We start from the raw sequence: 72089 nt of genomic DNA, 5'->3' as shown, positions 1-72089 counted from the left end.
GAGGCCAACGGACATATACTGCCTTGAATTTTAAAATGTTAAAAGACTTAAAGGCTGCCTGTAGTCAGTACGGGGCTACTGCTCCCTTTACCCTATCTATGATGGAAAACCTTACCAGAGAAGCTCTTTGCCCGGGAGATTGGAAGGTTGTTGCCCGGGCTTGCCTTAATGGGGGAGATTATTTGTTGTGGAAGGCCGAATTTGAGGAAAAATGTAACAATCTGGCTATCTATAACAGAAGGACCCAAATCCCTGTCACATATGAGATGTTGGCTGGTACTGGAGCTTATTATGAAGTGGGTAACCAAATACATTTCCCTGAGATTGCCTATGTTCAAATCAATGAGGCTGTTTTGACTGCATGGAAAAAGTTACCGACCACTGGCACAAGGACAGAGGAATTATCTAAAATAAGACAGGGACCCGATGAACGCTATCAAGACTTTGTTTCACGGCTGTTACAAGCCGTGAATAGGATTGTTGTGGACGGAGAGGCAGGAACTATTATAGTAAAACAGCTGGCCTTTGAAAATGCTAATTCAGCATGCCAGGCGGCCATAAGGCCTTGGAAGTCCACGGGCACCCTTGAGGATTTTTTGCGGCATTCAAGTCAATCCAGCTCCTCTTATTACAGAGGCAACACCCTCTATTTGTAACACACATCAGAGCTCACTCTAACCTTCCTGGCCCCCTAGCGGAGGGCAATCGCATAGCTGATGAAAATACACATATATTTTCTACAAACATCATTCAGGCAGCAAAAAGCAGCCATGCAAAATTCCATCAGAATACACAGGCCTTACGGCGTCAATACGGCATCTCCCGGGAGGAATCCCGACAAATTGTACGAGAATGCCAGTCCTGTCCCCAATTTTTTAACCCCCCCTCATATGCCATTAACCCCAGAGGGCTCCTTCCTAACCACCTTTGGCAGATGGATGTAACCACTTACTTACCGTTTGGCCGCCTTAAATACATCCATGTCTCCATCGACACCTTCTCTAACTATATTTTTGCTACTGCACACTCCGGTGAAGCTTTTGTAGATGTCCAAAATCATCTTTTCGCAGCATTCGCAGTTCTGGGCATGCCAAAGGCTCTTAAGACCGACAATGGTTCAGCCTACACTTCTTCAGCATTTCAGACCTTTTGTGCAAATTTTCACATCACTCATACAACAGGTATTCCTTATAATTCTCAAGGTCAGGCCATTGTCGAAAGAGCCCATTCCACCCTCAAAATGTACCTCAAAAAATTAAAAGAGGGGGAAATACTACAGGGGAAAATAAAATATTCACCTCACTTACACCTTTCATTAGTACTTTTTGTTTTAAATTTTTTGAATGTTGACTCGGTTGGCCGCACTGCCGCCGAGCGTTTTTGGCAGCCTGAGCGGGCTCCCCTCCTCTATGCAAAGTGGCGTGACCCCGCCACCGCGGAATGGAGGGGACCCGACCCGGTCCTACGCCAGGGCCGAGGATACGCTTGTATCTTTCCCCAGGATGAGGAGACGCCACGCTGGCTCCCGCTCCGATGCGTCCGCATTGTCCGTGATGGTTTGCAGAATGAGGCGGCTCCAGATCCGCTCCGAGAGGACGAGGAGACGCCCCGCCTCGGATCAGAGGAAAATAACATGGGGAAACATCAAAGCCCTGACCGCTCGAGCTGAGGCCACCGTGCGTGAGTCGGGCCAGCCAGTCACGGCTGTTGCCCTTTTCCTTGCCATGCTATCACTTTTAACCCTTGACTCTGCCCAGGCCTCTTCTTACTGGGCTTTTGTCCCGGATCCTCCTACCGCGAGGGCAGTCACCTGGAAGGATCCCTCACCCAAGGTGTTTACTAACTTCACAGACATTTTTGATGGGTCTGAGATTTCCGGCCTCACTCATGCTGTGGCGCCTTTTAACTGGACCAGCCTGGCTTCTGCCCCCCCCCCATTTGTTTCCAGGCCATCGATGGCCCTGAGGCGCCCCATTATGGATGCGTGGTCACTTCATCAGTCTCCCGAAGAATCCGCTCTTGGTATGGAACTGAGCCACCTAGAGGAGACACTTTGACACCTCATGTAATGGTGGAGAATTGGGACATCAACGAGGTTGTCCTTCAACATCGACGGCCCCTGCCTGTTGGCCGTTTCGGACCCGCTTCCAGATCCCTTGAGACCCCATACCTTGACTATCCCCTCTGTAAATCTGACCTAACATGGAAAACCTACGGACCCTCTTGGAAAACCTGCATTCATCACAACCCAGAGATTGTGACTCCCCATGGCATACCTGATACTTATATAATTGACTGGTCAAAAGACAGGGATCTCCCTTTGCGCCGCTCCCCCCCCGCCTTCAGGATATGGGCCATACGACCACAATAATTCTGCTCCCGGGGGATTGCTGTCACTGGGGAGTATGAGACACCTGGACTTGTGGAAAATTGTTGCGGCCATGAGAGATGTTAAAACTAATTCATCCCTTTTCCCTGGCTTCCCCACGGGCCCATTGACATTTCAAATTCAGGCATGACTTTCCCCACCGTTCCTGTTTGTAGTGGGGGACGGATCTGTAGTACCCGAGGCTAAGGCCAATAGAACCCTTTACAAAATAACTTGTGAGGAGTGTTATCTCACCAACTGTTTGCCTTTACCCAGCGCCCCAAATCCAACAAAGAAGGTTTTCCTAGCCATGCAGCCCCCTTATCTAATGATGCCTGTAGAGGTGGGGGGGCCCTGGTATAGAGATTATGGCTACCAATTTGCGCAAGAATTGGAAGGCCTACTTAGTCGGAGACGACGCTTCCTAGGTCTCCTAATAGCTGGCATCACTGCCTTGGTGTCCCTGATAGCCTCGGCTACTGTTTCCACGGTGGCACTGTCCCAGGGCATACATACGGCCTCCCATGTAAATAGCTTAGCTCATAATGTCTCCCAGACCCTCACTACACAAGAAAGTATAGATAGAAAAATTTTGGCTCGCCTAGATAGTCTAAAACAGGCCGTCGAGTACCTGGGCACCCAACATTCACTGTTACACACTCGTCTGTCCTTTGTATGCCACGGCGGGTATGGTTCCATTTGTGTGACCCCCCCTGAAAGCTGACAACATCTCCTGGGAAACGGTGCAGAGGCACTTGCAAGGTATCTGGCATGAGACAAATGTAAGCCTAGATCTGTTTCAATTGCAAGAACAAATAAACAATATAGCCTCCTCCCATCTGCATGTAGTCACCCCCGGAGACATGGCACAATCCTTTCTACAAAAGCTACAGGGGTTTAACCCCTTTAATATCCTCCAACATTCCTTCTGGATTATGTGTGCTCTGGTTGTAGGAGTAACCTTATTACTCTGCTTATGGTGTGCTTGGAGTCGCTGTCTGTTTGCTTTCATGGCCAGTACCCAAGCAAATGTACACATGTTGCGTTTAAAGATAAAAGGGGGAAATGTCGGGAGCCATGAGCAACAAAGGGGTTAATCGGGTAGAGCAAAGGCTCCCTGATCCCTTTGAACCATGGCCACCTGACTGCCCCCATACAAGAACATGTGGTACTGGCTAGCCCGAGTTGTATTTAGGCTAAGAAAACCACAGTGTTATTGATAAGCCCTGAAAAATAGCGCACTGGGCCCTTTGAAGGCATGGGAAGAAACTATGCGCTTGAGGAACCTGGCCTTGAACCAAAAACTTGGGACGGAGCCAGGAGAGGGCAGGGAGAAACCTGTGGAACTTGTTTATGTCCTACTGTTATGTAACCTGAACTTATATAAAGTGTGTAAGTAAGAATAAAGTTGTTGCTCGCGGCATCCCCGTGGGCAACCCTCCTGTTCCCATACTTTTATGTTTCATTCTCTTACCCTCATCCCTGTTCGACCTTGCACGCGGGCCGTGACAGTTTGTCCTCTGTATTTAGTTTATTTGCTTTGTTTTTCATATATATATATATATATATATTTTTTTTTTTTTAAAGTAGTCTCCATGCCCAGCATGGAGCCCAACACTAAGCTCAAATTCACCAACATGAGATCAAGACCTTAGCTGATACCAAGAGTTGGACTCTTAACTGACTGAGTCACCCAGGTGCCTGTTTGTTTGGTTTTTTAGACTCCACATATAAGTGAACCATATGGTATTTGTCTTTCTTCATCTGACTTATTTCACTTAGCATAAGACACACAGTGTCAATCCATATTGTTGCAAATGGCAAGATTTCACCTAAATTCATAAAGCAAATATTAGAAGACATAAAGAAAGAAACCGATGGTAACACATTAATAGTAGGAGACTTCAACATGCCATTTCCATCAATGGATAGGTCATCCAGACAGAAATCAATAAGGAAACAATGTCATGGAATGACATATTGGATGAGATGGACATAACAGATATATACAGAACATTCCATCCCCACACAACAGAATACACACTTTTTTCAAGTGCACATGGAACATTCTCTAGGTCATATATTAGGACACGAAATAAGCCTCAATAAATTTAAGAAGTTTAAAATCATAGTCTGCATCTTTTTCCAATCACAACAGTGTAAAACTAGAAATAAATTACAAGAAAAAAATGAAAAAACACAAAACACATGGAAACTGAACAACATAATACTAAACAACAATGAAGCACTCAAAAAATATAAAAAATACATGAAGACAAATGAAAATGAAATACATATAAATATATACGTATATACATATGTGTGTATACACACACAAACACACACACACACACGCACCACATCTTCGTTACCCATTCATCTATTGATGAACACCTGGGTTGCTTCCATATCTTAGCTATTGTAAATAATGTTACAACAAACATAGGGGTCATATATCCTTTTGAATTAGTGTTTTCATTTTCTTTGGGTAAATACCTAGTAGTGGAATTACTGGATCATATAGTATTTCTATTTTTAATTTTTTGAGGGACATCATACTGTTTTCCAGAGTGTCTGCACCAATTACATTCCCTCTTACAGGGCATAAAGCTTCCCTTTTCTCCATATACTCACCAATACTTTTTATTTCTTGTCTTTTTGGTAATAGCCATTCTAACAGGTATAAGGTGATATCTCTGTGGTTTTGATTTGCATTTACCTGATGATTAGTGATGTTGAGCATCTTTTCAAATGTCTATTGTTCACCTTTGAAAAAATAACTACTTAGGTCCTCTGCCCATGTTAATCAGATTATTTGGGTTTTTTTTTTTTTTTGGTATTGACTTGTGTAAGTTCTTAATATATTTTGGATATTAACCACTACCATTTACCATTTCCCCATTGTATATTCTTGCCTCCTTTGTCAGAGATAAATTGACCATTGACCACAGGGCTCTCTATTCTGTTCCACTGATTCATGTGATGAAACATATGGTTTGTAGGCCCCAGAAATGTAACTCTAAATTACAGAGTTAATTTGGAATCAAATTTTTTTTCCATCATTCATTTAATTATGAATATTTTTCCAAAACTATTTACCAGGCAACTACTTCATTCTGAGAATTTTGCAAGGCTGTTAGGGATACAATGTTCAAAAAGTATATTCTTACTCCCAAAAAGCAGGGGGAAGGATGTAATGGTTGCAGATAAATGCAATACAAATAATGTGTTGTGATGAGCCTATGCACAGAACATCTGGGAGCACAGTAAGAAAGCCATTTAGCCAGTCTTTTTGCTACCTACGTAGAAGTTCCATGTGAAGTGATTGCTAAGTAAAAGTGAGCAAGACCTAAGTAGAAAAGCATGCAGTTGTGTTTCAGAAGGAGGAAAAAGATGAAGGAAATCCCAGACAGAGAAAGGACCCACATACCAAAAGGTGAAAGAGGACACAGCTTGTTATGGAAAAAAAAATTATCTGGTATGTAGATACCTCAAGAAAAAGTATGATTTATCAATTAAGGTAATCAAGTAGTGAAGGATGGTCTTTTTTGGCCAAGGGATTTAGATATTATTTAAGGCTTTAGTGTTTGTGCTTTAGACGTAGTTGTTGATGATAATTAAACTCTTAAGAATGTTAAAAGGGAGAAATGCTTAGTTGACTTTTCAATGGGAGAAAAAACAAGAAAAAAATTCCTATTTGTTGGTCAAGTATATATATAATTATTTTCTTTTTAAATAATGGTTTATATTTGGCCAAATAGTCACATAATGATTTTTCCCCTTCCTTCCTTCCTTCCTCTCTCCCTTTCTCTTTCTCTTTCTTTCTTTTCCTTTCTTTTCTCTTTCTTTCTTTCTTTCTTTCTCTTTCTTTCTTTCTTTCTTTCTTTCTTTCTTTCTTTCTTTCTTTCTTTCTTTCTTTCTTTCTTTTCTTTCTTTCTTTCTTTCTTTCTTTCTTTCTTATACAGTAAGCTTAAGAGAGCTTATTAGGGTTTTTACTAGATTTTTAGTATCTTACCCAGCTCTGCACACACATATATGTATATCATTATTTCAATTTAAAAAAATATTTTAATCATGAGGTCACTGACATAGGGCAGTTTACTCAATTCAGTGCTATGTCATTGTACTGAATCTTAGTCATTCTTTTTATAAATTCATGATACTCATCCTAAATCCCTACAAAGAAAAACACACATGATTAACAGAAAGACCTTCAAGTCTTTCTCTTTAGTCAGAAGTCATGTACTTCTGACTAAATATAACTTCATATTTCTTAATGAAAATCAGCACATTGGCCAACTGCTGCATGAGTCCTAAGAATAATAGAAATATTTTAATCCAATAGGCAGAGATAAGCAGAATTAAATGCCTGAGCTATTAACAAATAATAAGCTGAGTACTACTAAACAGACTATATTTCCTCCCAATTCCAAACTGCAAATCATATGGAATCATTTTATATAATACATATTCATATTTTCAAAATGTTACAATAAAATTTTAACATAAAATGCAAATAAAATGCTCTCTCATGTTGAAGAGTTATATTTCAGTTTTTTTATATTTTATATTTCAGTTACATTTTATATTTCAGTTACATATAGCTAATTTTATATGTTATTTTTATATTTCAGTTACATATACCTAAAATAAATCTTTAAAGAGTGCCTTGTGTAAGCGGTAGCCTCCCTTAAGAGTTTTATCAAATAAGCTATGTATAGTAACAAAGGAGCTTTGTGATTCCAAAGTACTTTATTCTGAGCATAGAGTTTCAGCTATGTCTTTTGTAAATTAACGAACAGCTTTGACTTCTGTTGAGCCCTAAGAAATCTCTTGCTTCCTCTGCAAATTGTATTTGCCACTAGATGACTTATTTTAAAAGTTTTGTTTTGGTAATCATTTTTTACTCTGTATGGAAAGGACGAAGATTTCATAATCTATAAATTTTAAATGAATATTTTAACAAAGAACATAGATTATTTTTCCTTTGATTACCAGAAGTTTTGCATCCAAACTTGTTTGTGCAATCTACCTCAAATATGTGAAAGAAATCATCTGTCATTTTCTAGTTTAAGTATATGGGTATATGTCTCAATATAAAGTAGCAAAATCACTATATACAAGGTAAAGTTATTTTTTTTTGCCCTTAAGGAATAACAATGTAAATAAATTAAGTTTTATTATAGATATTTGTAATATTGACGCAAGGACCATGGGAACAAGCCCCAAGTGAAAAACCTCATGCACTTGGGGCACTTCCTGTTGGCTGTTATTGCTAAGCCACATTCTTACCAAACAGAACCAAGATGTGGCTCAACATACAAGCCGGACTTAAAACAACGGCAGCAACCCTGTTGATGCAGTAGTGAAGAGAGGCTCCACAAACATGAAAGACGTCAGCTCCCAAAGCACCAATGAGCTGCCAGATTTGCCGCCAATATCGACCAATCAAGATGAGGCACTTTTTTATTTCTTATTAGCATAAACGACCTAAGTGAGGACCTCCCATGGGAACTTTCTCTGTATAAGCAGGGCTTCCTTCCCCTTTGGTGGGGAAGCCAGGTTAACTGCTCTCTATTGGTGCTGTGTCTCCCTTCAGATGGAGCTGTAGCTCCAGGAAAGCCTTGCCTGTGCCTTTGACTTTTGGGTCCAGCCTCATTTCTATTCTCGGGCAAAAATGTGACTCCAGTAACAATATGGTTAGGTCTATATTAGGTACAAAATAAATAAATAAATAAATTTTTGTATCTCTGGTAATAATGTAATTTGTCAATACTGAAATTTCTAAAATATCAACCTTGAATTAGCAGTATAAAATATACAAAAATGAAATTTCTGTGAAAAACCATATTTATAAATTGGACAAACATTTGCTTTGCTTTCTCTTTATTTTGCGAGATTTTTTTTCAAGAGTTTTTTTTTTTTTGATTTGAGAGAGGGAGAGAGAGAAAGCACAAGCTGGGGGGAGGGGCAGAGGGAGAGGGACAAGCAGACTCTCTGCTGAGTGGGGAGTCTGAGGGGCTCCATTCCAGGACCCTGAGATCATGACTTGAGCTGAAGTCAGACACTTAACCATCTGAGCCGCCCAGGTGCCCCTGTGCAATTTTTTAGATTCATTCCTGTAGCCCAAATTTTGGATTTAGTGTTCAGATCATATAGTGATATATTAGATATTATGACAAGTTGCATTATGAAAAATAATCTGAGAACCTTACTTGTCATTTATATATCAAAGAGATCAACAAAAATAAATAATTCTTTGTTTATAGTATATGCAGCCCAGTAATGATTATACTTTCAAGTGTACAAACATTATCAACTACATGTTGGCCCTATTTGGATTATTACTATTTAAATGTATTAAATTTAAAAATATTTAATTATTCCTTCTTTATATTTTTATTATATTCCTTTTTTATATTAACTGTCAACTTCTAAACAATATATTGCCCAAGATTCAGTTCAAATCCTTCTTTGTAAAAAGTCAAGGCAGAACCTAGCAGCAGGGTTTTTATGTCTTTCTGGTTTTTGTAGTCAAGCCATCTTAACTGGTTATGCAATTTAAAACCATCAGTAAATGTACCTATCCTGGGATTTCCCAGGGGAATTTCAAATTTTATACATAACTTAGTGAATCTGAATGTCTGAATTTTAAGTAAGAGTCAAAGTCATATATCAAAACATTCTCAGAATTAAGATTAGAGCATTTTCAGTCTAAGCATAAAGCATGGCATTCTCTTGTTGTCCAAGGAAGTGTCTTCAAATCAATTAATTCTTGTTGCTTGTCCAGTCTTAAATTCTAGTCTCCTTGGTTAAATACTGGATCAGAACTAGAGTGAGGTTAGTGAGATGCCTAAGGTGCAAAATGTAAGGAAATACTTATTCTAAGCATCTTTCAATATTAACCAGTTCTTTGTGTATGCCAAGCAAATACCGTTTTTTTTTGTATACACACACATATACATATTTTATATTTATTTATTATTACATATTTATTCATAACTCTGATACGTAAGTATATTATCACCTACACTTTCCTCTTGTCATAAAGAAGTAAGTAATATGGCCAAGGCCCCGTGGCTAATATGTTACACAGCTGAGAATTGGTAAACAAAAAAAATATGATACCTGTTAAAGATGAAAAGGAGGTTTTTATTTAAAAGTAACTATTACACTGGAGATTGAAGTAGAGGAGAGCAATCAAGCTCAACTCTAAATATAACAAGGACAAATACGAATTTTTTAAAGATTTTATTTATTTATTTGAGACAGAGAGAAAGTAAGAGAGAGAGGACAAGAGAAGGGAGGGACCAGGAGAGAAGGAGGTTTCCCACTGAGTGGGGATCCTGACATAGGGCTTAATTTGAGGACCCTGAGATCATGGCCTGAGCTGAAGTCAGACGTTCAACTGACTGAGACACCCATGTGCCCTGGAAAGATAAGAATGTATAGCAAAGCAACAGGGTGGAGATCCGTGGGTGGAAAATTGCTAAGAGGAAAGAAACATTAAGGGTAAAAAGGATTCTAGCTAAACTTAGTTGACAGAATTTTTGCTGAAGGCAGACCAGGGTGATACAATATTTAGAAAAGGGGACAAGGAATTTGTTTGGGTATTAATGGTAGAGGTATTTCCCTAAACTGATTTAGTAGAATTTTTGCTAAAATTGAGTTCTTTAGGACAAAGCGGGAAGATCAGGCATAATGGGAAAGTACTCAGAGGAGTCTGACTAGAGTTTGGTCTAGGATTGACAGTCTCCAACAAAACTGGTGAAAATTATTAAAAAAAAAAAAAAAAAAACAGAAAAAAAACAATCAACCAACCAAACAACAACACTCAAATCCTCTGGAAATGGTCCTAAAAGTGAACAGCAAATGAAGAAACATGTATCAAAAAATGCTAAGAAAACTTAGTAAAAAAAGATGAGTCAGTGAAATTTGAGCCAAGACCGCGCCCTCCACTCCCTTTATGCCTCAGTAATGTGCAGATCTTACTCCAGACTGCTGTATCCAAGAACACAGGACTCCCCCTTTCCCTAGTTCCCACAGGCTTTCTGCCTGTGAGGAGCAGAACTTCAGCATTTGTCATCCTATTCCCTGCCGCCTGTTGCTGAGGTGAAGTCCCAGGCAAGTCAGGTGAACAGGCAGGAGCGCATTTCTTTGCCCAACACCCACTCTTGTAGTGAAAGCTCTGCCTTGGGTGTGGCATGCTGAGAATACTGTGGTTCCAGTAGCCTTTCTCCAGGTCATGAGATGGTGATTCCAAGCCAGGAGAGGCTAGCCTAGAGTACCCCACCCCCGCACCTCCACTGAATGTTAAGGACTTAAAGAGGAGTGTGACTCAAGAAGAAGCTTGCCATTGTCTCCACCTCCAGCCTTTATATTAGGTAGGAGTAAATGTACCCATATACAGGAAATGGGAGTCCCAGAAAGAAAGGAGCAAGAGAAAGGAGAAGAAAGATTGTTCAAATTAAAAATGGCTGAAAACGTCCTAACTTTATTTAAAAAATATCTACACATCCAGAAAGCTCAATGAATTCCAAGTAGACCTATGCAAAGAAATCCACAAGTAGACATATCATAGTAAAAATGTTGAAATTCAAAAACAAGTAGAAAATCTTGAAAACAGCAAGAGGAAAAAGGATGTATCACTTACAAGGGACCTCCAATAAGATAAACAGCTGACTTTTCTATAAAAACAGCAGAGGTCAGAAGACAGTAGGATAACATATTCAAAATATTCAAAGGAAAAAAAAATTGTCAACAGAGAAGTCTATATCCATCAAACCTATCTTCCAAAAGAAAAAGGAAAAATAAAATCCCAGATAACTGAGGGAGTTTACTGCTAGAGACAAATTTTACAAAAAATACTAAATGAAGTTATTCAGGCTGAAAGCAAGTGACCCCAGATAGTAATCTGAATATAAACAAAAAATAGAGCATTGGTAAATTTAATTATTTGATTGTTTAAAAAAAAACACTTTAGGGTGGCTGGGTGGCTCAGTCGTTAAGCATCTGCCTTTGCCTCAGGTCATGATCGCAGGGTCCTGGGATTGAGTCCCACATTGGGCTCCCTCCTCATGGGGAAGTCTGCTTCTCCCTCTCCCACTCCCACTGCTTGTGTTCCTGCTCTCACTATCTCTGTCTCTGTCAAATAAATAAATAAAATCTTTATTAAAAAAATAATAAAATAAAATAAAAAATAAAAAAACACTTCAAATGTATATTTTCTCCTTACCTGATTTTAAAAAAAATATATAAAATAATAGGCATATAATGTATCATTGGGCATATAATATATAGAATTTTAATATATGTGTAACATATTTATCAATAAGAGCACAAAGAAGTTGGGTGGTAGCAAAACTGTAATGGGCTAAGAAAATATGTACAGATAGTAAAGTAATAAGTATGATAATATATTATTGGTTTTGGAACTTTAATACATTTGATAGGTATAAAAATAATACTAGAAAACATGGGGAGAGAAGATAGAAGATAGAGCTACAAAGGAGTAGTAGCATTTCTATACATCACTGGGAGTAAGCCTTTGTAAATATGAATCTAATTTTAATAAGTTATGATAAGACAGAGTCTAGACCATCCTGTAAAAAAAAAACTCTCAAAAAAACTGTTTTTCAAATCATTAATGAAATTAAAATGCTATATTAGAAAATATTTACTTAATGGAAAAAAGACAGCAAAGGAGGAATAGAAAAACAAGGACATGACACATGTGTAAGACAAAAAGTAAAATGGCAGACATAAATCCAATTGTATCAATGACAATATTAAAAGTGAATAGACTTAAAATTCCAGTCGAAAGGTACAGACTATCAGACTAAAAACAATGATCCAACTATGTCTTACCTAACGGAGATAACTGTACATTTAGGTACAAATCTGTACCTCTGAAACAAATAATGCAATATATGTTAAGAAAAAAAAAAGATAGCAGGAGGGGAAGAATGAAGGGGGATAAATCAGAGGGGGAGATGAACCATGAGAGACGATAGACTCTGAGAAACAAACTGAGGGTTTTAGAGGGAAGGGGGAGTGGGGATGGGTTAGCATGGTGATGGGTATTAAAGAGGGGACGTACTGAATGGAGCACTAGGTGTTATACTCAAACAATGAATCATGGAATACTACATCAAAAACTAATGATGTAATGTGTGGTGATTAACATAACAATAAAAAATTTAAAGAAAAAAATAAATACATTAAATAAATAAATAAATAAATAAAACAAAAACAAACAAACAAAAAAACATGTATCTTGCAAGTAGCAACCACAGGAAAGCTGCAGTAGTTATATTAAAACCAGAATAAATTAGATTTGTAAAACAAATGAAATTGTTACTAGAGCTTGAGGGACATTTTACAATGATAAAAGAGTCAATCCATCAGAAAGATATAACTATATATATATATATATATTTGCACATAGCTTACCCAAGTACATGAAACAAAAATTTACAGGTAAATGGAGAAATAGCTCACCAGTAATAGTTGGAGACTTTACAATCCCACTTTTCAATACTGGAACTAGGCAAAATATCAGTAAAGACTTGAAAAACATTATAAACCAGCTAGACCCAAAAGATATGTTTAGAATAGTTTACCCAACAATACCAGAATATGTACTCCAGGATAGACTACATATCCAATAAAACAAAGCTCGATAAATGTGAAAGGATATGATTGAAATGTATGATTGAAATCATACAGAATGTTCTCCAAATATAATGGAATGAAATTAGAAATCAATAGCAGGAAAGTATTTGAGTTACTCACAAATATTTGGAAATTAACAATATAAATAAGTGATTATTCAGAGACATACAAAAGAGAAATCAAGATATTTTGAGATGAATGAAATGAAGATGTGACATAAAAAAGTTACGGGACAAAACTAAAACAATGCTTGAAGGCAAATTTATGACTGCAATTGCCACTATTAAGAAAAAAGAATGGGAGTGCCTGGGTGGCTTAGTCAGTTAACCACACGACTCTGGATTTCAGCTCGGGTCATGATCTCAGGGTCCTGGGATCAGGCCTGCATCAGGCGCTGAGCTCTGCCGGGAGTCTGCTTGGGATTCTCTTCCTCTCCCTCTGCCCCACCCCCTGCACACTCTCTCTCTCTCTCCCTAAAATAAATAAATCTTTGAAAAAAGAATAAAAATAACCTATCTTCCTCCATAAGATATCAGAAAAAGAATAGAAAACTAAACCAAAATTAAGTAAAAGGAAATTAAATAAAATTAGAGCAGAAATTAATGAAATACAGAATTTTTTTAAAAATAGAGAAAAATAAAGAATATCAAAAACTGGTTCTTTGCAAAACTCAAACAAAATTGACAAATCTTTAGCTAGATTCACCATGAAAAAAGAAACTCAAATTAATTGTATCAGAAATATATCAATAGATAAAAAAAGTGACAAAATCCAACATCTTTTTATGATAAAACCATCAACAAATTAGGCATAGAGGAGAACTTCTTCAACCAGATCACAACCAGAAAAAAACCACAGGTAACATCATAATTAATAGTGAAAGCCTTAATACTTTTTCTCTAAGATCAAGAACAAGACAACAAAAATATCCACCCTCACTACTTCTTCTTTTTTTTTTAAGATTTTTATTTATTGAAGGAGAGAGAGAGAGAGAATGGTAGAAAGAGAGCATGAGAGGGAAGAGGGTCAGAGGGAGAAGCAGACTCCCTGCTGAGCAGGGACCCTGATGCGGGACTGGATCCCGGGACTCCAGGATCATGACCTGAGCCGTAGGCAGTTGCTTAACCAACTGAGCCACCCAGGCGCCCCCACCCTCACTACTTCTATATTAACATTGTATTGAAGATTCTCTCCAGGGAAATTACACAATAAAGAGAAATAAATGCAAGCCAGATTGGAAAGGAAAAAAAAATAAAGACTTCTATTCACAGATGACATTATCTTACATATAGATAAACCTAAGAAATTCACTAAAACCTATTAAATTAAATAAATGCGTTAAGTAAGACTGCAGGATGCAAGATCAATACACAAAAATCAATTGTGTTTCTACATGCTTGTAATAAGTCCAAAAATAAAGCCAACAATTCCTTTCACAATATCATAAAAATTGAACACGTTAAAATAAATTTAAAAGGGGCACCTGGGTGGCTCAGTCAGTCAAGCGACTTCCTTCACCTCAGATCATGATCTCAGGTCCTGGGAATCCCACGCTGAGCTTTCTACTCAGCAGGAAGTCTGCTCTCCCTCTTCCTCTGTGATCTCTCTGGCTCACTCTCAAATAAATAAAATCTTTAAAAATAAATAAAATAATAAAATAATAAATAAAATAAAATAAAATAAATTTAACAAATAAATGAAAAACATATCCTGAAAAGTATAAAACATTGTTGAAAGAAATTAGATATAAATAAATGAAAACTATCCAATGTTTATAGACCAAAAGACAACATTTTTAAGATGGAAATATTCCCAAGGTTATATACAGATTCAGTATAGTTCTTGTGAAAATTCTAGCCAACTTCTTTGTAGAAATTGAAGATCTGATTTAAAATTCATATGGAACTTCAAAGGACCCAGGAAACTGAAAAGTTTCTGAAAAAAACAAAGTAGAACTTGCACTTTCCAATTTCAAAACTTATTAAGCAACGGTAATCAAGAACATGTGCTACTGGAACAAAGATAGATATATAGACCAAAAAGAATCCATAAATAGACCAATACATCTATTGTCAACTGATTTTTGACAAAAGTGCCAAGACCATTCACTGGGAAAAAATAGTGTTTCACTACATGGTGCTTGGACAATTGGATATCCAAATACAAAAGAAAAATAATGGGCCCTTACTTTACACCATGTACAAAAAATAACTAAAAATGGATCAAAGATTTTAAGAACTAAAACTATAAACTTCTTAAAAGAAAATATAAAGGTAATTAAATCTTTATAAACTTGAAGTTAGCAAGGGATTCTTAGATATGACAGTAAAAGCACAAACAATAAAAGATAGATAAACTAGATTACGTCAAAATTAGAAAATTTGTGCTGCCAAGGACACCTAAAGAAAGTCCACAAATTAGAAGAAAATATTTGAAAATCATTTATTTGATAAGGGACTTATATCTAGAACATATACAAAAAACTCTTAACAATTCAATAACAAATTTTTAAAAATGGACAAAGAGTATGAATAGACATTTCTCCAAGAAAAATTGTATAAAAAGGCCATAAGCAACTTAAAAAATATTTGACATCATTGGTCATCAGGAAAATGCAAAGCAAAACCTCAACGACATACCACTTCATACACAGTAGGGTGACTGCAATAAAAAATGTCAGATATCAAGTGTTGACAAGGAGGTGGAGAATCAGAACACATACACTGTTAGAAATGTAACATGGTACGGCTGCTTTGGAAAACAGTCTGGCATTTCCTCAAATGATGAAATGTAGAGTTGCCATATGACCCAGTATTCTACCCCTCATATATACCTTAATATATACCAAAGAGAAATAAAAGCATATGATCACACAAGATAGCATCCTTGTGTTTATAGCCTCCTTATTTTTATAGCATCCTTATTGATAATAGCCAAAAGATGGAAAATCCCAAATGTCCATCAAGAGACAAATGAATTTAAAAAAAGTGGTATATCCATATAATGGATTATTATTCAGAAAATAGATTAATGATTGCTGAAGCCTGGGGAGTTAGAAGTGGGGGTGGGAGGAGAGGACCAAGGATAGGACAGCTAACAACAGGGGCGCCTGGGTGGCTCAGTTGGTTAAGCTTCTGCCTTCGGCTCAGGTCATGATCCCAGGGTCCTGGGATCGAGCCCCGCATCAAGCCCCGCATCGGGCTCCCTGCTCCGCGGGGGGTCGGCTTCTCCCTCTCCCTCTATCCCTCTCTCCCTCCCCCTGCTTGTATTCTCTCTCTCTCTCTCTCTCTCGCTTGCTCACTCTCTCTCTCAAATAAATAAATAAATAAAACAAAAAAAAAAAAGGACAGTTAACAACATAAAATTTTGTTTTGGGTTGATGAAAAGGTTCTAAAATTGACTGTGGTGATGGTGCAGATATCTGTGCATATTCTAAAAAGCACTGAATTACATGATTTAAATTGATAAATTGTATGATATGTCAATCATATCTCAATAAAGCAGTTAAAAAAAAAAATAACCCAACTTACTCTTGGTGGCTTTGAAGACACAGAAAGAGGCGATGAGCCAAGGGCTGTGAGTTGCCTTCAACAGGTGGGAAAGGCAAAGAAACAGCTTCTCCATTAGGACCACCAGAGACTTAAACCAACTCTGCCTACAATTTGATTTCAGGCAAGTGAGACCCATTTTGGACTTCTGACCTACAGAACTGTAAGATAGCAAATTTATCTTATTTCAAGCCAGTAAATTTGTGGCCTGAACAATCAATAAGAAACTAATACCATGAGAGACTATGGACTCTGAGAAACAAACTGAGGGTTCCAGAGGGGAGGGGGTGGGGGATGGGTTAGCCTGGTGATGGGTATTAAGGAGGGCACGTACTGCATGGAGCACTGGGTGTTATATGCAAACAACGAATCATGGAACACTACATCAAAAACTAATGAGGTAATGTATGGTGATTAACATAACATAATAAAATTTAAAAAAAAAGAAACGAATACACTGTATCTAAGCTAATATGACACAATTGTAGTCACTTAGTTAACAAAGGTTCTCATAGATTCACACACAATGGATTCCTCCAATACAGAGGGTATTTTTTACTAAAATAAAAGGGGGAAATGGTGGTCAGGCAAAAGTTCTATAACAGTCATCATTTTAAAATAATATAAAGACTATAAATAATGGTGAAAAGAGTATTTGCATCACAGGAAGCATCAAACCCCAAATCGTTTAATTGATATCACTGATTTTTGTACCATAAATAAAATCAGTAAGTAATGCATTTAATGCATTATTTTTACCTCTTACTTACTGATTTTACCAAAGCAAAAAATTTTACTTCATTCTTTTTAAAACTTCATTTAAAAAAAATATTTTGGGTAGCTATTATGTTTATCTAAGTTATAAAATTTAAGGGTCATTTTCTTTTCTGTTACCAATTAATGAAAAATTAAAAGGCAAAAACTCTATTAAGAACATTCTCTTGCCTTTTTACATGAAACTTTCTTTAAAATACTACCATATCATATGCTAGTAATAAAGTTAGAAGCACTTAGCTAATCTTGCTTTCACCAAATGAAGATAAATATTAAAAAATTAAATACAAAATTAAAATTTAAGTATGTTTCTTCATGTTTATTATAAATATTGTGTGCATCATAAAAAATAACAATATAATTGTTCTAATTAAATGCGATCTATCCTATTCAATTTTTTATGTATTCTGTAACCTTTTACATGACAAGAGAAAGAAAAATCTTATTTCTTCTCAATTCTTGTTTATGTGAAAACTTTGATACTTTACACTTTTTTTGTGGAGAGGTCAGGTGGGTCAACTTAGAAACTGCTGTCTAAAAGTTGATCCTGGGGCGCCTGGGTGGCTCAGTTGGTTAAGCAACTGCCTTTGGCTCAGGTCATGATCCTGGAGTCCCGGGCTTGAGTCCCACCTCGGGCTCCCTGCTCAGCAGGGAGTCTGCTTCTCCCTCTGACCCTCTTCCCTCTCGTGCTCTCTATCTCTCGTTCTCTCTCTCTCAAATAAATAAATAAAATCTTTAAAAAAATAAATAAATAAATAAAAGTTGATCCTGACAATTGAGTAGAGGGCATGGAATATTAATTTATTTGCATGACATTTTAATATTTCCCTGAAAAGGATGTACTGACATTTTTTATTAGTGAATAGTATTAACAAACAAAATAAAACAAAACAAAAAACAAACAAAAAATCCAAAAACTAAAACAAAAAACCTTGAAAGTATGTTTCAATATGAAAAAAACCTATTATTTATTCTGAAGGGCTTCTAAATTACATTTTAGCTTTTGTTATGTTATGTGCAAATTAATTCCCAGATAATGACTCTGAAAATGTTCCAAATGCATTTTTGAAACAAAGTAATAAAGAACACCTGAGGAAGATTTATGATGTTTTAAAAAATGTTGATTTCTATATACGGAGACTAAAAGAATATTGAATATAGTGAATTTTCTTTGGTTTCTAATTAATGTGAATAAAAAAATGACATCTCTGAGTAAGATACTACACCTATTACCTCCTTCATTATTAATATGGTGAAATAGCTTGAGTGTGCAATCATTTTTATCCCCCTCAGTGGTGATTAAAGGCCATTCAAACCTAATCTTTGTCACTCCACACTTCTTTCAGTCTTAGTTTTCTCTTAGCTAGAGTTAGCACTGTACCTGACAAGCTATATTAAGAGCTATTAAGTGTCTGTAGAGGCAATCTAACATGAGCCCTGAGATTCCCTGCAAGTTCTTGCTGACTACACTAAGAAAGCAAGGCCCTTACTGCTCATTTACTGGGCCATTTTTCAGTGTTAGGTTTGCAACAAACAACCTTGAGGGATGAGGCTGTCTCCCTCTGGATAGAGAACAGTCTTGTTTCTACTCACTGTAAAAATCAGAGAATGCCCCAGTGCAGGGTTCCTTTCCTGTAGAGGCATCCTTCATAGGACACTTTAATCCCTGTGGAGCTTGGGGCAAAGGGGAAATGACACAAACTAAAAGGAAGCTTTTACCATGAATAATAAAGTCCTTTGTCCCTGGATTTAGGAGTCTCGTGTCTTCTACTAGCACCTATGAAGCAGTCAGAGGCTGGCTTAAAAACTGGTGAGTAGAGTGAAATTGTAGACTATTCATAAGTCTTAATATTAAGAAGGAGTTTCAGATAGTCTTACGCTACTACAACTGGGGACCAAAGCAAAGAATTGTAAGTGTTTGGAATTTAAGCTTCTAAAGGTAGATTTTCGAGGAATTTACCTTTGTTACCCTGATAATGTCTACTGTTTGATATTTGTCATTTCTCCCCAGTTCTGTTAACACTTTGAGTTCTAGACACTGGAAACTTGTATAAAGCAGAGACTTAACTAAATTCCACTTTCTTGATGCATGACTGTGATCCTTGTTTCTCAAGATTCATTATACCAATTCCCTTTACCTAATAAAGAATTGACATGCCCAATTAAAAAAGAAAATAAAAACTTTATTAGATCTAATAATTGTTACCCTTCCATAGATTGCAGATCAGTCTCACATTCTTGAATTAGAAAGCCTAGAATTTTGAGAATGCTGCTATTCCTTTTTTTAATCAAGATGTTATGGGATCACTATATCTCTACAGTGTCATATTTTACATTTTTTCATTCCTCTCTAGCTGTTCATCTCTACACTTTTATTACAACTATACTACATAATAAATACCATTAACTATCCTTACACCATCAAAAAATAATTCTCAAATAGTTTCTTGTCTCCTCCTCAGCTCATTTGTATGAAATTTACATAATATGCCCTTAAAATATGGAGCTAAATTCAGTCATTAAAGAAATATTTTCTGAGTCCTTAAATCCTTATTAGAAAATTAAAATTGTATTTTATTCTTGAGAAGCTTCTAGTCAGTCCTTTGATAAAATCCAGACTGTCTTTTGAGAAGAAGTGACAGGTAAGGACAAAACTAAATAATGGGGGGCGGGGTACCTTGGTGGCTCAATCGGTTAGACATCTGTCTTTGCCTTGGGTGATGATCCCAGGTCCTGGGATCAAGCCCTGCATCCAGCTCACTACTAGGCAGAGAGCCTGGTTCTCCCTCTCCCCTTTGCTTGTGCTCTCTCTCTCTCTCTCTCTCTCTCAAATAAATAAATAAAATCTTAACAACAACAACAAAAAAGCTACATAATGGATAGGTGAAGGGAAGGTAGTAGATGATTCTGGGGAAAAGCAAAAGTGTAGGAAGATCAAGAACAATAATATAACATGTTGTCCTCTAAGTTATATAGTTTGGTAAAAATACATTTTTGGTTTCAGTAATAAATATATATACAACATATAAGTATGTATTTATTTTATTAATTACTAGTCCTTCACAGACACAATTAAATAACTACCTACCCACCCACATCCTATTGGTTTCTTTAAGTCAGAACTAGAGCTATCATAACAAATAATAGTAGGAGTTAACATTTATTGAGATCTCACTAAGTGATTATATAACATATTGTATGTATTACATATATGTATGTATTATATATGTATTATATATATTCTTTTCTGCGTTCTTGAGAATTAGTTGACCATAGAGTTGAGGGTCCATTTCTGGACTCTCTATTCTGTTCCACTTATCTATGTGTCTGCTTCTGTGCCAGTACCATACTGTCTTGATGATGACAGCTTTGTAATAGAGCTGGAAGTCCGGAACTGTGATGCCACCAGCTTTGATTTTCTTTTTCAACATTCCTCTGGGTATTTGGGGTTTTTTCTGCTTCCATACAAATTTTAGGATTATTTGTTCCAGTTCTGTGAAAAAAAAATTGATGGTATTTGATAGACATTGCATTGAATGTGTAGTTTGCTCTGCATAGGACAGACATTTTAACAGTATTTATTCTTCCAATCCATGAGCATGGAATGTTTTTCCACTTCTTTGTGTCTTCCTCAATTTCTTTCGTAAGTGTCCTGCAGTTTTTAGAGTACAGATCCTTTACCTCTTTGGTTAGGTTTATTCCTAGGTATCTTATTTTTTTTTGGAGCAATTGTAAATGGGATTGATTCCTTAATTTATCTTTCTTCTCTCTAATTGTTAGTATATAGAAATACAACTGATTTCTGTGCATTGATTTTGTATCCTGTCACTTTGCTCATATTCCTGTATGAGATCTAGCAATCTTGGGGTGGAGTCTTTTGGATTTTTCATGTACGGTATCATTTCATCTGTGAAGAGTGAGAGTTTGACTTCTTCTTTGCCAATTTGAATGCCTTTTTGTCGTCTGATTACTGAGGCTAGGACTTCTAGTACTATGTTGAACAACAGTGGTGAGAGTGGGCATCCCTATCATATTCTTGATCATAGGGGAAAAGCTCTGTTTTTCCCCATTGAGAATGATATGCTCTGTGGGCTTTCTGTATATTATTTTTATGGTACTGAGGTATGTTCCCTCTATCCATACACTGTGGACAGTCTTAATCAAGAAAGTTGTTATTTTTTGTCAAATGCTTTTTCTACATCAATTGAGAGGATCATATGGTTCTTGTCCTTTCTTTTATTATTGTGATGTATCATGTTGATATATTTGTGAATGTTGAACCACCCTCACAGCCCAGGAATAAATCCCAATTAGTCGTGGTGAATGATCCTTTTAATGTACTGTTGGATTCTATTGGCTAGTATTTTGGTGAGAATTTTGACATCCATGCTCATAGGGATATTGGTCTGTAATTCTTTTTGCTGGGGTCTTTGGTTTGAGGATCAAGGTAATGCTGGCCTTATAAAAAGAGTTTGGAAAATTCCCTTCCATTTCTATCTTTTGAAACAGCTTCAGAAGAATAGGTATTAGTTATTTTTTAAATGTTTGGTAGAATTCCCTCTGGGAAGGCATCTCGCCTGGGCTCTTGTTTGTTGGGAGATTTTTGATTACTGCTTCAATTTCCTTGCTGGTTATGGGGTCTGTTCAGCTCTTCTATTTCTTCCTGTTTCAGTTTTGGTACTTTATAAATTTCTAGGAATGCATCCATTTCTCCCAGATTGCCAAATTTGTTGGCATATCATTGCTCATAATATATTCTTAAAATTGTTTGTATTTCCGGGGCGCCTGGGTGGCTCAGTTGGTTAAGCGACTGCCTTCGGCTCAGGTCATGATCCTGGAGTCCCGGGATTGAGTCCCGCATCGGGCTCCCTGCTCAGCAGGGAGTCTGCTTCTCCCTCTGACCCTCTTCCCTCTCGTGCTCTCTATCTCTCATTCTCTCTCTCTCAAATAAATAAATAAAATCTTAAAAAAAAAAATTAAAAAAAAATTGTTTGTATTTCCTTGGTGTTGGTCATGATTTCTCCTCTTTAATTCAGTATTTTATTAATTTGGGTCCTTCTTCTTTGCTTTTTGATAAGTCTGGCTAGGGGTTTATAGATCTTATTCTTGCAAAGAACCAGCTTCTAGTTTCATAGATCTGTTCTACTGCTCTTTTGGTTTCTATTTCATTGATTTCTTCTTTGATCTTTATTATTTCTCTTCTCCTGTTTGGTTTAGGCTTTATTTGCTGTTTTATCTCCAGATCCTTTAGGTGTAAGGTTAGCTTGTGTATTTGAGACTTTTCTAATTTTTTAAGAAAGGCTTGTATTGCTATGTAATTCCCTCTTAGGACCGCCTTAACTGCATCCCAAGGGTTTCGAACAGTTGTGTTTTCATTTTCATTTGTTTCCATTATTTTTTTAAATTCTTCTTTAATTTCCTGGTTGGCCCATTCATTCTTTAGTAGGATGCTCTTTAACCTCCATGTATTTGAGTTTTTTCCAAATTTCCACTTGTGATTGAGTTCTAGTTTCAAAACATTGTGGTCTGAAAATATGTAGGGAAGAATCCTAATCTCTTTGTAACAGTTGAGATCTGATTTGTGACCCAGTATGTGATTTATTCTGGAGAATGTTCTATGTGCACTCGAGATGAATGTGTATTCTGTTGCTTTAAGATGGAATGTTCTGAATATATTTGTGAAGTCCATCTGGTCCAGTGTCATTCAAAGCCCTTTTTTTCCTTGTTTTTCTTCTGCTTAGATGGTATGTCCATTGCAGTAAGTGGGGTGTTAAAGTCCCCTAGTATTACTGTATTATTATAGATGTGTTTCTTTAATTTGTTATTAATTGGTCTATATAATTGGCTGCTCCCAAGTTAGGAGCATAAATATTTATAATTGTTAGATCTTCTTGTTGGATAGACCTTTTAAGTATGATATAGTGTCCCTCTTCATAACTTATTACAGTCTTTGGTTTAAAATCTAATTTATCTGATATGAGGATTGCTACCCTAGCTTTTTTTTTGAGGTCCATTAGCCTGATAAATAGTTTTCCACTCCCTCGCTTTGAATCTGGAGGTGACTTCAGGTCTAAAATGAGTCTCTTGTGGACAGCATATGGATGGTTCTTGCTTTTATATCTAATCTGATACCTTGTGTCTTTTGATTGGAGCATTTAGCCCATTTACATTCAGAGTAACTATTGAAAAATATGAACTTAGTGCCATTGTATTAACTGTAAGATTCCTGTTTCTGTAGATTATCTCTGTTTCTTTCTGGTCCATGATATCTTTGGGCTCTCTCTCTTTACTTACAGAATCCCTTTTAATATTTCTTGCAGGGCTGGTTTAGTGATCACAAATTCTTTTAGTTTCTGTTTGTCCTGGAAGCTTTTTATTTCTCTTTCCATTCTGAATGACAGCCTTGCTGGGTAAAGCATTCTTGTCTGCATGTTTTTCTCATTTATTACCCTGAATATATCATGCCAGCACTTTCTGGCCTGCCAGGTCTCTGTAGATAGTTTTGCTGTCAGTCTAATGTTCTTACCCCTGTGGGTTAAGGAGTTCTTGTCCTGAGCTCCTTTCAAGATTTTCTCTTTATCTCTGAAATTTGCAAGCCTCAGTATTATATTTCAAGGTTGATCTAATTTTATTGATTTTGAGGGGGATTCTCTCTACCTACTGGACTTGAATTCCTGTTTCTTTCTCCAGATTAGTGAAGTTCTCAGCTAGGATTTGCTCAAATATACCTTCTGTCCCTCTCTCTCTTTCTTCTTCCTTTGGGACCCCAATAATTCTAATATTGCTTCACTTTTTGGTATTGCAGATATCTCAAAGCCCCCCCTTATGGTCCATTAGTTGTTTTACTCTCTTTTCCTCAGCTTCCTTCTTTTCTACCATCTTGTTTTCTATGTCACTGACTCTCTTTTCTCCCTCATTTACAACCTAGTTGTTAGACCATACATTTTAAACTGCATCTCAGTTAAAGCATTTTTAATTTTGGCCTGGTTAGATTTTATTTCTGCACTAAGAGATTTTCTAGCATCTTTTATGATTTTTCCAAGCCCAGCTAGTAATTTTATAATTGTTATTTTGAATTCAATTTCTGACATTTTACTTATATCCATATCAATTAATTCTGTGGCAGAGTATTACCTCAGGTTCTTTCTTTTGTTGTGAATTCCTCCTTCTAGTCATTTTGCCCAGAGAAGAATGGATGAACAAGAGAACAAAATAAAAAATATCAATCACAACCCAAGCGAAATACACACTGGGCAAATACAAAAATGTCAGGAACCAAAAAAGAAAAGAAAAAGGAAAAAGAAGTGGGGGGAGAGTATAATCTCATAGGTGGACAAAACAGGGTGATCCACTTGGTCCTTGGTGTATTTTGGTCTGTTTTTTAGAAGACACTAAATCCCAAAATTGTAAAGAAAACAAAACATATATATATACAAAAATAAAATTGAATTCAGTGGAAGGAAGCCAAAAATGAAGAATATATCTATAAAATGTAAATGTAAAAGTGAAAATTTAAAAAAGACTTAAAAACTAAGAGTTGATAAAATAAGAAACTAGTTGAAAAGGAAAAAAAATAAAAAAGAAAAAGAAATTTTAAACAGAAAGATTAAAGATTCATGTGAAAAACCTCTAATTCTATATACTACTTTTCCCAAGTGCAGGAGTTTTTCGGTTCTGAGTGATCTATAAACTTGGTATTCACCTGAGGATCCTGCTGGTCTTATGGGGGAGGGGCCTGCTGTGCTGATTCTCAGCTGTCTTTACCTGGGTGGAGGTGCACACCCCTTACCAGGGGACCCGGCTCAGTGTAAGATGCTTTGGGTTGTTCTATGTTGCTCTTGTTCCCTGAAGACTTTTCGTGCCACTTTAGAGGATCCAAAAAAAAGTTAAAATGGTGGTGCCCTGAACTCCAGCCCTGGAGCTGAATGATCGGAGCCCCACTCTTCAGTTCACCCTTACGGAAAGGCAGTCAATCCCTTTTGTGTGTGCCAAATTCCCCAGATTCTTGTGGGGCACACCAGCACAAATCCTCCCAGGGGAGGGAGGGGCATCTCACAGCAGCCCTGGCGCTTGCTGGGCCCCTGCTTAGGCAGCATTTGCCCCATGGTTTGCATACCTATGCTGCTCTTCTTGGTGAAGGAGTCAGATCTTACAGTGGATATCACTTGTTGGGCCCTTGCTTGGAGAGTGGTTGCCTGATCATGACACAGTTTACAGTTTATGGCAACACCTAGCTGAAAGGCCACTCCAGGGCTTGTTAATTTTGGCCCACTTCCCCACTCCAGTGCTTGGGAACTCTGCTGCAGTCAGGCACCCCTGTACTTACTGTGACCCCAGGAATCCTGAGACCACATTGTCCCACCTAGGATTCCACCCTGATTTGCCACCTGAGCACCTTTCAGGCAGGGACATCCCTCACAGGAGCAGACCTCTAAAAATTCCAATTTTGTGATCCCTTGCTCTATCACTTTCCAATAGCCAGCTTATGGAGTCTCTCTCCCCCTGTGGTTTATCTTCCGATGTATTCCCTCAGATTCATATCTCCACACCTCCTACCTTACAAAAAGTGGTCACTTTTCTATTTGTAGAATTGCAGCAATTCTTTTCATAGATCTCAGATTGAATTCACAGGTGTTCAGAATGATTTGATAGCTATCTAGCTGAATTCAAGGGACCAGATGAAATGTGGATCCCCTACTCTTCTGCCACATTCCCTCCCTCTCTAAAATAATTTTTGATAACATGATTATATACACACATACATATATGCACACATGTATATACATACATACATATTTAGAAAATATTATATTAGAATTAGAAACTAGAAAATATTATAAACAATCTTTTCCAAAGTCACATAAATAGTGTGGGATTCCTAGGTAAAGAGTAGTTTGCAAAGATGAATAATCTCTTTGATATAGTTTCCCTAAATTTATTCATTAAATTTATTCAAATCTTGATATACTGACGTTTAATTCAGTTTTAGTAATCCATTTTGTTGCTTGAAAACTCACATCTGTTTGGTGCATATGATGAATACTGTATAATTGCTTTGTTTCAAAAAACCAAAAAAGGAAGAAATCAAGAATTGTTCAGTTTCATCATAAGAGAATAGTGAAGGTAATATTTAGTGAAGCTAGGATTTGAATGCAGATCTGTCTTATATCCCAAGGTATTTTTATTAAGTAATAAAGCAAAGTAATAGGTTTAATTAGTTATCTCTAAAACCCTTCCTGTATAATCTAAGCTTATAACTTGAAAATATGTGTCCAAATATTATCTAAATAGCAAAACAAACATAAGCTATGATAAGAAACAGGTGCAATTCATTCATGTCAGGGTCCAAGGTGCAATAAGATCTTTCTAATAAGGGCAAAGTCATTCAAAGTGATGCTTTATCTGCAAATTATAAAAGAATAAAGGAAAGTAAAACTAATATTTTGGGAGGTTTTTTTGGTGCTTAGCATTATCTATTGTAAAATATACAAAATATATAATTCATGATCTTAATCATTTTTCTTTTTCATTGTGAAAAGAACACTTAACATGAAATCTACACTCTTAACAAATTTTGAAGTTTACAACACAGTACTGTTAAGTCTAGACACACTGTTATACAGAAGATCTCTATAATTTACTCATTTTGCCTAACTGGAACTTTGTACCCATTGAAGAGCAAATCTCTGCTGTCCCCTTTCCCCAAACAATCTACATTTACACCTCAATGAACTAGAAAAGGAAGAAGCTAAGCCCAAATTTAGCAGATGGAAAGAAATAACAAATATTAGCATAGAAATAAATGAAATAGAACATAGAAACACAATAGAAAAAATCAACAAAATTTAAGAGTTTTCTTTCTTGGAAAAATCAACTAAATTGACAAACCTTTGGCTATACTAAGGAAAAATAGATAATACCATAAACAGAAATTAATTTACTCCAACATCATGACGGCCAGGTTCTGGTATCGTCTCCTTTCAAAATGCAAACTGTTGACTTCTTGTGTCCTCACATGGTGGAAAGGAGAGAGAATTCTCTAGGGTCGATTTTATAAGGGCATCAGTTTTACTCATGAGGGCTCCACCCTCATGAACTAAAAATCTTCCAAAAGTCCTACACCCTCATACTATCACATTAGGGGTTAGGATTTTGTCATGTTAGTTTGAGGGGGACACAAATATTCATTCCATAGCAACTGACTTCTTTGGTGGTCTATCCCAAGTCTTAACTATCATCTCTATGTAGAAAACTCCCAACCTTATAGTATACATCTCTGAAGTAGAAGCACACATATTCAAATGCTTCTTTGATATATACATTCTGATATCTGATAAGCTTCTCAAAATTATTATGTGTTAAAAGAACTGCCTCATCTCTGCAACAGCACTTCCAATTTGGATTCTCCTATGCTTTTGCCCATATCAGCAAATTGTAAAACCTCTTTTTCCAATTTTTCAGGACAAAATTTGTGGGTCATTCTTGATGGCTTTGATTATCTCTCACCTTAATTGCAATCAACCAGAGAAACCAGGTGGCACAACTTTCACAGTATAACAGAATATGATAACCATCTACTACCTACACTGCATCTGCTAGCACCTTGGTCCAAGTTGCCAGCATCTCTTGCAATGATTACTGTAATCACTTCCCTAGTTATCTCTCTATTCCATTCTTTATTCACCACAATTTATTCCTACTGATAATAAATGAGAAAAAAATCTAAAAATACACCATATAATGGAGGTCATCTTAGGCCAGATTAAGGATTTTATATTTTATTTGGTAAATTAGAAGTCATATGAGTCTTATGCTCTATTTCAAGAAACCACTTTGGTTATTATGAAGGGAATATTTTTGGATGAGCAAATATGGAAAGGAATATATGGCTATTGCCATTGTTAGCTAGAGCATGAGTGTATCTTGAAATGTAATTTTTTTTAAAAAAATCAATAGAATTAAGTGGATTATAATTTGGAAAGAAGACAAAGATTTATTGGTGACTTACTCATGTATAATCAAGGGTTGACTAAATAATGAGTAAATCATGGTAATTTTTAAAGAGATAGTGAAGACTGGGAGATCAACAGGTTTAGTAGCAGGGAATTAAAAATTCAGATTTGGAAATACTAACTTGAGAAGCCTATGAGTAAAACAAGGAGTTACATCAATCAAGCAGCCTATGTCTCCTGAGAGCAGTCAATTCTGAAGCTATAAACTTATATCAGAAAATTTATAACCAGGTCTTAGAGCTTGGAAGAAACCCAATAAATATTACACATCTTTACTTCAATGGTGCTAAATACATTGAGATTTAAAGCAGAAAATTTTATCTTCATTATTATTGATATTGTTTTCCCCTACATAAATTGTGATGGCCAAATTTAAATAACATTTAGGATGTCTAGAGAACTATCATAAAAATATTTTTTCACCAGTTTTAATGCCTATTTTAGGTTCTGAATGACCAATTCTTGTCTTTCATAAAATGTTGAAAGCTAAAATTTATATTTAAAACCAAAATTATTGGGGATCCTGGGTGGCTCAGTTGGTTAAGCATCTGCTTTTGGCTCAGGTCATGGTCCCAGGGTCCTGGGATCAAGCCCCGCATCAGGCTCCCTGCTCAGCGGAGGGCATGCTTCTCCCTCTCCCCCACTGCTTGTGCTCTCTCTCTCTCTCTGTGAAGTGAATAAATAAAATCTTTTTAAAAAATAAATAAATAAACAAATAAATACCAAAATTATTTATAAATAAAAAATAAAATATAATTGACATTAGCTAGGTATTTTTAAATGTCCAGTCTTAATTGATAGTCAAACTGAATTCATATTGAAAAAGCTTTTAAAATTTAGCTTACCTTTAAAAAGTCACAATGTGTACATTTTCAATTAGATTTGGATATATCTAATGTAATAAATCAGCTAAGAAAGATTATTGAAAGCATGGTAGAAGGTTATTGAAATACTCAGCCTGTCAAATAATGAAAATATTTAATCATCTTGACATAAAGAACATTTGGCAGTTAAACAATATTCCAAAATTTTAAGTATTTGGGAACATATGGCAAAATAATAATTAAAAATTTTAGAACTTTCAAATTGCATACAAATATTAATATTTCAGTTTGCCGGTAGTCGAAAGTATGCTCGTAATCAAGCCTGTCAGAATCTGGGTATATTGAAGGGACAAATAAACACTTGAAAATATTAAGAAGTTACATCAATATATACAGATATATATTTTAATATTTTCTATGCCATTTCTATAAACATTTTTTAATAAAAACTAAATCTGAATAATCTCAAGTTTAGTATTGCTTTGTGTTGTGAATTTCTGTCATGTTTTATGAACAATGTAGATTTTGAAAATTGTATTGCTGGTAGAGTAGGTTTTGACATGTCAGTGATATCCTCAGTGAGAGTGACTGTTTTATGCTTTAGAGTGTATTATAAATGTTGAGAACAAAGCATTTCAAAATGGACAGTGTTGTGTTATGCCTTTCTTTGAATTATATCCTCCAAACACCAGAAAATTTTAGCATTCTTGAGATCAATAATTGGAAATTAAATTTCTGTTCCTTATCATACTTTGCTGAGGAAATCTGGAAATTAGCAAATTTGTTTCCAAATTGATATTTTGATATAAATGAAAAAAATCACTAAGTGATTGTAGTAAAATAGTGTTTCACTACATAAAGAACAATGACAAAATTTCATGATAAAGCTTGTATTTAAACCAAAGGTGAGTTAATGATACTATAGAAAATTGCACTCTCATGAGTTCCTGGGACTTCCATCATTCTAAATCTTTATTCTTATAGTCCTGAAGTAAGAAAATATCAAATATCTAATAACTATGAAAAAATAAATAATTGAAAAAGATTAAAATAGTCGCTCTACCCCCCTTTTTTTAGTTGCTGTTAAAAAATATTAAATGCTCCTTTTTTTTCCTACTCACAAGCCAGGAAATTAAACGCTAAATCAATCTAAAACTGTTTAATAATAATCACACCGTATTCTATTAAGCTCATCATTGCCACCACCATTTGGTACAATTAGTCAACCATATGTTACAGACTATTAGCTATATGTGATGTAGAAAAAGTAATAGTATGCCTGCTGAAAAGAGAATAAAATGCATAAGCTAAATAGAAAGTTGCAACAATAATCAGATCTACTGTTCTTTAAGTGATGGATTATAAATTCACGTTTAAAACATATTCAGTTCTTCATTTGCCACTTAACATTCAGGGGAGAATTTTTCCTCAATTGTCTAGAGAGGCTCAGGACTTCTTTAGTGCATCTATGATTAGTTGCAATTTATTTTTATATTTGTTCTCTAAGAATGTCTATTTATTCATTAAAAAGTTGTAAAAGAACAGATGAGGTTTATACTAAGTGTATGCCCTGTTTGGATATGCTTCTTGATTGGAAGGAATTTATCTTCTTCCTCTTCATGTACTCTGTATTATCTAGTACAGTGCCTTAAACACAATATTATTCAACATATATATGAACTTAAAATCGTCTTAAATCATTTCTGAGTGCCCCCTGTGGCTAGATGTTGTACCAATGCTTAATGTAATCCAGATACTGTCTTAGTTGCAATGACTCACTTTCCCTTAAATTATTTATTAAAGTGAGAAATTCAAATTAACAAGTGTATTTAAAATTTATATTGTATTGAGGCAGATTTATAGTTGTTTTGGGCTTTAGTAGTAAGATTTTTAATACCAAGGATCGAAGTGTTAAGTATTCTTGAATAAATTGCTAATCAGTATGATGTTCTTTTTAGAGTTAAAAGACAAATTTTAATTTCCTGTTTAACCAGTAATGCAAGAAAATGATAAGCTTTATCTTTTAGCAATGTTGTAGTTTCTTTTATAAACCTAGATATTTTTAATGCTTAGTCTGATAATTTTAGAAGATATACATTGACGAATAAACAGATTGGATAATGTCTTCTTTAGTTCTTAACAATTTGCAATAATTGAAAAATTTTGATGTTATAATTTTATAAAGTTAATGATATTTTAATTCAAACTAATTTATTTTAACTTAAACTATATGTTCAACACAATTTATATTACTTTCCCTGGTGAGGTTAAATTTATAGACTTCAAGGTAAGAGAAGTTTTCTTAAAAATGACCAGTTTCTAGCTCAAAATGAGTAAGACCCCCCTGTCAACGGGACACCTTACTGTTGTGGGATGAGGGAAGCAACAATGCCCTCTTTAGCCACATTGTATGGTAAATCTATTTAGGGAGGGAGTTAATTATTAACTGCCTACTTTAAGCAAGGCATAAATCTAAGCATTCTTGAAAATGTATTACTTTTAATTTTTCCAGTAACTGTGTTATTGTGTTGCTTAACTATTATTATCTTTACCAGTTTTAGAGGGAAGGACAAGAGATTCTTTAAAAAACATATGACTAGCTTTGGTCAGAGCATAGATTTGAAATTCAGTCAGTCAGATTTCCCAAGCAAAGTCTTCAAGAAAATAGTTTAATTCAATTCCTTCTCTAGGTCACACTCTAAATTGAATTGGAAAGTCCTGCAGGTGAGCACAGTGTTGAGTCTTTTAGTTTGTTTTATTATGTAGCTGTCAGGCTGGTTCCCTTTTAGGAAACGGCCATTCAACTGGTGGTTTTAAGAAATAGCTACACAAGAGCATACAGAGAACTTTCCACACAAAAGTATACCACCTCCACTTGTCTTGTGCCGTCTTTAAAATTGCCGTATTTATCATTGTTCCAAACCGTGTTTTCTTAGATTTCTGTACGTCATTCGGCATCCATAAATCACCGGACCAAAATACCAGCCAAAGTGCTTACCTCTCTCTTGCAAGTCACCTTGCCTGAAACTGGCCTTTCTTAGGCAGACCAGTTGATCCAAGGCTCTGCCTCCGCCTGCCTTCTTATCTGATTTTCACAGACCAAGTCAACATTCCCCCTTCCCTAAATCCCAGCGCCAGGAACCAGGCAACTAGATACCACCCTACAGCCCAAAGCCCACTGGAAATTATTCGAACTGGCTATTCTAAACGGTATAACCTGCCCTGTCTTTCTTTTCTGTGGAAATCCCTATGAAGGTCCTGGATCACTTTTCCCTCACTCCTTTTTTTTTTTTTAATTTATTTTTTTTTTTTAAGATTTTATTTATTTGTCTGAGAGAGAGAGAAAGCACAAGAGCAGAGTGAAGGGCAGAGGGAGAAGCAGACTCCCCGCTGAGCAGGGAGCCTGATATGGGGCATCCTGATCCCGGACCCCAGGATCATGACCTGAGCTGAAGGCAGAAGCTTAACAGACTGAGCCACCCAGGCATGCCATCACTTTCCCCTCACTCCAGTCTTCTGCCTCCTGACTCAATTCTGGTATTTCCTACGTGGCCCCAGATGGCATGCATGCCCCTTTCTCTCAGGAAATGTAAGTAATATATATTTTCAAGTGGCATTGACCTTTCCATGTTGGTACTCAGTCAAAGTTTTATAAATTAAGATCTGGGCATAGAATAATCATCCCATTAACTCATAACATATATGACATTATTGGTCTTTTATATCATTCGCATGTATATCTTTATGAGAATAAATAACAGAGTGAGGACCGGATACTTAAAGCAGTATCTGTAACATACTTTCCACCCTTCAAACCAGAAAAGGTGTGAGAAATATTAAGAAATTGGACACTTGGGCGCCTGGGTGGCTCAGATGGTTAAGCGTCTGCCTTCGGCTCAGGTCGTGATCCCAGGGTCCTGGGATCGAGTCCCGCATCGGGCTCCCTGCTCCTTGGGAGCCTGCTTCTCCCTCTGCTTCTCTCTCTCTCTCCCTCTCTCTCTCTGTCTCTCATGAATAAATAAATAAAATCTTTAAAAAAAAAAAAAAAAAAGAAATTGGACACTTGAATTAGTAGACATTTATTACTTAATGTTGCTTACTATCATTATAAGAGTAGGAAATGTCTCTCTACTTCCAAGAATATATTCTTATTGGGATAAATTCTATGTATCTTATCTTGAAGAGAAAAGATTATACCTGAAATCAATTCCTGGAAAGATTTTTTGTAAAGCTTAAAAGGGAATGGTATTACTTCAGTTTTTCAAAAAGTAATAATATTTATCTCTCATAAAGTGAAAAAAAGAAAAAAACAATCTTTTCCCCACCAATAACCAATGGGCATGGATTAGGTTATAGCATGAATGAATAAGCAACAATCATGAAGTACTATGCTCATGTAGTTAGTTGAATAATAGTTACATTTTATGCTGCATTTTCAAGTTTTTTTTAACATTTTATCTATTTATTTGACAGAGAGAGGGAACACGAGCAGGGGAGAGAGGCAGAAGGAGAAGGAGAAACAGGCTCCTTCTGAGAAGGAAGCCTGATGTGGGTGGGGTTCGATCCCAGGACACCTGATCGACAGGTGCCCCATTTTCTAGTTTTCAAAGTATTTTGTACCTAATTGTTCATCAAATATCCAGACTATTCTTATCTCTGTTATGAAAATCAATGAGGCTACTCTTTTTTTTAATTAAGATTTTATTTATTTATTTTTCAGAGAGAGAGCACAAGCAGGGGGAGGGGCAGAGGGAGACGGAGAAGCAGGCTCGCCGCTGAGCCGGGAGCCTGACATGGAGCTCGATCCCAGGACCCTGGGATCATGACCTGAGCCCAAGGCAGCTGCTTAAATGACTGAGCCACCCAGGCATCCCAATGAGGCTACTCTTAAAAAATAATTTTGTCCTTTTGAAAAATAGAAGACATCTGTAAAAAAGTGCTTAGAGATAATGATTCCTAAGTTTATGCTTTTGTCAACTCCTCTGTAAATATTGTTAAAACAAGCATCTGTATCAAAAACAAGCTACAAAATCTGTTGCAATGAGTGGTTTTAAAATTGTCATTTCAAGTTTGATTACCCTTATGGAATTAAGGGAAGGATCAAAATCTCCTAAGCACAGTTAGATATGTGAATACTATGTTTACGTTCAGCATATTTTTAGAGATGTTTTAAGAGAAAGATATTACTACACTAAATTACTTAAATGCTGCTTAATGTGAACTAATTTTCCAGCAGTTGTGCTAAGGTGAATCAGTGCCAAGCTACTTTTATATTTAATAGCTTCTGGGACACTGGGATCCAACTTCCCAGTGGACCATCCTCTAAAGGACTGAAAATGTTGCGGTAATTTTTCTTTTCCTAGTACAGAACAAAATTCCTGAACAATGGTTTCCAAACAGCAGGAAGGTTTAATTAAATTAAACACTGAGTCAGTCAAGAAAACAAGTATCATCCTATTAGCATCAAGAGACAGGGTTTTTGAACTTGGTTTAAAAAAACCTCTGGCCCCCAGATTCTGGAAATACAAGTCAGACTATTTTAATAAATTCACATAAAATTATTCAAGGCAAAATATAATAATATAGTAGTAAAACTTATAGTAATTATAATTTTATTGAGACTGTTGCTGATTTACAAAATAAAGCAAAATCATTTTCTCCTGTCATTACTATTTTTTATTTGACCATATTTTATACTTATTTGGTAGAAACAAAAATTTGTCTACAGTTTTTTTATATATGTTTGAAGTGAACAGAAAAGGGCTAGAATTTCTTTCTCTAATTTAATAGAGAAAGAGAATAGAGAAAGAGAATAGATGTCTATTCTATTCTCAATAAAGTATTTTTGAAACAACATGTGAATTTTTAATAATACATGCTTCTATATTTTACCATCTCCTTCAAATTAAAATAATACAAATTCTGTAATCTAAAATACATAGTTAATCTAAAATATATTTTCTTATTAAATTCTAGCTGTCATTTGATACCATTTTAATGAGAGGATTGAGAATTGCCTTGATCTTGTTTTTTTCTTTTTTTCTTTTTTTGAATAGTGATCCTGATCTCTAATTCTATCAGTGACAAGGCAAATTCACAGCATAAACAAACAGCAGTTACAGATGTAGTACATAAAGAAAATATTGACTATAATACTTTTTTTTCATTGCCATCAATGACTAAGTTAAGATGAGGGATACACAATGCTAAAATTGATTTTATTCAGGCCATTGGGCATTCGACTCAGCATGATTTTTCAATTTTATAAACAGTAGGAGACTCAACAAGAGATAATGAAGTAAAACAAGACCATGAAATCACTCGTAGTGTTATTTTCATTTTCTTTGGCCATTTAAGTTCAAAATTTAATGCTCCTAAATATCAAAGCTAGATGGAAATTATTGAATTCCCAAATAACTACGCTTCATGTATGTATCATATAGAGTGAGTGCCCAAACTTTTATTCTTTTTAAGAAACTTGATATTGAGAAATAGCAAATAAAAATATACAGTTATAAAGAAAGATGGATTGTGTACATTTGCCAAGGATTGAAGCAAATCAGACTTACTAGAGTAAATTTTAAAATAAAATACCATTCTGAATCAGAGATACTGCCTCCTAAAAAAATATCTTTCAGATCTCTATGGAGATAGTCACTCTGGACTACCATGCGTCTTTGAACATGATATCTAAAAGACTAACAATTCCCTAGACATATATGTGATACTGTCATACCTTACAAAACCTTAGCTGGTTACAAATCTCTAGTCTCCCTGCTCATATTCATATCATTCACATGTAAGTATTGGAGAATGTCAGTTAGCCATCATACATGCCATAAATTTGTCTCTAGCTTTTAACCATAAACCCCTATTTACTCTTCAAACCTCAACTCAAATTCAATTTTCACTGTGAAACGTATTGTATTACCTATAACATACGATGTTTATATTATGATATTTTTGTTATGTGCACGATTATTGCATACTCTCTATATATTCTTTGAAAGTAAATATGCATTTCAAATTTATCATCTAGAACAGAGCTGACTAATAGAAATACAAGATGAAATCACAAATGTGAGCCAAATATAAAACCTTACATTTTAAAGGAATTACATTAAATAAGGTTCAAAAAAAAGTTGAGTTAATTTTAAAGACACATTTTACTTAACTTCCATATCCAAAATATTATAAGTTTAATGTCTAATTTATATAAAATATTAAAATATTTTTTCCTAACTGTAATCTGAGTCTTGAAAATCTAGTGCTTATTTTACCCTCACAGAACATGTCAATTCCACTGGCCACACTCAAAGTGCTTGAATTGCTCCATATGCTTATTGGACAAGTAGATCATAATGATATTTGAACAGGGCAAGTGCCTGTTAAATCAATGGATATTTGCGTGTGTGTGTATATATATGTATATGAAATAAAGAAGACATTAGAAAACCTAATATAATGATACAGTAAACAAATACAGTAAAATTAATAGCCACAAAAGGGAAATGCATTAAGAAATGAAAGAACATGTGACTATATAGCTATGCATACAGAATAGCTAAGTCAGGTGACATGAAAGAATACAAGAACCAAATTTTAGAAGGGAGAACAAAATTATTCTACAATAAAGTATAAATTTTTATAGTATAATGTTTAATATGCAGTTGGCTTATAGATGAATTCTATTTTTATATAAAAATGTAAAAATGTACGTAAAGATTTTGGTGGTGGATATGTATTATTTATATTCATAGAGGAAAAACAAACAAGCAGTATATCTTGTAAAGCAAAGGTGGCCAAAGCATGGATTTTCATCCAACAAATTAATTTCACTCTCTGAATTTTTTTAGGGAAATATTAATGTCAGTGATTGGGAATCCATTTAAGATATCCCAAGTTTATTATAAGAAGGTATACTTCTTGATTTGAGGAAACACTGAACCAGTGAACAAATGTAGAAACCTACTTACTCAATCCTGACCAGGATATGTAATGTAATGTAAAGTTGGTCACAAGATACATAGAATTATCACTTTCAGGAATTGTTTTTTGAGTAAATTCTCTTAGGAGAAATAAAGCAATGAAATGGCATCTGTTGTAAACCTATCATATATTACAATAATTTCTATATTATATAACTACCATCATGTAATTTATCATATATTTCTTATTCCTTCTCCCTGACAGAAATTATAAAAGAAATAAGTCTTCTTTTAATGAATAATTTAAAAAATTTGTGAATACACCAAGCAATGCTTACTCCTTTCTTACTTTGCTAAATTCCTATAATGTTTTTCATATATTATTAATGTAATTTAGAGTCATGTTGCCTGTCAAGATAGTATATAGATGAAGAGTAGGTTTATTCTTGACATATGCCTGAAAAATTATGTGATGTTATTTCAAAAAGTATTCTGGAGAAGTGTCCTCATAATAGAAAGTACTCTCAAAATTAATGCATTTAAAACAACCGAGTTCTGGGGCGCCTGGGTGGCTCAGTCATTAAGCGTCTGCCTTTGGCTCAGGTCATGATCCCAGAGTCCTGGGATCAAGCCCCGCATCAGGCTCCCTGCTCAGCGGGATGCCTGCTTCTCCCTCTCCCACTCCCCCTGCTTGTGTTCCCTCTCTCGCTGTGTCTCTGTCAAATAAATATATAAAATCTTTTAAAACAAAAGTAAAGAAATATTATAAAAAAAAGTTCTGTTTGAGGAAGTTTCAATAGACATTTCAGATCTCAATCATTTCTAGCATTGATTGCTTATGCAGAACACCTGTTGGAATTGATTTTATGAAAAGAAAATGCTCAATTATAACACAAACTCAATAGTTATTCATAGTAATATGAACATGGAGGAAGTGAATTTTATTACAGAATATTACTAAGAACAATAAAAAATATGCCTAAAATACAGTTAAACACCAGCAGAACAAGTGGAAATGTGTCTGCCAAAATTTTATGCAAATGTCTACTTATGGCAAGGGATTAAATTCTCATCTGCCAAAAGAAAAAACAAAAAAACTATCTTAAACAGTTATACTGACGTGAAGATTATGTACTGTAGAAAATCACTAGATATGCAAATAGAAGCTCTAATGACAAAATCAGTAATGTCAAAGATGCATATTAAGAATTTTAACTAAAATCATTACATGAAATGAAAAAATAAAAAAAGTCAGAGAAAATATATTTTTGTACAACATATTTAAAATATGTAGACATAAATTAGTATGGTTGATGTTACAAGTAGATACTTGACTATGCCTATATGCCTAACATTTTAGATTGCCCAAATGTTCCCTCTGAGAAAAAAAAATTAAATATTCTTACTGTGAAATAGGGAGTTATCTATTATTCAGAACTGTTTTAAATGTGTACATAAGAAGTTGCCTTATGCTTAGAAATGTTCTAAATATATGCACATAAAACAACTGTCAGAGTCTGAACTGGAAAACAAAAAATAACTATGACTAGTTCAAAGAAGGAGAATTCAATGTAAGAATTTAATCAAAAGGAGGAAAATTCAAGTCAAACATAAGTTGGTTATGAAATCACGAATAAAACATGCAGCTAGGACAAAAATTAAAAAGATACAGGCACATGAGAGAATATGGAATGATGGAAAGAATATATCCACTGCTGGACACAATACACTAGTCAACTTGAAGCCATGCATTGGGGTTGGTGAGGAATGTTGAGGCTGACAGTCTACCCTATAAAACAGAGAATAACAGACAAAGGGTGATTTATGTATCTGAGGGCAAATGGTACAAAGATGAGTAAAATCCATACAAAAATTTGATATAGATTTTATCTTTAAAAATAAGGGTAACAGGGGCGCCTGGGTGGCTCGGCTGCCTTCGGCTCAGGTCATGATCCTGGAGTCCCGGGATCGAGTCCCGCATCGGGCTCCCTGCTCGGCGGGGAGTCTGCTCCTCCCTCTGACCTTCTTCCCTCTCGTGCTCTCTGTCTCTCATTCTCTCTCTCTCTCAAATAAATAAAAAAAAAATCTTAAAAAAAAATAAGGGTAACAAATATGTTTTATAAAAATAAGAGGAAGCATTATTTATTTCACATTAGAGGAGAAACTACTCAAGAAGACATTGATGATTTTCTTTTCTTATTTTCCATAAGATTACCTACAAAGATATATAAAAGATTTTTCATGTGCAAGCATAATAATATGTAAAAATTAAAGGATTCTTTTTTAGGGATGTGGAATGAAATTTTACTAAATAACAAACAAATATTGCTTGTTGGGAAAAAAGACCTTCATAACCTTTTAGTCATTAACTCATGTAAGAGAGTAGCTCAAATAATACTAACTGCCTGCAATAATTGTTCTTTCCCTATAGAAGCTGACTTCTAAAGAAAGGGTTTCCTAGGTAAACATGGGACAGATTGGTGTGTTTTGTAGGTACAAATATTGTAGAATAAATTGTATTACATTCCACAATATGTCCTTTAGTGTTTCAAGTTCAGTTTCATCCAGATGCTACATAGCTATGGCTTTATATTTAGGAGGAACTCTCAGTTTTCTAGAGAGTAGGAAACAAAGAGTTCAAACACTGTACTTTACAGAATAATCAAGAAGATAGGCGTTAAATAAAAACTGCAGTGCTGTTACGTGAGTAGATGGGAGAAGTAAAGGTACAATGGGAACTGCAGGGTACAGGATAATGGCTCTCCAAAATGTCCACATTATAATGTCCTAGTTCTAATGTACTAATCCCTAAAATGTTCTGACATTTTACCTTAAATGACAAAAGGACTTTGTATATGTGATTAAATTAAGGACACTGTGAAGGGTAGTATATCCTGGATAATATAGGTGGACCGAATCTAAACACATTGATTTTTTAAATCAGAAATTCTTTCCCAACTGTGGACAAAATGATATGTACCTGCGTAAAAAGTGTTGGAGAGATGCGATGTTGCTGATTTGAAGATGGAGGAAGCATTTCACAAGGCAAGGAACAGGGGCAGCCTTCAGACCTGGAAAAGACAGAAAATGAATTCTTCCCTAGAGCCTGTAGAAAGGAATGCAGTCCTGTTGGCTGAAGTTTATCTTGGAGACATGTGTGTTGAACTCCTGAGAACTATAAGGTAATAAATATGTGAGGTTTTAAAGTACTAAATTTGTGCTGATTTGTTATAACAATAGGAAACTAAGACAAGAAAATGCTACAAAAAAGCAAAAACAAAAACAAAAAACAAAACTAATCTAGTGTAGGGGCATCACGCAAAATTTTGTTAAGGAGGTTATACTCAATCTTCTTTTTTAAGAGAGAATAGAAATTAGTTAGGGACATAAAGAATTGTTGCCCCGGGCAGAGAAGACAATGCAAGTGAAGGTCAGGAGGTAAGGCTTTTTTGCTAAAGTTTAAATATAGAAAGTGTGGGATAATTGCTGAAAGGTGAACCTACAGAGACAGATGGTGATGGACCATAAAGTCTACACATGATAGCCTGGCTTTTCCTAGGGCAATGGGAAATCAACAGGTGAGTGGCATGAATAGAACATTATTTCTGAAATATTCTAATATGGTACAAGCATGAAATGAGGAAAAGCCACAGATAAGCAGGAAACTGGGAAGAAATTGAAGTAAGAGCAAGTTTAGATTGTCATGGACTAAGGGCAGTTATGGTGGAAAAGAAAAACTGAGTATTCAGTATGTAAGAAAAAGAATTAACCAAGCATGATAACTGAATGAAGTTGGTTTAGGGGACAAGAAATAACCAAATACAAACCTCAGGCTCTGGATAAAGAATGTGAGTATAGAATAGGGTCATTCACTGAGGTTGGGAACACATGAGCAAATAAGTGAAAGGGAGGTAGTGAGTTTATTTTCATACATATTGTATTTGAGATCTCTTATGAATATCTAACTGGATATTTTAATAAATTATTTCAAATATGTTTTAAACACAAAAGAGATATTTGATTGGATATTTATAATTTTGAAATTATGTTATTTATATGGTCATAATATGTGACTATCAAATGAAACCAAGAAGGAGTGGATATCAAGTCCAAACAGACACCAGCTTTAAAAGGCGACTGTGGAGAAAAATCCAACACTAAAAATATTTCCAGAGGAAAGGCAACATCAGGAAAGTATCATTAGGATTGCAAGGAACATAAATCCCTGAAATCCAGCTCAAATAAAGGAGAAAGGGCACCATAGGGATCCCTTACACCATCCCAAGTCACACTTTAACGTATATCTAGATTTTTACGTTTTTAGTTAACCCGTTTTGAATTGTATAGTCTCTTATGATTAATAGGTAAATATGGATGAATAAAGTTTAACAGATGCTTAGAATGCTATTACAAACACTTTTTTACAAGTAGCAATTATTTTTCTTTTATTCTGAGGGGGTACCTCTCTGAATCTCAGTTGGTATTCCTAAGCCCAGAGAAGAAATATTTGATTTTTATGATATTATCAAACTTAGTTCTAATAATCAGATTGCAGAAAGAGGGTCCATGAATCTCCCAATGGGAGACATACAGTAGAAATTAAAACCTATTCTTATGAACAAACTGCAGATACAGGCAGCAACATAGATGAAACTCAAAAACGTTATGCTACAGAAAAGAAGGCAGACTCAAAAGGCTTCAATATTCCATTCCATTCATATGATATACTAGAAACAGCAGTGCCATAGTGACTGAAACCAGATCAGGACTTGGGACAAATGGAGTGGATCTTAATTTGGGGGTTAGTTATACAACTATATGTAAACTCATAGAACAGTATGCCTGTTATACCACACTTTGTAGATTGGACTTTAAAAGTTTTTTTAAGGTTTATTTATTTTAGAGAGAGAGAGAGAGACAGAGCACACGCAAGGTGGTGGGGGAGCAGAGAGAAAGGAAGGGAAAAATCTCAAGCAAACTCCCTGCTGAGCGCAGAGGCTTAACTCACTGAGCCACCCAAGGCTCCCTTAAAATCTGACTTTAAAAATTTGAACAAATTCTAATGAAAAAGAAATTCACTATGAAGTTCTATGAGGTGTATGTGTCTAACACAAAATTAGCCATATAATACATATCCATTCAACAAATGCATTAATCAACATATAACAAAAAAGATGGGATATTTAAAGAACTTGTGTTTTAATTATTTTTATAAATACTTCTCTTTTTTTAATGAGGGGCCTAATTTCAACATGTAAAAATTATATGACTAATAAGTAACCTTCTAAATACTTTTCTCATATATTGATCATTGCCCTGTAAAGGATATAGTTGATCTGGGTGAGTGAGAGATGAACCACAGTCAAAGATTTTAAATTAAATGCACCTTCATGGGACATATGGAAGGCTCAGTTGGTTAAGCATTCAACTCTTAATTTTAGCTTGGGTCATGATCTCAGGGCTGTGAGATCGAGCCCTGTATCGGGCTTTGCACTCAGTGCAGTATCTGCTTGAGATTCTCTCTCTCCCTCCCTCTCTTCTACCCCACCACTGCACTCTCTCTAAAATAAATAAATCTTTAAAAAATAAAATAAAATAAATGCATATTCATAGTTGTATATTATTTTTCTTATTTCCAATTTTTTTAAGATTTTGTATATTTATTTGAGGGAGAGAGAGAGACGGTACAAGCAGGGGGAGTGGCAGGCAGAGGGAGAGGGAGAAGCAGGTTCCCTGCTGAGCAAGGGGCCTGATGCAGGACTCAATCTCAGGACCCTGGGATCATGACCCAAGCTGAAGGCAAACGCCCAACTGAGCCACCCAGGCATCCCCCTATTTCCAATTTTAAGAGACCATTTACACTTAAAAATTAGAAAATATAATGTCACATTTTACCTAAACATGACAGTCCATAATACTTTTAAGTATATGTACAATAAAGTATATCATAAAATACTATTCAAATTACATAAATTTCATTTAAAGCTTAAGTTTGCCATAACTTTACAACATAAAAATCTATCATCAGGGAGCGCCTGGGTGGCTCAGTCATTAAGAGTCTGCCTTCGGCTCAGGTCATGATCCCAGGGTTCATGGATTGAGCCCTGCTTCGGGTTCCCTGCTCAGCGGGAAGCCTGCTTCTCCCTCTTCCACTCCCCCTGCTCATGCTCCCTCTCTCGCTGTGTCTCTGTCTGTCAAATAAATAAATAAAATCTTTAAAAAAATCTATCATCAATATATATAAATATCACTATTTAACTATACTATCTAGAATTTTCTCCTTGAATTGACCAGGTATTAAAAAAAAATACTTCCATGTTGATTCTTATAGTATTTATATATGTGGTTACATACACATAAGTTAACCACGATCACAGTATTTTTACTATTTAATATATGGGTTACAGTCATAGCTATTTATTATTTATTATCAGTTATAATTTACTATTTATAATTGATTATTAATAGTCCCTCAGAAACAAGTTGCTGATATTTTGGATATAAATATCTGTGTGCATTTGGAAATGATTATTTAAGAAAAGATTCTATCAAAGTCTTTATATTCCAGTGAACTTTATTTCAAGTTAATTGTTTACAACCACGGTGGTGAGGATCGAGACATATCTATTATAGAATATTTGATTTGCATTTCCCCATCCAGTAATTTGTCTCTATACTTAAATTATTTGTGTAAATTCATAATCTAATATCCTACGCCTCCCTTAATTCATGCTCATGTCTTCCTGTTTTATACTTTTATTGAGAAAGTCCCTCACCGCAGAAAGTTGTTTTAACTTACCTAAGTTAGTTGAACTAATACTCTGCTAGTCTCCAATAAGTTTATGAACTCACACTTGCTTAGCATTTACTTATACACTATAGTTTTCATTTTGCCAGTCACCCCCTACAAATTCAATTGAATGTAAGTTGTTTGAGCACAGGAGAACTTTATGTCGCCATCATTCTGTACCTTTTCTGCTGTGATAATTGATGCTTAATACATATATGATAACTAAATAAATTAATTGATTTAGTAGTTTATGAATTTTAGTTCTAAGACTAAAAGCTAGTTTTGGGGGTTTAAACTATGCTTCTTTATAAGGTTTCTTGAATATGTGATTCATATATTCACACGCATGCACTAAAGCAGAAGATCAGAGTTTACTTTACAACTTCCAATGGTTTATGGTTTGTGGATTATTTGAAGAAGATTGTTTATGGACTGCAATTAATTATGAGAAAGATATTTTGCAAAAAAACTTGTGGGGAGCTTTACTTTATGACCATTTATTAGTTAGAAAACATATTAAAGATAATTTTGCTTATTACATCATATTTATAATTTATTTCTATAACATATATTCTCTATGTAACATACTTCATAGCATAAACATTTCAGTTAAAACCTCATTTTCAAATTATTACAGTTTATTTATATAATATATATAAGATTCTTGTGCATAAAAATTGATATATATGCATATTTATATGAATACATATTTATTTCAAACTATCCCAAATCTGGTATAATATATCCCATAATATCCCAAATCAATATAACAATACAAATAAAAATTTTCTTATTGTATAATATACAATGTCAAGTCTTATACCTTTTTTCCTCCTTTCTTCTCTCACTCCCTTTCATGTATACTTCATTCATTTATTCATGTATACTTCATTCATTTATTCATGTATGTATCAAATATTTTTCATTTCTGCCTAGTAGGCACTGAACATAGACTAGTTACAATATAGACATAAATTCTTGCCCATTTTGACCTTATGATCAATATTATTTAGTTAGATATTCACACTGATACTGCATTGTGGCAATAATACCCAATTTAGTTTTGGAAGGATGGCAAGAAGAATATGAACATCTTAGTGTTAAAGTTTGAAAACAAAAGTTAAACAGACATAAATGTTGTAAATATGAAGATGAGGATTATATGTGGATATGACGTGAAGGGCTAAATTTAATAAACCTTAGCATATCAATAACTAACACTCATTTTCCAAGGCACTAACACTCATTAAATTTCCAAGGCAGGCATCTGAAAACAAAACTTGTCCTTGCTTTCTCCCTTACAACCCACTTCCAATTAAATATGTCCTGTCAGTTATACCACCATAATAAAATGTCTATGAAGTGTTTCCATCTCTAAATTTGTTTACTTAGTTGTCAGCTGCAGAAGAAACACAGAAACAAAAAGAACAAAAACAAAAATATAGTATTTTAAAACAACAACACTTATTTCTTGCTCAAAGATCTGCAGATGATTTTATATTTTTCTGGGATCTAATAGACTTAATCCAGACTATAGGTTGGATTCAGGTCTGTTCCACATAATTCTTCAGCCTAGGTTGAGAAGCTTCCTAGTACATATATTTCTCATGCTGGTGTCAACCAAGAAAAAATTCGCTGAAAATTTAAGCAAACAGATGTTTATTTGGGTAATTAGACTTACAATTTGGGAGACGCAGATTCTGGCAGAAACCAGACAAAGAAACCATGGGGGACAGAGTTAAAGATACAAAAGGTTACAAAAGTAGTTCTTATTTAGATCCTCTGTGCAAAACATGAATTGAAATTAACTAGGATTGGTTGGGTTAATATGCAAATCAGGGAGTGAGGTTTATTTAAATGAATTGACTTATTTTAAAGTGAAGAATACAGATTATTCCATTGCCATGTGAGAAGAAAGTCCACCCTGAGAGCTTTGCGGCTCACTTGAAAGTTCAAAAAGTTCATAGTTCAGCACTTGCCACGAGTCCCCAGGCTAGAGCTAGCCGCCGAACTTCGTGCAGTGGAGAAACGCTAAGGTTATTAGGTTCCTGCAAGTTATTTGGGGCCCGGTCAAGATTTCAAGCTAAACATGGTGGCGATGAGTAGCCTGAGGGTCATTCTTCGAGCCTCTCCATGCAAGTCACTGTGGAGAAGATTGCAGACGTCCAGGTTCGTGCCAGCGAGGCCCTGCAGCCTCTACACCTGCACGTACAAAAGCCAGAACCGAGCCTTGCACCCGCTCTGGGAGACCGTGGACCTGGTCCTGGGGGGCGAGCGCCAGTCGCCCATCAACATCCGGCAGAGGGACAGCGTCTATGATCCTGGTTTAAAACCGCTCACCATCTCTTACGACCCCACCACCTGCCTCCATGGCTGGAATAACGGGTACTCTTTCCTCGTGGAATTTGAAGATTCTGCAGATAAATCAGTGATCGAGGGAGGACCCCTGGAGCACTACTACCAATTGAAGCAACTCCATTTTCACTGGGGTGCCATCGGTGCCTGGGGCTCAGAGCACACCGTGGACAGTAAATGTTACCCGGCAGAGCTGCATTTGGTGCATTGGAATGCAGTCAAATTTGAAAACTTTGAGGATGCAGCATTGGAAGAACATGGTTTGGCTGTGATCGGAGTATTTTTAAAGCTAGGCAAACATCACAAAGAGCTACAGAAATTGGTGGATGCTTTGCCATCGATCAAGCATAAGGACACCCTTGTGGAATTTGGGTCATTTGATCCTTCCTGCCTAATGCCTGCCTGCCCAGATTACTGGACCTACTCCCTGACTACCCCGCCACTCTCCGAGTCTGTCACCTGGATCATTAAGAAGCAACCCGTAGAGGTTGATCATGGTTAGCTTGAACAGTTTCGGACCCTGCTTTTCACTTCAGAGGGGGAGAAAGAAAAAAGAATGGTGGACAATTTCCGCCCCCTTCAGCCCCTAATGAATCGCACTGTCCGCTCTTCCTTCCGTCAGGATTATGTCCTGAATATACAAGCGAAACCCCAGCCTTCAACTAGCCAAGTGACCCCCTAAGGTGCTCATCTCTAGGCAGTATTTTGCTTTAATAAATACTAGCTTTTTAAAAATTGCTAACTGGACTATTCTAAACACCTGCATTTAATAATAATTATAGATACGCATTTCTTGGAAAAAAAAATTTCATAGTTCTTCCAATGAAGACCAGCATAATTCCTTCTCCTTTATGGCCTCCCAAGCCTATTTAAAAAAAAAACATTCTACTAGTTAGGCTTGCTTGCTCCATTTGAAATTTCCTTTTGTAGTTGATGACAGAAATACTTGAAGGCAAGTGGAAACCAATGATTTCTCTTAAGTTATTGGCCATAAACTAATTAGCACACTATTCCTTTGCCTACATTTCACTGACCAATGCAAATCATATGTATGGCCAAACTCACTATCTACGGACAAGGGAAATATACTTTATTTGTTCTAGCGGGAGGTACTTCAAAGTCACACGGCAAAGACAGGGATGGATAATTCTCTAACACAATCACAATCTCACAGAAAAGTTCTAATATTTCCTTAACTGAATTACCCTAGTAGTTTTCTTATGTTTGGTTTTGTGGGTGTGGGTTTTTGTTTTATTTTGTTTTGTTTTGTTTTTTAGGTAGTTTACATATAGTGCAATATTGATTTCTGGACTGGAATTCAGTGATTCATCATTTACATACAATACCCAGTGCTCATCATAACAAGTGCCCTCCTTTATACCCATCACCCATCTCGCCCATGCCCCCCCACCCCGTCAACCTTCAGTTTGTTCTCTATAGTTAAGGTTCTCTTATGGCTTGTTTCCCTTTCTCCTTTTTTTCTTTTCACCCTTCCCATATGTTCAACTGTTTTCTTTCCTAATTCCACATATGAGTGAGATTGTGTGGTATTTGTCTTTCTCTGACTGACTTATTTCACTTAGCATAATACATTCTAGCTCCATTCACTTCTAGGCAAATGGCAACATAGCATTCCTTTCGATGGCTGAGTAATATTTCATAGTGTGTGTGTGTATGTGTGTGTGTGTGTGTGTGTGTGTGTGTGTGTATAACAACTATTTTTTATCCATTCATCAGTCGATTGACATTTGGGCTCTCTTCTTAGTTTGGCTATTATTGATAATGTCGCTATAAACATCAGGGTGCTTGTATCCCCTTGAATATGTATTTTTATATCCTTTGGGTAAATACATAGTAATGCAATTGCTGGATTGTAGGGTAGTTCTATTTTTAACATTTTGAGGAACCTCCATACTGTTTTCCAGAGTGGCTGCACCAGTATGCATTCCCACCAACAGTGCAAGATGGTTTCCCTTTCTCTGCAACCTCACCAATATCTGTTGTTTATTTTGTTGTTAATTTTAGCCATCCTGACAGGTGTGAGATGGTATCTCATCATTTTTTCTTTTTTTAGAGTTTTTAAAAATTTAAATGCAATATATAAATAATTAACATATAATGTATTATTGGTTTCAGAAGTAGAGGTCAGTGATTCATCAGTCTTACATAATACCCAGTGCTCATAAAATCACATGCCCTCCTTAATATCCATCACCCAGTTACCCCATCCCCCCAGCCACCTCCCCTCCAGCAATCTGGTTTGTCTCCTATGTTTAGGTGTCTCTTATGGTTTGTCTCTCTCTCTCTCTCACTTTCCCTATGATTCTGTTTTGTTTATTATGGTTTGTCTCCATCTTTCCCTCCCTTCCCCTATGATCTTGTTTTTTTTCTTAAATTCCACATATTAATGAGATCATATGATAATTGTCTTTCTCTGATTGACCTATTTCCTGTGTGTCATTCAAAGCCCTCATTTCCTTGTTGATCTTCTGCTTAGGTGATCTGTCCATTGCTGTATGTGGGGTGTTAAAATACCCTACTGTTATTATATTCTCATGGATGTGTTTTTTTTTTAATGTTGTTATTAATTGGTTTATATTATTGGCTGCTCCCAATTAGGAGCATAAATATTTACAATTGTTAGATCTTCTTGTTGAATAGACCCTTTAATTATGATATAATGCCCTTCTTCATCTCTTATTATAGTCTTTGGTTTAAAATCTAATTTGTCTGATATAAGCATTGGCATCCTAGCTTTCTTTTGATGCCCATTAGCATGATAAATTGTTTCCACCCTCTCACTTTCAATCTGCAGGTGTCTTTGGGTCTAAAATGAGTCTTTTGCAGACAGCATATTGATGGGTCTTGCTTTTTTATCCAATCTGATACCTTGTGTCTTTTGATTAGGGCATTTAGCCCATTTACATTCAGAGTAACTATTGAAACATATGAAATTAATGCCATTATATCGTCTGTAATGTGAATGTTACTCTATATTGTCTCTGTTCCTTTCTGGTCTATGTTACTTTTAGGCTCTTTCTTTGCTTGGAGGACCCCTTTCAATGTTTCTTATAGGGCTGGTTTGGTTTTCACAAATTCTTTTAGTTTTTTTTTTTTTTTGGTCCTAGAAGCTTTTTATCTCTCCTTCTATTTTCAATGACAGCCTACCTGGATATAGTATTCTTGGCTGTGTATTTTTCTCGTTTAATGCTCTGAATATATCACGCCAGTCCTTTCTGGCCTGCCAGGTCTCTGTGGATAGGTCTGCTGCCAATCTAATATTTCTACTATTGTAGGTTACAGACCTCTTGTCCTGAGCTGCTTTCAGGATTTTCTCTTTGTCTCTGAGATTAGCAAGCTTCACTATTATATGTCAGGATGTTGTCCTATTTTCATTGATTTTGAGGGGGGTTCTCTGTGCTCCTGGACTTGGATGCCTGTTTCCTTCCTCAGATTAGGGAAGTATTCCACTATTATTTGCTCCAATATACCTTATGCCCCTCTCTCTCTTTCCTCTTCTTCTGGGATCCCAATTATTCTAATATGGTTTTGTCTTACAGTATCACTTATCTCTCGAAATCTGCCCTTGTGATCCAGTAGTTGTTTATCTCTCTTTTTCTCAGCTTCTTTATTCTCCATCATTTGGTCTTCTATATCACTAATTCTCTCTTCTGTTTCATTTATCCCAGCAGTTAGGGCCTCTATTTTTATTGTATCTCATTAATAGCCATTTTTATTTCAACTTGATTAGATTTTAGTTGTTTTATTTCTCCAGAAAGGGATTCCCTAGTGTCTTCTATGCTTTTTTTCAAGCCCAGTTAGTATCTTCATAATCATTATTCTGAACTGTAGTTCCAACATCTTACTTATGTCCATACTGATTAGGTCCCTGGAAGTCAGTACTGCCTCTTGTTCTCTTTTTAAAGGTGTTTTTCCATCTTGTCATTCTGTCCAGAGACGAATAGATGAATGAGAGAACAAAATACTAAAATGGCAACAACTACCCCAGAGAAATATACACCAAACGAATCAGAAGAGACCCAAAAACAAAAAAAATTTTAAAAATTAAAAAATTAAAAAGAAATAGAGAATATAATGAAACAGGTAAACAGAATAGAGCAATACACTGGATCCTGTGTGTATTTTGGCCAGTTTGTTAGGAAAATTGTGAGGAAAGAAAAACTTATGTATGTACAAAATTAAAATTAAATAAAATGAAAGGATAGAATATAATTCTAAAAATGATAATTAAAAGACAAAACAATAGAGAAAAAAAAGGAATATAAACAATAGGTGAACACAACAGAGCAATACACTATATCCTGAGTGGATTTTGATTGGTTTGTTAGAAGAAACTACATCTCGAAATTGTAACAAAAGAAAAACTTATCTATACACAAAAATCAAATTAAATACATTGAAAGGATAAAATGTAACCGTAAAGATGAAAATTAAAAAAGCCTTTAACAACAACAAAAAGACAAAAAAAAGAGAAAAACATATCAGACAGGTGAAAGGAACAGGCCATACACTGGATGTATTTTGGTATTAGAAGAAATTGCATCCCAAAATTGTAAAAAAAGTAAAACTTCTATATGTACAAAAATAAATATAATGAAAGGATAGAATAGTTGTAAAAAAATTTAAAAAGATTAAAAAAAAGAGTTGACAGAATAAGAAATTGGTTGATAAATGAAAGAGGAAAAAAATAAATTGAAAGACTAAAGAATCATGGGGAGAAAAAAAAAACTATCATGAATTCTATATGATATATTACCCTAGCATTAGAGTTTTGCAGTTCTCAATGATCAGTAAACTTGGTTTTGTCTGGATGTTCTTGCTGATATTCTTTTTTTTTTTTAAGATTTTATTTATTTGACAGAGAGAGAGAGAGACAGCAGAGGGAGTGGGAGAGGGAGAAGCAGGCTTCCTGTGGAGCAGGGAGCCCAATGCGGGGCTCGATCCCAGGACCCTGGGATCATGACCTGAGCCAAAGACAGACGCTTAATGACTGAGCCACCCAGGTGCCCCTCTTGCTGATATTCTGGGGGAGGGGCCTGTAGCTTTGATTCTCAAATGTCTTTGCCCAAGGAGAAATTGCACTGCCCTTGCCAGGGGACCAGGCTCAGTAACCTGCTCCAGATTGCTCTATGTGGCCTTTGTCTCCTGAAGGCTTTCCACAAAGCTTTAGAGGAATGAGAATGAAAATGGTGGCCTCCCAATCTCCAGCCCCAGAGCTGAAAGCTTGGGGACCCATTCCTCAGTGCACCCTCAAGGAAAAGCAATCAATCACTCCTGTCTCCCTGGTCTCTGTCTACACTCTGCGCTCACCCAGTTGTGACTGTACATTTCTATCTCAGGTAGGTGACACTGTTTCAAGTCTCCTGTAGTAGTAATTTACCTGCAGATTCCGGCAGCATGCTCCTGTGCCAGTCCTCTTGGGGGAGAAAGGTGGGTCTCACCAGTTCTGTGATTTCTTGGGCCCTTGCTTGGAGAGCAGTCATCTGACTGTGCCGTGGTTCATGGTATGTGTGAAACAAGATAGCGTCCACTCCTGGGTTCGCTGAGTACAGCAGGCTTCCCCTCTCTGATGCCTGGGAGCTATGCCACACTCTGGCACCCTCGGTCTTCCTGTGACCCCAAGGAACCTGAGACCACACTGTCCCATCTAGGATTCTGTCCAAGCTTCACTGCCTGAGCACCACTCAGGCAGGGATGTCTCTCACCAGAGCAGACTTCTAAAAGTTCTGATTTTGTGCTCTGCTGCTATATCTCTTTGGTAGCTGGCTTATGGAGGCTCCCTCCCCCCTAGGTTTATCTCTCCATATATCACCTTAGATTCACTTCTCTGCACCTCCTACCTTGCAGAAAGTGGTCACTTTTCTATTTGTAGAGTTGCAGCTATTCTTTTCTTAGATTTCTGGTTGAGTTCACAGGTGTTCAAAATGATTTGGTAGCTATCTATCTGAATTCCTGGGAACAGACTAAACTAAGGTCTCCTACTCCTCTGTCATCTTGGACTCTATTTCCTCATCATGGTTTTGATTTGTATTTCCCTGATGATGAGTGATGCTACCCCAGTAGTTTTTAACAAACCACCTACGTCCTATTTTTTCTAGTTACCACCTCCAGCCAAAAACCAAAAGATAATACTTTAAAACAAACAAAACAAAACAAACAAAACTACTTAAATTACTACTCAGAATTCATTCAGTGAGTTGTCATAATATTCAGGATAATGTTATGCTACATAGCATCATCTACAAGATCTTTTTAATCTTGGATCCTGTATACTTCATTTGTCTTCCTGACCCAACAAATTTGCTATTTTCATGATGTTCACTCTTCTGTAATACCCTCCCCCAATCTACAGTTCACTTGAAATAGTTCTAAATCATTTCTTTTAATATAAAAGTTAAACTTCTCCCAATCTAGGAAGATTTTATATTCCTCTTTTTAATCTGGATTGTGACTTCTTTTGAAATTTACTTATATCATATATTTTCATGCTTTTTTCATAAGATTCCTCACATAATATTAGAGATATATCTTTCTGCATCCAGTTGACTATAATAGACTGTATATTCTTTGAAGGTAGGTTTTATGTTTTTCAAATTCTCAGAAATTGATATATATGACATAATGGAAAAATAATTTGTTGAGTATCTACTAAATACATATCCAAGTAAACATGCTAAGAGGTGTCTTGGATATGAAGGTACACAACATATGGACCCTATCCTCAATAAGCTTATAATCTTGTAAAGATGGTAAGATTAAGAAATATGTCATGATGTGATAAGATTGATTCTAATGCTACAAACTGCGTGTGTGTTTGTTGGTACAAGTCTACTGTTATGTGGGATTTCACGTAGATATTTGTTAGATATTTGGTATTGGGCCATTAGCGTTTTAAAACAGATTAGTGAAATAATGAAAATTATGCTTTAGAAAAAAATTTCACAAGTGGCAGTAACATAATAAGTTGAAAGATACATTCAGGATATAGTTGAAAGCATCAATACATTATTGAAATATTCTAATTACAAGCCAAAATTCCTCAGGGAATTCTGATTTTGAAAGACTTATAGATCCATAAAATTCATAGAATATAGGCATGGAAAGGACGTTAGATACAATCCCATGCAATCTCTTCAGTTTACAGGGGAGGCTTTTAAGGTGACCCCTAAAAATACTTTTAGGATTATTAGGTGACTCATATCAGATTCACAAATTTAAATTTCAAAATGGAAGTAGTGGGTTAACTTAAGGAGCTTTTAGATAACGATAAAAGCAGGATAATGAAAATACATAGTAACAGAAAAACTAGTATTATAGCATGAAAATCTATTTGTCAACTGATGAATCTTGTGTGCAGAATTAAAAACAATATATGTAAATACTTACCCTTAAGAAGGGGGAGTATAAGGGTGCCTGGGTGGCTCAGTCGGTCAAGTGTCTGACTCTTGATTTTGGCTCAGGTCATGATCTCAGGGTTGTAGGATTGAGCCTTGTGCCGGGCCCTGCACTGTGTGTGGAGCCTGCTTGGGATTCTCTCTCTCCCTCTCTCTCTCTGCCCTTCCCTCTTCCTACCCTCTCTCTCTCTCTCTCTCTCTCTCTCTCAACGAAGAAGAAGAGGGGGAAGGAGGAGGAAGGGAAGGAGGGGGAGAAGAAGGGCATAATTCCTCATTCCTTAACTTGAGGTTCTCATATTTAATTTTTCAAAGAGAATACTATGGAAATGGGTGGGTAAGGTATAACTTTACAGTGGAGAAATATGAAAAATGATCAAGGTCATTATCAGTAGTCATAAATCATGTTGGTAAAAAGCACTCTTGATATGATGTGATAAAATTGGCACTTCCCTATGTGATCTTCCTCCCTAAAACCTTTATCCCTAGCCTAATCATGAGAAAAAACATAAGATAAATTCCAGTAGAGAGGCATCATACAATATGAGGATTAGTAATCCTCAATACTGCCAAGATCATTTAAAAAAAAATAAGGAAAGTCTGAGAAATTGTCACAATCAAGAGGAAACTAAAGAAGCATGAAACTTAATGTAAAGTAGTATCCTGGATGAATTCTCAGAAAAGAAATAAGGACAATAGGCAAAAATGATAGAGATTTGAAAAAAAATTATGGATTTCAGCTGATGATGCATCAGTATTAGTCTATTTATCATGGGAAGTGTAACATACTAATTATAATATGTAAACAATAGAAATAGTGAGTAGAAGTTATACAGGAACTCCGTATAATTTTCTTAATTTTTCCTGTAAATCTGGAACTGTTCTAAAACTATTTCTGTTAATTAAAAAATCAACAAATTTAAACACTGAATACTTAAACTGTGAAATGATGCTTCTGTTTCCTGGTGGTTTGGGGAAGCCCCAGGCCATGAGGCCTTGACACAGCCCATCCCAAAGATGTTGCTGAAGGCTCTTGGTCTTGTCACAAGAAGAATTCAAGGACAGACACACCACAGTGGATGAGTGCCCTAAGTGGGGAAGTTTCTTAAAATCAAAATACACTCTTGAAACATGAGAGTGGGTGAGAGAGAGATTGAGAGAGAGAGCATATATGAGTGCTGTGTGCCTTCAGAATTGGGTTTCTATCTTACATTAACAGTTGTTAACAAAGGATAGGAATATTCATTACTTCAGGTGGGGATTTCATGGAAGCAGGGTTTTGCACCTTTTCTTCCTTATTTGGTCAGAGGTTTCTGGCCTACTTTGTCAGCCATCTTGGGCCTATCTGGTTTGATTCAGCTTCTTGTGGTTTTATTTTGGAGCGCAGCCAGGACAAGCCTCTGACTTTCTCCATAGCTGGCCATGATTCTCTTTGTTGGCCTCCAGGCATCCTGTTAGAATCCAACTAACTGCCTCTGACATTTCCCTAATATTGGCACTGTTAATAATAAATAATAATATTTAAAGAAAATAAAATCTATTCACTGCAAAGGTATTAGCATAGTGTTCTTCCAGGAATCTTAAAGCATTTCCTTTATTCCATCCGGTTTCTTTTGAGATGTTTTGTAAACAGTTAAATGTCATATGTACGTATATATCAACTTTGCTGCCATATATTAAACTCAACAAGGAAATAAAAAAATTTAAATGAATCAATAATTAAATCTTATTAGTCAACTAATTATTTGATCAAAAATAAGTACTTATTTGTTAGTTGTTGAGTTACTTTGGACTATACCTGTCTTTGAATACTTTGAATACTTTAATGCCAAGGTTATCGATTTCAGATTAAAGGTAGTAAAATTCTTACTGCATGTGTGAAGCTCAATATATTACTTGCACCCTTGGATCATGGCAAGAAATACTTCTATTCAATCATTTTTAATGTTTCTCTGCTATACATCCAGAGAGCTTCTGATTAATTTATATATGTGTGCAGGTAATTCTAATTATTTCCCTTGGTGTGCATAATTATTCATTTGTCCATATTAAATCACATCTGCTCTCTAGTTGTTCAGTCAAAAATTTAGATTGTTTATACTTCTGAATTTTTCACAAATAGCCAATGTCTGAATTAACATGAGTAACCCCGTTTTTCTGTTAATCTTTTTAAGTGCCTAATTATTTTTTCCATAGTCACTAAATAGTCAATCAATGAATTACTTTGTCTCTCACATCAATGTCATAGTTCATAAAGCATTCCATTTTTATTTTTTTAAAGATTTTATTTATTTATTTGAGAGAGAGTGAATGAGAGGGAGAGCACATGAGAGGGGGCAGGGTCAGAGGGAGAAGCAGACTTCTCGCTGAGCAGGGAGCCCCATGCAGGACTCGATCCTGGGACTCCAGGATCATGACCTGAGCCGAAGGCAGTCGCTTAACCAACTGAGCCACCCAGGCGCCCCAAAGCATTCCATTTTTAAAGAAGGAATATATTTTAAGTGTCTAAGTCATTTTTCCATTATTTTCTCCTTGATTTCCATATATCAATAATTTTGTAGTTTTACCTACACCTGACTTAGCATATTACAACCAAGGGATGGTTATAGTTCTCAATTTTCTTTACCTGGAAAAGAATAGTTTTAAAATTTCTTAAAACCATTTCAGTATTCTTTTTTCTAAAAGCCACTATAGATAATGAAAAAGTTTGTATCCTAGAAAACTTACTAGAGTAGCAATGACTAAATTTTGGCAAAAGTTCCAATCCTCTCCAATGTGATCTTCTGATCTTGACAAAGACCTACGGTTTTAACATTAATTCATCGACTTGTACTTAACTTTCAGAAGAGTATATTTATTTTATGTTCTTTCTGTTCTGAAATGCTGACAGGGCTGCAGCTGAAGTCCTTGGTAATCACAGGAAAAGATTCATTTAAGATAATGTAGGGGAAGGTACTGACAGAAAGATGGAACTGCTTATTAAAAAATGCATAATTTTACCTCAATCCTTGGTAAAATTTTCACTTCTCAGAGAATTCATCCTCTTCTTGGTTATTTTTTTAACAAGTCTTTCCCACCCTTAATTTCTCTGTTTTATTTATTGGCAACCATATCTTCAGATCTCAGATGTTTTTGTCTATTTCCCAGTCTTCTGTCTTGTATTTTGTATTTCATTTTCTTACTCAGAAATGGAAGTTCTGATTCTGTGCAATTTCCTGACCTCACTGCTAACTACTCCTCATAGTATGTTTAGCCTAATTTTTTGGCCTTGATCTCTGTCCATTAAAAAAAAAAAAAACTGGAATCTAAAACTCCTAAGGGAGTTTTATTTTGAAAAGTTTTAAGTTTTAATTTTATTTATTTTGAAAAGTTACATTACAGGCACACCAGAAGATAGCCTAGCAGTTTCTTACAAAACTAGACATATCTTTGCCATATGATCTAGCAAATGCTTTCCTTGATATTTACCCAAATGAATTGAAAATTTACATTTACTCAAAACTTGCAGATGAATGATTATAGTGGCTCGAATTCAATTTATCAAAACTTTGAAGTATCTATTCTTTCAAAAGATGAATGGATAAATAAACAGTTATACATCCTATGAGATTCATTCTCTGATCACAGTGGAATTGAGAACTATAATCTCCACCTAGATTGAAATAACACAATACCTATATGAAATATTTATCTTTTGAATAAGGAATCAAATGAAAAAAAATCAGAAAAAATTTAAAAAAATATTTTAAACTGAGTATCAATGGCAGTATATTTCAACATATCTTAAAGTGATGGCTAAAGGAAAGTTTATAAATGCAGTTATGTAAAATTGTGCAATTATTTGTAAATAATATATATAATTAACTGTATAATGTATAACATATGATTATATATGATATGTATAGAAGTATAATTACAAATAAGAACAAGAAAGATTTTAATTAATAGATCTAAGCTACCATCTCTATGTGCAGAAAAAGTCTAGCAAATCAAAGTACAGAAAGAATACAATAATGATTGCTCAGTGAAATAGCTAATATTCACTAAAGAAAACCAATTAAACCAAAAGCTTGATCCATTGAACAAATATATAACACTCTAGAATGATAGAGGTAAAGAAAAAAAGAAATCAAAAGTGTCAGTATTAGCAGTAAAAACAGGGAGTGGGGGATAAAGGGTTGGTCATTATGGACTTTCAAGTCATTTTGAAAGACGGTAATGACGTATGAAAAATTTTATCCCAATAAAATGGCAATTTAGATAGATTGGACAAACCCCTCAAAAAATAAAAGAAATTAAAACATGACTTGACTAAAACGATATAAGAAAAAAATGAGAAACTGAACATTCCTTTATTTAAAAATACTGAATTCATTACAAAATACCTTCCCAGAAAGAAAAACAGTGGCCATGAAACTTCCCCCAAAATACAGGGAAAATTCTTCCAAATATATAAGAAAACATCAAGACCATTCTAACACACTATGTTCTCGTGAATAGAATTCACTAACAATTACTCGTTCTTGTTCTGTATTGGTCTGGACATGAATCTAATTGTCATTTTCTCTACCATTGGTTACATTTCCCTCAGTACTGAAAGGAAACACTTCTTCCTTCCTAGTATTTTCTTGATGACTAAAAAGAAAAAAGAAAATGTTAATTTTGCCTTTAGTCACTAATGTCTGTTTTCACACCTTGCTGTTAATGCAAATAGATTTTAATTTAAATGCAATTTCCTTAAGGGATTTCAAATCAGTGAAGCACAAGTGGTAGCACGGTCTAAAGATATTAGCATTTTTAGTTATCACTATCTGAAGAAGAGAGGTATAAAACAGTCGCCTTTTCTCCCTCCTTCTTGGCTGTTTAAATTCCTCTCCGCTTCTCATATCTGTTTGTCATAATAAATTGTACCGTTTCCCACATGCTTCAAAATCCTGTGCCTACAAAATCTGGATCCATTTTTTTTTTTGGTGAAGTGAGAGGTGCTGGACGTCAGGATGGAAAGCTTGGGTAGGTTTAAAAGCGTGAATTCACTTTTAAGGACCTTCATGATGATAAAAAAGTGGAAGAGGGTGATGACATCGGGATGGTAAATCCAATACCATAGTCAATTAAACTGCAGGAAAGTTAGGCCATTGTCCTTAGTTGTAATACAGTCTCCCATAAAAACAAACCCAAACAGCAGCTTGCAGGTGGCTGTGAATAAATTTGGATGCATTTGTAAAGGCAGGTTTTGCTCTAGGCATTACCAACTGGAGCATTTTCTAGAATAGCTATGCTCCATGGTTTCAATCTCCAGGCCTAGAAGGGAATTCCTGATTACTTTACATTGGATCTCTTACTAATAGTACTCAAGACTTGAAGCTCTTACTCTTAGATATTACCTCTCTTAATGATTCCCAGTTCTCCTCAGTGCCACTTAAATTATTCAGATATTGGTTTATCAAGTCTCTTTTATATTGCCTCTTTTTGAAACTCCCTGCTGAGCTTGAACGTGCACAGAGGAATGCTCAGATAAAATAAAAAAGGAATTTAAGAGCAATAAGAGTTCTTTCTCCACTCCAATAAGAACATTTAAGACACACGTGAGATTTTTTTTTTTTACCCCTGTTGGCTCTCACTTTTATTACAACATCTTTTCTCAAATTGGCAAAGTAGACAAACAGCTATTCCAGTGTGATCTCTGTACTACTAAACAACAGGGATGGTGATGCAAAGATACAGCTAAATGACTTTCTTTCTCCCAAGGTATCAGCCCACAAATAAACAGTGTATCTTTTGTAGAGTCTGCTTTCTAGTTTTGTAGTTATAGGGAATTTGGAAAAACAAAACAAAACAAAAACAGAATGCAGTATAGTAATATGGTCTGCACAATACAGTCTGTGAGGATCTTATGTAAGATTTAAACATGTCTCTAAACAACTTTTATTAGCTAAACCATATTTCTTAATTCCTACCTTTGTCTAATTTGCTTGTTTCCCTAGAACTGCAAATGCCATTAATAAAGATTAGCCCACTAATCTTCAAAGTATTCCAACATTAAGAAATTGAAAGTATTCATTATGTGAATGAGTTATTGGATGTTTGACAATTTTGCAGTGAAATTTTGATGGAGTTAACACAAATTTTATAATCCTTTCTTTCACTTAAGAAAAACAGCCAAATTATTTCCAGACAAGCTTAAAATGTACAACAAGTCTTTAGCTGTCATTACATATTTTTCAGTTTTGAGAAATTTGATATGTTATATGGAAAAAAAATGAAAAAACTGATCTATTTTGATGCTTCCCTTAATAAAGAGATGAAACATCATGAATTGACCAATAGGGCATTAATGTTCCCCTCGGTTTGATGAAATTTTAAACTGACTTATTTGACTCTAGGACCCTGACCTCCCTTTTCTTAGAGCAGTTACTTAAAACAAAACAAAATGACAAAAAAGAGCATGAAATGGTACATCCTTTGTAATTATAAAGTATTTGTTTCTTTGAGATATAAATCTTTTTAAAAGATAAATGCCAGTTTTACAACCTAGGATCTCTTTCTCCAGAACAGGGAGGCATCCCTCTGAAATGTAATCATGAAGGTAGTATCCAGATCTCCCAGTCTCTGTGGGGGGACAGGAGCCTACCTTTGGTGGGTGCCCTATGGCAAGTTGTAAAACTACCACTTGTTATGTAAATAGGAGAAAGTTTCCTTTTCTTTTGGTTAAGGTCAAGATTCTCCACTATTATAAACTCTCCAACCTTTGTTTCAGCAGAGTTGAGATCAGACTGCATTCTGGCCTCTACCCTGTTCCAACAAACTTGAATAAAGTCTTCCTTGCCTGCTTAACTTCTTGCCATGAATTTTTTGCTTTGGCATAATATAAATAAGTTGATATAGATGTTTAATATAGAAAGTGACATGGTCTAAATAGAGATTCTTAATTTGTGAGACAAGAGATCTGAACCTTATCTCCATATTGATTTGGGGTTAAGTAAATAATTAAAACTTTTCTCCTGCTTTTGTATTATTATACTTATTTTCTAAATATTTTCCCAGCTCTCACATACATACATATGCACACACACATTATTATAAGAATTTGGTTCACCCGATAATGGTGGGTGAGAAGCCCCAAGATCTACAGTTAACAAGCCGATGGTATAGTTCCACTCTGAGTCCAAAGGCAAAAGACCAATATTCCAGCAGGAAGAGCTGGGCAGAGAGAGTGAATTTACCTTTACTCCACATTTTTATTCTGTTGGGTCCTTCAGTGGATTGGCTAAGACTGATCCACGCTGGGAAGGGCAATCTGCTTTACTCAGTCTACCAAATCAAATGTTAATCTCATTAGGAAACACCCTCACAGACATACCCAGCATATTAGCCAAATCTCTAGGCACACGCTGACACAGTAGAGTTGATAGGTAAAATTAACCATCAAAATTAGTGACTTCTATCCCATGTGGTCCACTGAGCCTAAGATTCTGAATGGTTTAGGTTTGAATTTCTTTGATATTTGTTTGTAAATATGTATCAATATGCACCAGAATTATTTGTTTGGATCATTAAAAATTAATAAGTCACTTACTTCAATCTTATTCTAAATCAATATATCATTTAATGATTTTTATGAAAAATATCTTGTCAAATTTCCATTTGACTCACACTTATTTTATTTCTATTAAAGAATTTTTTTCAAATTGCATAAACTTTCTGATGAATTACCTAAGTAGTAATTTAACAGGGAGCATTTTGCTGTAATTTTCTTTTTTTTAATGTTTTTTTTAATTTATTTATTTGACACAGAGAGACAGAGTAAGAGAGGGAACACAAACGGGGGGAGTGAGAGAGGGAGAAGCAGGCTTCCCGCCGAGCAGGGAGCCCGGTGCTGGGCTCGATCCCAGGACCCTGGGATCATGACCTGAGCCGAAGGCAGATGCTTAATGACTGAGCCACCCAGGCGCCCCTTTGCTGTAATTTTCTTAATGGAAGGAGGCACAATTTTCATAAAGAGCTAGTATATTATCCTTTTTAAATAATCTCTATTTAGAATGTTCCATTAGATTCTATTTATAGTGGAGGGAATAGTTGTTCATTAGGAAATCTCACTCAATGTAAATATTAAAAGGTATATATAATTTTATTTGAGACTACTACATAATTTTGCTTTAAAAAAAACTATACTGTACTCCAAAACATAACAAAATGGTCTCTTCTTTACCTCTAGTAATATATGTTTTATTTAAAAGTGCTTTAACTTTGTCATAGTTGCTGTTCGTATAGTATAATTTTTCCAAACTTTTACTTGCATAGACTGAAATCTATCTCCAATACTAGTTCAACCTTTGTTTTTATTTTTACTTTTGATGTTAGAAAATCCCTGCTTTTTGACTGTAGTTTTATTTTATTTATATTTAAAGGGATTTATGTTTATATTTACAGTGGATAATGTAAGATTTATACTAATCCATTTTTTATCTTCTTTCTACATGTTTTACAGGTTTTTGTTTCTCTATTTCCCCATTATTGCCTTCTTTTCTTTTAAATAATCTCTTCTATTGTACCCTATTTTAAAATTGTTTTCTTAGTGGTAGTACATCCAATTACAATGAACATTTTAACTTAAAACAATCTTGTCCAGATTGATACCAAATTAATTTCAATAATATATAAAAACTTTGTTCTAATATAGCTTCATTGCCTTCTTTTTCCTTTGTGCTACAATTATCATAAAAAGCATAACGTCATACATTATAGGCCCAAAACATATATAATTATTACTTTATACAGTTTTCTTAAAAAAAATCATATGTCAGGGGTGCCTGGGTGGCTCAGTTGGTTAAGTGTGTGACTCTTGGTTTTGGCTCAGGTCATGATCTCAGGGTCATGGGATTGATCCCTGCCTTCGGCTCTGAGCTCAGTATGGAGCCTGCTTGTCCTTCTCCCTGCTCACTTGCTCTCACTCTCCCTCTAATAAATAAATAATTAAAAAATATATATAGCAGAAGAAAAGTACTACAAATAAAAGTACATTTATACTGACTTTTATATTCATCTGTGTAGTTTACCATTGATCCTTTCTTCTTCATGATGATTCAAGTTACTTTTTAGTGTCCTATTATTTCAGCCTGAAAGACCCGGTTAGTATTTTTTGTAGGCAAGGTCTGCTTTTGATTTTTTTTCCCTGATTTTGTTTGTCTTAATTTGTTTCAATTTTCCCTTCATTTTTGAAGGAATGTTTTGTTGGATACAGAATTCTGGAGTGATAGTTTTTTTAAAAACCACTTTGAATGTGGTATCCCAGTGCTTTCTGGCCTCCAAAGCTTTCTATGAGAAGTCAGCTATTAATTTGCCTTTAGTAATAATTTAGTAATAGTCTTATTGATGATTCCTTGTATGTAATAAATCATTCTTTCTTTGTCTTTGACTTTCTACTATTTCACAATGATGTGTGTAAGTGTGGATCTATTTGAATTTAGTTGAAGTTTGTTGAGCACCTTTGATTTCAAAAAATATATAAAATTTTTAGCCATTATTTTTCAGATAATCTTTCTTTCTCTGTTTTTCTTATCTCTGGAACTCCCATTATGTATATGTTGGACACTTGATGGTGTCTCACAGATCTCTGAGGGTTTATTCATTTTTCTTTATTTTTTTCCTTCCAATTCTTCAGACTGAATAGTCTCAATTGACCTATCTTCAATTTTACTGATTTTCCCCTCTGCAAATTTACTATTGTGATTTTCTCATGAATTTTTCATTTCAGTTATTTTACATTTTCAGTTCCACATTTTCAATTTCATTATTTTAAGTAAATTTCTAACTTTTTGTATTTATTCTTTATTTGGTAGAACATTGTTCTCTTTCTTTCTTTAATTGTTTGGATGTGATTTCCTCTAGTTATTTAAAGCTATTTATGACAGCTCATTTAAATGTTATGCTTAATAATTTCAATATATGAGCCTCATCAGGGATCCTTTTTTATTGACTTTCTTGCCTCAGTTTATGGACTCTTCTTTTTCTCTGTATGTCTCATATTTCGTTGTTGTTGAAAACTGGACATACAAATAAGCAAATAAATAAATGTGGCAACTCTGGAAGTCAGAGTATTTTACCAATAGGGCTTGCTGTTTTTGTTGTTTGTGTTGTTATTGTTGTTATTTGTTTTTTTTTAATAATTTTCCTGGTCTCATTCTATAACATCTATGTTTTTTGTCATGTGCAGCTTCTGAAGTCTTTGCTTAGTTATGTTATTCATCAGCTAATTATTAAATGCCTTTGGCCAATATATCTCCCACCCTTTACCAAGGGCCTGTGTGTTTGTGGTATAGTACTTCTTCAAGGCTTCAGCAGTCTGCAACTCTACCTCGAGCTCTACTCCTTAATGGCCATGAGCCTCAAGATTCACCAGAGATCAGAGATTAGGGCCTTCTTGGGTCTTCACTGGGCATGAACATGGTGTACACATACATATAGCCTTCTACGTCCCAAGGAATATTTTGGAGCTTTCCAATGCTCCCTATAGACATCTTATTTTGTAAACTCTCCTTTTAAGTATTTTATCCAGCCCTTTTCTGCCAAAAAAAGTATCACCATCTAGGGCAGTTGCAATGTTAAATAATTTCAGGCTAATTATTTTCAGGAAGCGATTTGGGAATAGGATTTCTCAATGAAGAAGCTGAGTCAGGTCAGATAAAGACAATTGCTGAGAATTTTTATTTTTCCAGAGTGATTCCAGACAAATAGTTATCTGGGAATGGGGCTTTTTTGGAATTTATAAAACCATTCTCTCATCTCCAGTAGCTGTTAGGCTGCTGCTTTTCACAGTTGCCATGAGTGTAAAACTGCTGTTTTTTGAGACTAGCACAGATCTGAAGAGAGTTGGGTGGTAGTGAGGCAAGTTAAAATGATAAAAAATGCTCTCTTGTTTTTACTGGGAATCAGCTACTTTTCTTGAAGAAACACTCCTCAAATTCTTTAAAGACTTTGATTAACTTGTGTAGTTCTGAAAATGTTGATTTTGACATTTTTTTTTTTTCCCAGGGTTCTAATTGCTTTCGTGGAAGAGTGGCTTTACAAAGGCCCTTAACTCTACGATTCTGGAAATGTCTTTGTACTTCCCCATTTTAAATATGGTCTTTAAAATAATGCATTATATTAAACACTATGTATTAAACACTATGTTTAGTATATGTTTAGTATAATGACTAAGAACTAAACATACTTTCATTCTTTTAAATTTTTTTTTATTCTCTGAAGGAAAAAAAGGAATTTTAATACATAATTTATCAAGAAAAAAGATCCAATATGTTTAGAATATATATTTGTTATATTACTTAAGACTATTTAATTGTAGTATAGAAAATAAGAGACACTATGAATGTAATCAAATAGCTTATAAAATATATTAAAAATAGGTAAGATAAATAGCTCCTATGTGTGCTGAACATAGGGAAAATTAAAGGAACTAAGTATACATCAAGCACTCATGAAATAGATGAGGCCTTAAACATTCACAAAGACTTAAACTAGCCATTTATTTGCAATACCCCGTCATGATACATGTACCTTGTGTTCTAAACATGCAGATAAAAGCAATAGTTATGGTTGTTGACAAGGAGTAGTTTTCCTGTTTGAAACTTCTGCATTCTATGTTTCCTGTTTATTCATGGATTCCACTTATACAAGACTTCTATTGCTTTCTCATTATATTCTCTTCGTGACTTTTAGCTTTTTGTGCCACTAAAAAATTAAGTAAATAAGTAACCCACATTTTGCTTTTGTATTCAAGAGAAGAAAGTATAATTGATTCCATTAATCACAGTCATCATTAGTTGGGTAAACATTTAATGCAGAACTTCTCAAAGATTGCTGATCTGGAAAGAATTAAGAATTAACTGTCTCATTGGGGAGGGTATGTGCTATGGTGAGCGCTGTGAATTGTGCAAGACTGCTGAATCACAGATCTGTACTTCTGAAACAAATAATGCAATATATGTTAAGAAAAAAAAAGAAGAAGAAGATAGCAGGAGGGGAAGAATGAAGGGGAGTAAGTCGGAGGGGGAGACGAACAATGGGAGACGATGGACTCTGAAAAACAAACTGAGGGTTCTAGAGGGGAGGGGGTGGGGGGATGGGTTAGCCTGGTGATGGGTATTAAAGAGGGCACGTTCTGCGTGGAGCACTGGGTGTTATGCACAAACAATGAATCATGGAACACTACATCAAAAACTAATGATGTAATGTATGGTGATTAACATAACAATAAAAAATTGAAAAAAATAATTAACTGTCTCAGATTGAAATTGGTTCTGGAAGCTGGGGATGGGAGAGGTATACTGGTGGATATCAAGACAACTCAACTGTGATCAGTGGACAGGATCAAAAGTCTAAGGATCAAAGAAGTCTGGCAGCTGACTCACAAGCCATGTCACAATTGGGGATTTTAGTATTTCTTCCTTGCCTTTATCCTTCTTGTCAGTATGTTATCAATGGACAAGTTCATCTGATAGCCGCTATATTCTGAGAAATTTTGGGTTCATATAGGTAAAATTCTCAGAGAATTTCCTTCCATATATTGTTTTGGGTAAACAAGTGCCAAGTGAACTTGAATGTGCCTTGGAAGGCAGAAGTGAAGCAGCAATCATATTAGATATGTACAGTCACCAGAACCTGGTGTAGCCTGCTAACTTTTTGATGAAATGCTAGCTCACTCTGTTATGTGCAACAGCACCTGGGTCCACAAATCCTCCATGATCTCCAATCTTCTTCATTCTCTCCAACTTCTGGACCATGTGCATATTTAGTTCTTGATGAAAGTGTCCAGCTTCTCCTAAAGGTCACCTGTATTACCAATGCTGGCAGCTTAGAAGCAGGGGGGAGACCAACACAGTTTCCAGCTTTTTCTTATAGATTTCAACTTTTCTTTGTTCTCCCCACTACACGTCCATGTTTCCTTTCCAACTGCCTGATTTTCTGAATTCAGGCCTAGCCAGATGAAAAAAGAAAATATAATGTTTAACTAGTTGGCACAATTGTGCAAAGTCAAATTCCTATCAAATTCCATATTCTATACCTTTCTTAGTTTTATTCTTTATATACATAGAATTCCTCATCCCAGTAGGTCTCCCTTACTTTTTTTCTGCTGCCTTAAATTACACTATGATCCTTAACGTTATACTAAGGTTACACTGGCAGAAATGTGTTAACTTCATTTCCATATGGTTACTCAATTCCTCTTTATTTTTGCTACACACCACTACCAATAAACTACCTTATGAAAACTGAAAGCTATCTTAAAAAATATATAGCAAGAGGGACCTTTCAAGCAGTAGAAGCAATAAGCAATAAGGATTAAAATAGTCTATAGTTTAGAGTTGTGGAGTGCCCATATTATAATAAATTCTTTAACACTATACATACACTATACAAAATACTTTAGGAAAAGTTACTATTTATTTCCCTCACAACTGCTCTTTGAGGAAAGAAATGATGTGCTGAAGGCTTGCACCAGCTTGCAAAGAGCCTATTGTGTGTATCTCTGTTCAATTTTCCTTTCAATAGTGTCATTTATACCACAAAATTGCCAATACTACAAATCAAGATCTTCCAACCAAGAGCTGTATTTCATACATTTACCAGCATACCACATCAGATACATTTCATTCCTATATTACAAACCTCAAAATTGAAAGATACAGTGTGTAAATATCTATTCTCAGTATAATACCATGTGGTAAAAGAAATATTACAATAGGTATGATTTTTTCACACAGTTTTGTTTTTTCCATTAAGAATATGTTTTTGACAAAAAGAATAAAAGGATAAAGAAACATGGTTTTGTGAATACTACTTTTGAAGTAACAGTTTCTTAAAAAAATTAGTTTAGGGACCTAGTGGATCATAGAAAAATAAACTGGAAAAGTGATTGCAAGAGTATTTTATATAAATTGATCCTAAAGTTTTTCAAAGAAAATCACTGGATCAGAAGTTTTTCTTGTGAGATTCAAGTTATCACCTTTACTAGTTTGATTAATTAGCACCTTATAATTTGCCAACCACTACTTACATGCTTCTTATATACATACATTTTTATCTCATTGAAATAAAGTATATTAATGAACACAAATTTGAATTTCCACATTATTAAATAAGCAGAAGAAAATGACATGGAGACTGATAAAATTCCTCAGAATGAGAGATTTCTTCTGACTCAGAGTCCATTAGAATAAGGTATTATTTCTGTTAAATCTATCAGTGAAATGCTCTCCTCTTTCCCATAAAAAAAAAATCAAGGTATCATCTTTAAAATTTTAATCAGCATTATTTTTCATTGAATTTCCATTTAAATTTGTATTTGAAGAAGGAGGTCTAAATATATTTTGGAGTAAATTTCAAGGAAAAAATACAAAAACATTGATTAGCTTATACCTCACCTTGGTTGAAAAACACTGCATAAACTACCACAGTTTGCGTTTTAGAATTATTTTTTACTTTTAAAAATAGCACCTTCCACCTGTATTTAGGATAAAAAGATAAGGCAATAGGCAACAGAAGCACATATAAGAAGGAATACATGTAATAACTCTAAAAAAAAATAGTCTAAAGAAATAGTAACTATTAATTAGCAAAACAATTTTCTTCTGCACTAAGCAAATACACCTTAAGTAACTTGAAATTGACTTTCAGTAAGTTGCCTTTTGTTTCTTATGTTTGTTTCTATAGGAAAACCGTGTTAGCCTCACAGAGCTGTGCTTTGTAGGACATAAACTTGTTTCAGTGGATGACTACCTTTAGGCCTAAAGTGACCAAATGAAATAAGTAAAAGATATATTTGAAGCTGGAATATTTGATTTGTGTGTAGATAGTATTCACAAGAAGTTAAATTAGCTATTTCACTCTTTTTCTGTGGAGGTTATTTCCAAAGAGTATGGGTAAAGTCCCAAAAGAAAGGTCAGTTAGCCACAAACACTTCAATATTATCCGATTTCCAACAGACACACTTTTTTAGAAAGCTCCTAGAACAAGCAAGAGCAAAATGGACTTTCATGGTAAAATGTATGCTTCCAAGTGCACTGCACAGAGGCAGGTCTCAATAAACTATAGTAGTGTCAAGAAGTAGGAATTGTTGGGGTTATGTGCACAGTATCTAGCAAAATGAAATTAAGTGAAACTAAACAGTCTAGTCAGGAAAATAAAAACTTCCTGAACTTGGCACAAAATCTTCTATAGAAAAGATTTATAGATTATACGTGATTATACGTGATCTTCTAATCTGAGACAATAGGCCATATGAAATTCTACACTATATGAGGAGTATTCTAACAGTGACATCACTCTTGAATTAGTTTTCAGATAGAATACAATGAGTTCAATATCTGTTCACAATCTTTTGGTAGTAGAAAATTTAGCACTCTTTTGAAATTAAAAAATAAAAAAGGAAAATTCCTCAGTCTGATGATGATCTATAGTAAGTCTTAATCATATTTGCATACTAATAGGAAGACATCATTAGATATGGGGAAAAATACAGTAGAAGAATATTAATATATTAATATCATTGGAAATGTGATGGGGGCATTTGATTCTGAGAAACTTTGCAGTGCTTCTTCTTTAGATTCGGATGACAGAGGAAGCTGCAGTTGTGGAATGCCTGATAGTCTTAGGAACCCTGGGATCTCAGATTTCAGAAGCCAGTTGTCTCTTTATGCAACACAGCATACTCTGAGCAATAAAGAAGTGGCATTCAGGATGATCTGACCTAGAAGTAGTTCTAGCACTGGCTGGTAAATAAGTTTCTAGAACAAAGATAATTAATGAGATGACTAAAATTTTGCTCAATTTGTAGAATAAGAAAAAACTGAAAGATACAATATAGTCCTCCCCCGCATCCATGTGGGATATGTTCCACAAACCCCAGTGGATGCCACAAACTACTATGCCATAAATATACTATATTTTTCCTAAACATACACACCTATCATAAAGCTTAATTATCAATTAGGCAGAGTAAGAAATTAACAATAATAACAAAGTAGAAGAATTATAACAATATGCTGTAATAAAAAGTTAGGTAAATGTTGTCTAAGTATCTTACTGCGCTGTACTCACCCTTCTTGTGATGATGTGAGGTGATAAAATGCTTACGTGATGACATAAAATGAAGTGAATGACATAGGCAGCACTGAGCTACTTTTGACATTCTGACTATATGTCAGAAGAAGGATCATCTGCTTCCAGACCATGGTTGAATATGGGTAACAGAAACCATGCAAAGTGAAACCACAGATAAAGGGGGACTCCTGTATTAAATAGCCACCCCAGTGGAAAATCTTGGTCTCTTGGAGTGATCTAAACCCCTTCATAGATACAAATCCAATGACTGGAGGCTGAATCCTATTGAACAAGGTTCAAAACACATGAAAGTAATTTTAATATGTAGTCCTTCAACTCTTCTGTGCCTGGAATGGCCAGCAATCCCTGTAGCTACAGATGAAAAGATGGCTCCAAGCTTTGCTGTGAAAGAGAGGAGAAGGCAAGGGGGTCAATGCTCAGAGAACGAAGACCCTTTGCTCTTCTTTGCTCCCGCTTTTATTGGTCCTTTGGGATAATCACAAATCCTCATCAGTTATTTCTCAAGCACATGATGTGTGACAAGGGATCTTACTGAAACTGGGAGGATCTGTTTACAGGAAAGATACAATATGCTAATCTGCATGTTCTACGAGTTCTGCTAAACACAGCCTAAGGGACAATGCATACATCTCTTAGAGCACAGGGCGGCTATTTGGGCTAAGAAAGCATCCAGGAAGGCAGCTCCTTGCACCATTCCAAGGGCAAAATTCCAAGTTAAAAGTCCAACTTCATTCTTTTGCATGTGGATATCCAGTTTTCCCAGCACCATTTGTTGAAAAGAGTGTCCTTTCCCCTTTGAATATTCTTGGTACTCTTGCTGAAATCTATTTGCCATAAATGTGAGGCTTTATAGCTGGGCTCTCTATTTTATCCACTGGCCTATATATATATATATATATACACTTATGACAGTATCATACTACTTTAATTATTGTAGCTTCATATTAAGTTTCAAAGCCATGAAATATGAATCCTCCAATTTTTTTCAAGATTATTTTGGCTATCCAGGGCCTTTTGCAGTTTCATAAATTTGCAATTCCACATAAATTTTACAATAGGTATTTCAATTTCTACAAAAAATGTCATTGATATTTCGATGAGATTTCATGAATTTGGAGATTTCTTTGGATAGTATTGTCATTTTAACAATATTAAGTCTTTTTTTTTTAAGATTCTATTTATTCATTTGAGACACAGAGATACAGAGAGAGAGGGAGAGCACGAGCAGGGAGAGAGGCAGAGGGAGAGGGAGAAGCAGTCTCCCGGCCAAGCCAGGAGCCTGACGTGGGGCTCAATCCCAGAACCCTGGGATCACGACCCGAGCCGAAGGCAGACGCTTAACCACCTGAGCCACCCAGGTGCCCCAATATTAAGTCTTCTAATCCATAAGCATTTTACTATAAAAATTTAATAAACTACAAAACAAGGTAGTAACAGTGGAAATGAAAGACCCAAAAAAGTATAAAACATACAGAAAACAACTCCAAATCAGTAGCAATAAGTTTTTCCTTATTAGTAATTACTGTAATGTAAATTAACTTGACTCTGCGAACAAAAGACAGAGACTGCCAGAATGGATAAAAAATTACCCAAATATATACTATTTATGAGAGACTCACACTAGATCCAATCACACAGAGTTTGAAAGTGACAGAATGAAAAAGGCTATCCTATGCAAATAGTAAGCAAAGGCAACTAGAATGGTTATCTTAATATCAGACAAAATAAACTTTAAGTTAAAATCTGTTATAAACTGATAAAAGGCTTAATTCATGAACAAGATTACCATTCATAAATATATATATCCAAGCAAAAGAGCCCTATAATGGATGATGCAAGCTTTGACCAAATTAAAGGGAGAAATAAACACTTTTTCTAATAATTAGAGACTTCAAAATCCCACCTTCAATAATAGGTAGGAAAAGAAAAGCAGATTAAAAACAGATTAAAGATCAATAAGATCAACACTGTAAATGTTGCCATTTGCAAAAATGTGGATGGACCTCATATACATACTATATACATAGTGGATGCTTTAAACTACTATGGACCTTATATACTGGACCTTATATACATAATATGATATACTATATATATATATATATATATATATATATATATATATTTAGAATAACCCACTCAATAAGAGCTGAATACACATTCTTTTCAAGTGCACATAGAACTTCCTACAGAATAGATCATGTGTAGGCCACAAAACAAGTCTCAACCAGTATAGTTATACAGATCATACAAAGTTTCTTCTCTAACAACAATGAAATAAA

The 72089-nt window shown here is 35.2% G+C and overlaps 2 protein-coding genes across 2 annotated transcripts in view; both read left to right on the top strand.

The window, feature by feature from the left end:
• LOC118356743 (endogenous retrovirus group K member 10 Gag polyprotein-like) overlaps window positions 1–656 on the top strand; it is a 1428-nt gene extending 772 nt beyond the window's left edge. Inside the window, exon 1 of the mRNA XM_035726326.1 lies at window positions 1–656. This exon is cut by the window's left edge and continues 772 nt beyond it. Coding sequence (XP_035582219.1) covers window positions 1–656 — 656 coding nt within the window.
• Window positions 657–45921: 45265 nt separating this feature from the next.
• On the top strand, window positions 45922–46955 carry LOC113925369 (carbonic anhydrase 5B, mitochondrial-like). The gene is given in 1 exon segment (XM_035726392.1): window positions 45922–46955. A coding segment is annotated over 1 exon segment (948 nt). The 5' UTR covers window positions 45922–46007.
• The last annotated feature ends 25134 nt before the right edge of the window (window positions 46956–72089 follow it).

The sequence above is a fragment of the Zalophus californianus genome, chromosome 2 (genome assembly GCF_009762305.2).
Source record: "Zalophus californianus isolate mZalCal1 chromosome 2, mZalCal1.pri.v2, whole genome shotgun sequence".
NCBI classification, from domain to species: Eukaryota; Metazoa; Chordata; class Mammalia; order Carnivora; family Otariidae; genus Zalophus; species Zalophus californianus.
This window is presented reverse-complemented; position numbering and strand designations above follow the sequence as displayed.